The 72089-nt window shown below is 44.5% G+C and overlaps 1 protein-coding gene across 3 annotated transcripts; it reads right to left on the minus strand.

Moving 5' to 3' along the window:
- Window positions 1-19326: 19326 nt before the first annotated feature.
- LOC128684273 (mucin-17-like) lies at window positions 19327-57911 on the minus strand. Of its 3 annotated transcripts, XM_070097256.1 has the most exons (16): window positions 46801-57911; window positions 44979-45017; window positions 42124-42303; window positions 40210-40352; window positions 36378-36560; window positions 32356-35599; window positions 31864-32102; window positions 31074-31398; window positions 30352-30474; window positions 29853-29965; window positions 29390-29524; window positions 27909-28040; window positions 26422-26936; window positions 25849-25963; window positions 22716-22793; window positions 19327-20323 (listed from the first exon to the last, which is right to left on the minus strand). In XM_070097256.1, the coding sequence occupies exons 1-16, from the start codon at window positions 57764-57766 to the stop codon at window positions 20240-20242; spliced, it is 16614 nt and encodes a 5537-aa protein (XP_069953357.1). In that variant the 5' UTR covers window positions 57767-57911; the 3' UTR covers window positions 19327-20239. The 3 variants fall into 3 exon arrangements, with proteins under 3 accessions (XP_069953357.1, XP_069953369.1, XP_069953365.1); XM_070097268.1 differs by lacking the exon at window positions 42124-42303; XM_070097264.1 differs by lacking the exon at window positions 22716-22793.
- Between the last annotated feature and the right edge of the window lie 14178 nt (window positions 57912-72089).

The raw sequence follows: 72089 nt of genomic DNA on the forward strand, positions 1-72089 counted from the left end.
GCTGAGCCGCCTTCATTACTACTTTATTTTTATATATATATATATATATATATATATATATATATATATATATATATATATATATATATATATATATATATATATATATATATATATATATGTCGTGCCGAATATGCAAACCTGGTCAATTAGCAAGAACTCATTTAAAATTAAGTCCTTTCTGAAATTTCCTCTTATACGTTTAAAGATATATTTTTTTTCATTAATGTTAATGTAAAAACTTTTAATTTTTGCACCAAAACAATTTTAGAAAACTTACCTAACCTTATTATAACAAGAGCAATTTATTTTAGCCTAACCCAACTAAATATATTTAAAATGCGTTTACAATAATTTAGTACTAAACAAACACAATCAAATATTTTTTTTTTCGTTAGGTTCAGAATGATTTTGGCGAAATTATTGCATACACAAATTTTCACTTGTCCTATATGGCAAGATGAGCGTTGCTATTTAAGCCAAGATCGCAAGTTCTGCCTATTCGGCACGACATATATATATATATATTATTTTTTTTTTATTATCACACTGGCCGATTCCCACCAAGGCAGGGTGGCCCGAAAAAGAAAAACTTTCACCATCATTCACTCCATCACTGTCTTGCCAGAAGGGTGCTTTACACTACAGTTTTTAAACTGCAACATTAACACCCCTCCTTCAGAGTGCAGGCACTGTACTTCCCATCTCCAGGACTCAAGTCCGGCCTGCCGGTTTCCCTGAATCCCTTCATAAATGTTACTTTGCTCACACTCCAACAGCACGTCAAGTATTAAAAACCATTTGTCTCCATTCACTCCTATCAAACACGCTCACGCATGCCTGCTGGAAGTCCAAGCCCCTCGCACACAAAACCTCCTTTACCCCCTCCCTCCAACCCTTCCTAGGCCGACCCCTACCCCGCCTTCCTTCCACTACAGACTGATACACTCTTGAAGTTATTCTGTTTCGCTCCATTCTCTCTACATGTCCGAACCACCTCAACAACCCTTCCTCAGCCCTCTGGACAACAGTTTTGGTAATCCCGCACCTCCTCCTAACTTCCAAACTACGAATTCTCTGCATTATATTCACACCACACATTGCCCTCAGACATGACATCTCCACTGCCTCCAGCCTTCTCCTCGCTGCAACATTCATCACCCATGCTTCACACCCATATAAGAGCGTTGGTAAAACTATACTCTCATACATTCCCCTCTTTGCCTCCAAGGACAAAGTTCTCTGTCTCCACAGACTCCTAAGTGCACCACTCACTCTTTTTCCCTCATCAATTCTATGATTCACCTCATCTTTCATAGACCCATCCGCTGACACGTCCACTCCCAAATATCTGAATACGTTCACCTCCTCCATACTCTCTCCCTCCAATCTGATATTCAATCTTTCATCACCTAATCTTTTTGTTATCCTCATAACCTTACTCTTTCCTGTATTCACCTTTAATTTTCTTCTTTTGCACACCCTACCAAATTCATCCACCAATCTCTGCAGCTTCTCTTCAGAATCTCCAAAGAGCACAGTGTCATCAGCAAAGAGCAGCTGTGACAACTCCCACCCTGTGTGTGATTCTTTATCTTTTAACTCCACGCCTCTTGCCAACACCCTCGCATTTACTTCTCTTACAACCCCATCTATAAATATATTAAACAACCACGGTGACATCACACATCCTTGTCTAAGGCCTACTTTTACTGGGAAAAAATTTCCCTCTTTTCTACATACTCTAACTTGAGCCTCACTATCCTCGTAAAAACTCTTCACTGCTTTCAGTAACCTACCTCCTACACCATACACTTGCAACATCTGCCACATTGCCCCCCTATCCACCCTGTCATACGCCTTTTCCAAATCCATAAATGCCACAAAGACCTCTTTAGCCTTATCTAAATACTGTTCACTTATATGTTTCACTGTAAACACCTGGTCCACACACCCCCTACCTTTCCTAAAGCCTCCTTGTTCATCTGCTATCCTATTCTCCGTCTTACTCTTAATTCTTTCAATTATAACTCTACCATACACTTTACCAGGTACACTCAACAGACTTATCCCCCTATAATTTTTGCACTCTCTTTTATCCCCTTTGCCTTTATACAAAGGAACTATGCATGCTCTCTGCCAATCCCTAGGTACCTTACCCTCTTCCATACATTTATTAAATAATTGCACCAACCACTCCAAAACTATATCCCCACCTGCTTTTAACATTTCTATCTTTATCCCATCAATCCCGGCTGCCTTACCCCCTTTCATTTTACCTACTGCCTCACGAACTTCCCCCACACTCACAACTGGCTCTTCCTCACTCCTACAAGATGTTATTCCTCCTTGCCCTATACACGAAATCACAGCTTCCCTATCTTCATCAACATTTAACAATTCCTCAAAATATTCCCTCCATCTTCCCAATACCTCTAACTCTCCATTTAATAACTCTCCTCTCCTATTTTTAACTGACAAATCCATTTGTTCTCTAGGCTTCCTTAACTTGTTAATCTCACTCCAAAACTTTTTCTTATTTTCAACAAAATTTGTTGATAACAGCTCACCCACTCTCTCATTTGCTCTCTTTTTACATTGCTTCACCACTCTCTTAACCTCTCTCTTTTTCTCCATATACTCTTCCCTCCTTGCATCACTTCTACTTTGTAAAAACTTCTCATATGCTAACTTTTTCTCCCTTACTACTCTCTTTACATCATCATTCCACCAATCGCTCCTCTTCCCTCCTGCACCCACTTTCCTGTAACCACAAACTTCTGCTGAACACTCTAACACTACATTTTTAAACCTACCCCATTCCTCTTCGACCCCATTGCCTATGCTCTCATTAGCCCATCTATCCTCCAATAGCTGTTTATATCTTACCCTAACTGCCTCCTCTTTTAGTTTATAAACCTTCACCTCTCTCTTCCCTGATGCTTCTATTCTCCTTGTATCCCATCTACCTTTTACTCTCAGTGTAGCTACAACTAGAAAGTGATCTGATATATCTGTGGCCCCTCGATAAACATGTACATCCTGAAGTCTACTCAACAGTCTTTTATCTACTAATACATAATCCAACAAACTACTGTCATTTCGCCCTACATCATATCGTGTATACTTATTTATCCTCTTTTTCTTAAAATATGTATTACCTATAACTAAACCCCTTTCTATACAAAGTTCAATCAAAGGGCTCCCATTATCATTTACACCTGGCACCCCAAACTTACCTACCACACCCTCTCTAAAAGTTTCTCCTACTTTAGCATTCAGGTCCCCTACCACAATTACTCTCTCACTTGGTTCAAAGGCTCCTATACATTCACTTAACATCTCCCAAAATCTCTCTCTCTCCTCTACATTCCTCTCTTCTCCAGGTGCATACACGCTTATTATGACCCACTTCTCGCATCCAACCTTTACTTTAATCCACATAATTCTCGAATTTACACATTCATATTCTCTTTTCTCCTTCCATAAATGATCATTTAACATTACTGCTACCCCTTCCTTTGCTCTAACTCTCTCAGATACTCCAGATTTAATCCCATTTATTTCCCCCCACTGAAACTCTCCTACCCCCTTCAGCTTTGTTTCGCTTAGAGCCAGGACATCCAACTTCTTTTCATTCATAACATCAGCAATCATCTGTTTCTTGTCATCCGCACTACATCCACGCACATTTAAACAACCCAGTTTTATAAAGTTTTTCTTCTTCTCTTTTTTAGTAAATGTATACAGGAGAAGGGGTTACTAGCCCATTGCTCCCGGCATTTTAGTCGCCTCATACGACACGCATGGCTTACGGAGGAAAGATTCTTTTCCACTTCCCCATGGACAATAGAAGAAATAAAAAAGAACAAGAGCTATTTAGAATAAGGAGAAAAACCTAGATGTATGTATATATATATATGCATGTGCGTGTCTGTGAAGTGTGACCAAAGTGTAAGTAGGAGTAGCAAGATATCCCTGTTATCTAGCGTGTTTATGAGACAGAAAAAGAAAACCAGCAATCCTACCATCATGCAAAACAGTTACAGGTTTTTGTTTCACAGTCACCTGGCAGGACGGTAGTACTTCCCTGGGTGGTTGCTGTCTACCAACCTACTACCTATATTATATATATATATATATATATATATATATATAAATATATATATTATATATATAAATATATATATTATATATATAAATATATATATATATATAAATATATAGTGTGTGTGTGTATGATACTTTGACTAGAAGTTCTATGTTTCCTAAAATACAGATGGGGTTTGTTTTTAACACGGTTGATTGTGACATCTATTTACAATCTCTTAAATTAGCTTAACTATATGACTTACTTATCTCTTGTTTTATAATTACCTTAACATTTTTTTATGTAATTATCAAAGGTGTAATTATATTGGGCGTTTGTAAATAAACGCCGTTGTTAAGTAACAAATGTTTCAGAGTTGGTCGATTATCAGTTGTTGTTGATATCAGACAGTTGACACCTGTGCCTGGGATGACCTGTATGTATGCTGAGAGGTGTATGTCTCTGTGTATGTATGCTGAGAGGTGTATGTCTCTGTGTATGTATGCTGAGAGGTGTATGTCTCTTTGCGTATGTACGCTGAGAGGTGTATGTCTCTGTGTATGTATGCTGACAGGTGTATGTATCTGTGCATGTATGCTGAGAGGTGTATGTCTCTATGTATGCATGCTGAGAGGTGTATGTCTCTTTGCATATGTATGCTGAGAGGTGTATGTATCTGTGTATGTATGCTGAGAGGTGTATGTCTTTCTGTGTATGTATGCTGAGAGGTGTATGTCTCTGTGTATGTATGCTGAGAGGTGTGTATGTCTCTGTGTATGTATGCTGAGAGGTGTATGTCTCTCTACGTATGTATGCTGAGAGGTGTATGTCTCTGTGTATGTATGCTGAGAGGTGTGTGTCTCTGAGTATGTATGCTGAGAGGTGTATGTATGCTGAGAGGTGTATGTCTCTCTGCGTATGTACGCTGAGAGGTGTATGTCTCTGTGTATGTATGCTGAGAGGTGTATGTCTTTGTGTATGTATCCTGAGAGGTGTATGTATGTGTATGTATGCTGAGAGGTGTATGTCTCTGTGAATACAGTGACAGTAAGAGGAAGTGGCAGGAAGATGAGGTATCAGCAGCAGAAAGAGGAAGTATCAGAAGCAGGAAGAGGAGGTATCAGCAGCAGAAAGAGGAGGTATCAGCAGCAGGAAGAGGAGGTATCAGCAGCAGAAAGAGGAGGTATCAGCAGCAGGAAGAGGAGGTATCAGCAGCAGAAAGAGGAGGTATCAGCAGCAGGAAGAGGAGGTATCAGCAGCAGAAAGAGGAGGCATCAGCAGCAGGAAGAGGAGGTATCAGCAACACAAAGAGGAGGTATCAGCAGCAGAAAGAGGAGGTATGTGAGGGAAAAGTTCAATAGATAGGAGTAGCGAGGGAGTGTATAGTAACAATAGTTTCATTGCCGGCTACTTGTTAAGGTAGGGTAAGTCAAGCTCCCGCTATTCCCCCCCCCCCTTTTTCCCCCTCCCCGAAAGTGATAGTTTGATTGCCGGCTGCTTGTTAAGGTAGGGTCAGTCTAGCTCCAGCTATCCCTTCACTTCCCTCTTCCTCCCCCCCCCCCCCGAAAGGTGACGTGTGAGGCTTCGGTCAAACAGTAAATCACTCAACTCACAGCTCCCAACACTTCTGTAAGTACACGCCTGATCATATTGTAGTGGACTTATTGCTTGAAAGCTTCACTTTTGACCAATAATTAACTTAGTCCTTTCAGTCTTTATCTGTTAAATGTTTTAATAATCACCACATCTTTTAGGTATTGTACTTATCATGGAGAGTGATTTCTTAAGCAGTGGGTAATCTGTCTCTCTTTACAGCTTGGAATGACAGAAAGGGTCACCTGCCAACCAACGAGAAGAATAGAAGGAGATGGACTAACGTCCTGAGACATCCCATGTTTAACCTATTTACCTGTTATGTAAGCCAACACAGGACCTAACCCCTCATCATAGCAGTGGTAACGAACCTGTGTTCCTGTCATCTGAAGTAATTATTCACGGCTCCACTCTGTGAAGAACGAGTCGGTGGAGGTCACCAACACCTGCTACCCCCCTTCCACATCAGCAACGGCTACGATTTCAACAACAGTGTCACCAACACCTGACACCGCATTACCACGATATACCTATATTAACGTTGAGTTCAAATGTAATTTTTTTTCATTTCATTTTTCATTTTTCTTTCAATTAGGATACCCATTCATGTTTTATTGTTTTACATTTTCCGTTTCTAAATAACAAAGTGTTTATCATTGTCTGTTATTATTTCTTTTTCTGTTCATTAATTTTCCTGAGGAGGAGCCAGCCTTGGTAATACTGACTGAAGTTGTTACAGGGCTGAGTAAGCCTTCACAAGTGGCGACCTTGCCAGGATCAACTCTACTGAATCAAGATTCAATTCCATCTCGAATCTACCATTGGAACTTCAATGCCGCATACCACAGATGGTTACCACCAGCCATGAGTAATCATTCTCTATGGTAGGACTACAGTACAGGTATTTAAAAGATTTGGTAATTGTTATAGTCTCAATTTATTGTAAGTCAAGTCAGGCAGGATATAATATTTAATTCTGCCACTTTTTTTTCCGAGCTTGAAACACTTTGGAGGATTAGACTCTAGGGACCCGAGATTTTCCAGTGACAATTTGTTTCATTGAGCTCTTTATTTTATCAAGGGAACTGTCGTAGGACACTCTTGATTTGTTGGTGAGAAGATTGGATGGTCAAGTGACCCCATTCTACTTACTGTTTGCGCGGAGCTGGCATAGAACCCTTCGTTTTAATTAATACATCCCCTCAAGGAAGATTCCTTGATGTTGGTGAGGGGCTCTTGATTTAGGAAATTGGATCTGTGCTCCAGTTCCCTAAATTAAGCCTGAATGCCTTCCACATCCCTCCCCAGGCGCTGTATAATCCTCCGGGTTTAGCGCTTCCCCTTGATTATAATAATAATAATAATTAATTAATACATATTGTTTAATTGAAGTAGGGATTGAGCCCTCTGGTTTATTTACAGTTTGAGCAGAGCAGGAATTGAACCCTCCATTTTCTTTAATACCCGTTTCATTTCCCCTGATAGTTTAAGTTATTCTTGCAAGTATGGATGAATACCAGTTTTGGATGAATGCTGGAAGTAAGTTAGGAATAACAGGGAAAAATTTAGAATCTTTCATTAGTGCTAAGATCCAGGAAAGACTTGAAAGAGAGAATTGAGAGAGAAGAGAGACAGTTAGAAAGGGAAAGAGAAGAGAATAAGGAGAGAGAAAGAATAGAGAGAGAGAATCAAGAAAGACAGAAAGAGAAAGAGAGGATAAAAAGGAGAGAGATCGAATTGAAAGAGAAAACCAAGAGAGACAGTTAGAAAGGGAGAGAGAAGACAAAAAGGAGCATGATAGACTTGATCGTGAGGAGAGAACTAGAGTACATGAGGAACAAGCTAAAGTATGTGAGGAACAAGTTAAATTAAGAGAACTTGAGGAAAGAGCAAAGGATAGAGAAGTTGAGGAAAAAGCTAGAGAACTTGAGTTAATAGAGAGAGAAAAGGATCGCGAGCCCAAAAATGCTCACCTTGAATTAGAGAATAAAAAGTTAACTCTTACACAACAACAATTAGAGGAAGGAGTAATTGAACATCATGCAGCTAGTGCACATATTCCAACACCTAATTTACCTCCCTTCACAGAGGGTGAAGACATTACTTCATACATCATCAGGTTTGAAAATACCGCTACCCTCTGTGAATGGCCTGCTGACACCTGGGCTACCAGGTTAGGAATATTATTTTCTGGTACAGCTTTGAATATCTATCTGTATAATCCTCCGGGTTTAGCGCTTCCCCCTTGATTATAATAATAATAATAATTTGAATATCTATGCAACTTTGTCGAAGGATATCATATGTAATTATAACCTACTGAAGAAGGCAATCCTTAAAGCATATCAAAAAACCACAAATTCTTACAGGAAAGATTTCAGGTATGCCACCTTACAGCCTGGCCAAAACTTTCAGCAGTTACAAGTAACACTCGTTTGTTCGACTTTTGGATAGAGAGCTCAGGAATTGATCACAGTTATGAATCTCTTAGAGACTTCATGGTTGCTGACCAGTTCCTGACAGCTCTTCCCCACCAGATAAGAACATTCATTAGAGAATGTAACCTGATTAAAGTTGAAGTTGCTGAGGCTGCTGACCTATATGCTGAGGCTCACAATTCCTATAAAGACCTAAAGGGATCGAACCCTAAGGGCAAGGGTTCATCAGATCTTAAGAAATCAAAGCCTCTAGTGGAAAGTAAAATGACTTCTTTTGTTCCTGTTTGTCATTTGTGTGGCATTAAGGGACATAAACGTCCAGATTGTCCTTCTAAGAAGGTCCAAAAAGTTGGAAGATGTTTTAAAGACTGTAATGACCAAGCACCCTTCTGTTCAGGAACAGTTAATGGACTTAATGTATCTACCATTTTACGAGACACTGGATGCACATGTATAGTCATTTCTGATAAGCTGTTCCCTAACCTTAAAGAAACTCATTCCTCTGCTATACTTTCAGACTACTTGGGCCATACGGACACTTTTCCTACCATCCGTTGTTACATTAGGTCTAAATGGTTCACAGGTTGGTCTGAAGCCGTACTAGCTCCCATCACTTCTTGCTCCGTACTAATAGGTAATGTAAAAGGTGCCATTCTTCCTTCTGAGGTTGACCTTTCATCACCAAAGGTGGACATAAGCTTTTCAGATCCTCTTCCTGTAGAGTCAGAGAAGCCCCTCGAAAGTTCAGATGAGACAATGTCTCGTGAGATTCATGTGGGATTAAAAACCAGTGATGCTACTCTCGAAAGCGAGGTAGTAGGATCACCGGTTCACTTGTTAGATGAAAGTGAAGATATCACATCCGATACTATAAATGTCTTGACTAGGGCTCAGACCAAAGCCCAGGCTTCTCCTACTGTCCATCCTTTGATTTTCCCTGACTTCAAGCCTTTAGATATATCAAAGAACTCCTTTGTCAATTTACAAATTAATTGCCCTTCTCTTCAGAATTGCCATAATGCCGCTAAACAAAATCAAGTTATTCAAAGGAAAAACTTTTCATATAAATTTGAATATATAAAAGGTATCTTGTACAAGTCAGTATTCAAATTAAATTCAGATGAGATAGACTATTCCATCTTAGTTGTTCCAAGTCAATGCAGAGAGACCGTTCTTAAAATGGCTCATGACCTGCCAGTGGCCGGACATTTCTCGCATCGTAAAACCTTAAATAAAATTAGGGAAACCTATTTTTGGCCAAAAATGTCCTCAGATGTCACTACCTATTGTAGATCGTGTAAAGTTTGCCAACTGTCATCCTCCCGAGGTACCAGGCGAGTACCTATGGTCAAAATGCCAGTCTTTACGGTACCCTTTGAAAGAGTAGCTATTGACATCGTTGGTCCTTTATCACCACTTTCATCTGGGGGACATAGATATATATTAACATTAGTTGATTATGCTTCGAGTTTCCCTGAAGCCATACCCTTAAAGACCATAACTACTACAGAGGTGGCTGAAGCCCTTTTGTCCATCTTCTCCAGAGTGGGCATCCCTAGAGAAATTGTCTGACCGTGGGACACAATTTACATCTGACTTAATGCAACATCTATACCAACTTCTGGGAGTGAAGCCTCTCTTCACCACACCCTATCATCCCAGCTGTAATGGGAGGATTGAGCACCAGCATTCGATTCTCAAGTCCATTTTAAGGAAACTTTGCTCCCTTAAACCTAAGGAGTGGCATCGTTACCTACCCTGTGCTTTGTTTGCCATGAGGGAAGTTCCCAGTGACTCTTTGGGGTTTTCATCTTTTGAACTTCTCTATGGTAGACAGGCCAGAGGCCCATTGTCCATCCTTCATGACTTATGGACTAATGAGGAGGTAAATGCTGAGGTTCAGTCTTCTTACCAGTTTCTCCTTGACCTTAGATCCAAACTTGAGGAGACCTCTGACATAGTTTCGAAAAACCTAAGCGTGTCAATGGACCAGTACAAAACCTTTTTTGATTCCAAAAGTCAGAGGAGAAGTTTTAAAGTAGGGGATAAAATTCTTGTACTTTTGCCTATCAAGTCAAATAAGTTATTAGTAGCATGGAAAGGTCCATATAAAGTATTAAAAATTTGTGGGAAAGTTGACTACCTCATAGAAGTCAAGGGGAAACCTAAGCTTTATCATATCAACATCCTTAAGAAATATTACCGAAGAAATTCGGTTAACTGCCTTAATAACTTTGACTTAGTTTTTCCACACGAACTTGATAAGACAACTGAAGAATGTAAGGTGTGTGTAATTGACACCTCTAACTTAGACTATGATGAAGAACTACATGACTTGGTGACTCTTGACCACTCGGGCGCAACCAACATTAATATTAATGAATCTTTGGATGACCATAAGAGACATGAACTACTTCAATGTGTGAGTAACTTTTCAGACGTCTTTACTGATATTCCAGGTGTTACCTCCACGGTAGTCCATAAGATTGACTTATTGACGGACAATCCGATCAAACGGAAATTATACCCAGTTCCAGTTCACCTTAGGGATGCATTTGACCGAGAGGTAGACAAATTATTAAAACTAAAGATCATTGAACCTTCAGTATCTGCATATTGCTCACCAGTAGTCATGGCTAAGAAGGAGGATAATTCATATAGACTTGCTATTGACTTCAGAGGCCTTAATGCTATAACTCGGTGGGATGCTGAGCCTATGCCCTTAATAGATAGCGACCTACACAAATTTTATGACTCTTCCTTCTTTTCAGAGATTGATATTGTGCAGGCATATCATCAAGTAATGTTAGATCCTTCTTCTAAGCAGTACACCACTTTTCCTACACACCAAGGACTGATGCAGTATAGAACTATGCCCTTCGGTTTGGTAACTGCCTGTGCTACCTACGTGAGACTGATGAGAAAGGTCTTGGGTAATATGCCAAATGTTTCAGTTTATTTTGATAACATTTACGTAATGACATCCATGTGGGGCGAACATATCCAAACATTAACATCAGTTTTGCATAGGTTACGCTCACATGGCCTCACTGCCAAGCCGAAGAAATGCTTCCTTGGGTATAACAAGATTAGATATCTTGGACTGATACTTCCTAATAACTCTCTTCAGCCTCTCCCCAGTAAAATCAAAGCTTTATTAGAATTTAAATTCCCCAAAACCAAGAAGCTCATGCGTAGCTTTCTTGGTTCTGTAAATTTTTATGCACGGTTTATCCCAAACCTTACTGATCTTACATGCATCTTATCAGACTTCCTTAAAAAGTCTGTGAAGGAACCTTTTGAACTTTCCGACATAGCTCAGGAAAAGTTTAATGAGATTAAAAGTATCTTTTTGAAAGATCCTATACTTAAGATTCCAGATATTAATAAAACATTTTGTTTAAGAACTGATGCCTCCAATACTGGCTTAGGTGTGGTGCTAATACAATACCATGATGGTACTCCCTTCCCTGTATGCTTCCTAAGCCGGTAACTCCTTCCCACAGAAACGAGATACTCCACCATAGAAAAGGAATGTTTGGCTATTGTGTGGGGTATCTCCAAGCTTAAACTTTATTTACTGGGAAAAGAATTCATTTTAGAAGCGGACCACAAACCTTTGATATACCTAGAAACTTTTAAGGGAACCAACAGTCGCCTCTTGAGGTGGACATTGGCACTCCAGGCTTTTAAGTTCCATATTGTGTATATCAATGGTTCATCCAATTATTTCTCTGACTGGTTAAGTCGTGACAGTCAGTAAAAGATTTGTTGCCTTACGCGACTTCCACATGTTAGAACTTTTTCCTCGCCTGTTCTTCTTATACTCCTTGACTATAAGTCTTGGTATGGGGGAGTGTGAGGGAAAAGTTCAATAGATAAGAGTAGCGAGGGAGTGTATAGCAACAATAGTTTCATTGCCGGCTACTTGTTAAGGTAGGGTAAGTCCAGCTCCCACTATTCCCCCCCCCTTTTTCCCCCTCCCCAAAAGTGATAGTTTGATTGCCGGCTGCTTGTTAAGGTAGGGTCAGTCTAGCTCCCGCTATCCCTTCACCTCCCTCCTCCCCCCCGAAAGGTGACGTGTGGGGCTCCGGTCAAACAGTAAATCACTCGACTCACAGCTCCCAACACTACTGTAAGTGCATGCCTGATCATATTTTAGTGGACTTATTGGTTGAAAGCTTCACTTTTGACCAATAATTAACTTAGTCTTTCAGTCTTTATCTGTTAAATGTTTTAATAATCACCACATATTTTAGGTATTGTACTTATAATTGAGAGTGATTTCTTAAGCAGTGGGTAATCTGTCTCTCTTTACAGCTTGGAATGACAGAGAGGGTCATCTGCCAACCAACGAGAAGAATAGAAGGAGACGGACTAACGTCCTGAGATGTCCCATGTTTAACCTATTTACCTGTTATGTAAGCCAACACAGGACCTAACCCCTCATCATAGCAGTGGTAATGAAACTGTGTTCCTGTCATCTGAAGTAATTATTCACGGCTACACTCTGTGAAGAACCAGCCAGTGGAGGTCACCAACACCTGCTACCCCCCCCACTCCACATCAGCAATGGCTACGATTTCAACAACACAGTGTCACCAACACCTGACACCCTATTACCACGATATACCTATATTAGCGTTGAGTTCAAATGTAATTTTTTTTCATTTCATTTTTCATTTTTCTTTCAATTAGGATACCCATTCATGTTTTATTGTTTTACATTTTCCGTTTCTAAATAATAAAGTGTTTATCATTGTCTGTTATTATTTCTTTTTCTATTCATTAATTTTCCTGAGGAGGAGCCAGCCTTGGTAATACTGACTGAAGTTGTTACAGGGCTGAGTAAGCCTTCACAAGGTATCAGCAGCAGGAAGAGGAGGTATCAGCAGCAGAAAGAGGAGGTATCAACAGCAGAAAGAGGAGGTATCAACAGCAGAAAGAGGAGGTATCAGCAACAGAAAGAGGAGGTATCAGCAGCAGAAAGAGGAGGTATCAGCAGCAGAAAGAGGAGGTATCAGCAACAGAAAGAGGAGGCATCAGCAGCAGAAAGAGGAGGTATCAGCAGCAGAAAGAGGAGGCATCAGCAGTAGAAAGAGGAGGTATCAGCAGCAGAAAGAGGAGGTATCAGCAGCAGAAAGAGGAGGTATCAGCAGCAGGAAGAGGAGGTATCAGCAGCAGGAAGAGGAGGTATCAGCAGCAGGAAGAGGAGGTATCAGCAGCAGAAAGAGGAGGTATCAGCAGCAGAAAGAGGAGGTATCAGCAGCAGGAAGAGGAGGTATCAGCAGCAGAAAGAGGAGGTATCAGCAGCAGAAAGAGGAGGTATCAGCAGCAGAAAGAGGAGGTAGCAGCAGAAAGAGGAGGTATCAGCAGCAGGAAGAGGAGGTATCAGCAGCAGAAAGAGAAGGTATCAGCAGCAGAAAGAGGAGGTATCAGCAGCAGAAAGAGGAGATATCAGCAGCAGGAAGAGGAGGTATCAGCAGCAGGAAGAGGAGGTAGCAGCAGGAAGAGGAGGTAGCAGCAGGAAGAGGAGGTATCAGCAGCAGAAAGAGGAGGTATCAGTAGCAGGAAGAGGAGGTATCAGCAGCAGGAAGAGGAGGTATCAGTAGCAGGAAGAGGAGGTATCAGCAGCAGAAAGAGGAGGTATCAGCAGCAGAAAGAGGAGGTATCAGCAGCAGGAAGAGGAGGTATCAGCAGCAGAAAGAGAAGGTATCAGCAGCAGAAAGAGGAGGTATCAGCAGCAGAAAGAGGAGATATCAGCAGCAGGAAGAGGAGGTATCAGCAGCAGAAAGAGGAGGTATCAGCAGCAGGAAGAGGATGTATCAGCAGCAGGAAGAGGATGTATCAGCAGCAGGAAGAGGAGGTAGCAGCAGGAAGAGGAGGTATCAGCAGCAGAAAGAGGAGGTATCAGCAGCAGGAAGAGGAGGTATCAGCAGCAGGAAGAGGAGGTATCAGCAGCAAGAAGAGGAGGTATCAGCAGCAAGAAGAGGAGGTATCAGCAGCAGAAAGAGGAGGTATCAGCAGCAGAAAGAGGAGGCATCAGCAGTAGAAAGAGGAGGTATCAGCAGCAGAAAGAGGAGGCATCAGCAGCAGAAAGAGGAGGCATCAGCAGCAGAAAGAGGAGGTATCAGCAGCAGGAAGAGGAGGTATCAGCAGCAGGAAGAGGAGGTATCAGCAGCAGGAAGAGGAGGTATCAGCAGCAGGAAGAGGAGGTATCAGCAGCAGGAAGAAAAGAGGACCCTCCAGTCGTCAACACATGACACAGCAAATATTAGTTAAGTGTTACCTGGTTCCTTGATGTTAGTGAAGCATTGCACCTGTCCTCAGTTCCCTTGGATCGAACGTGCTCGCCTCCCATTCCACCAATGCACTGTATAACCTGTAAGGTTTTAACACTTCCCCGTGAATATAATAATAATAATTAATAAATTGATCATTTTTATGGTGATTTCCCCTTATGAGTTATTTTTATGAGTCTAATTATACACAAATAACCCGTACATAGGAGACAGGAGATTACCACGACGTTTCGGTCCGACATGGACCTTTTACAAAGTCAGTGTGACTTAGTAAATGGTCCAAGTTGCACCGCAACGTCGTCGTAAGCTCGTCTCTCCTATGTGCGGGATATTCGTGTATTGTTCCAGTCATGGTAATGTGTCTTGTTATTATTTATGAGTCTTATTAGGTCTAGTGGGTAAACTCGTTTAATAGTAAACAACGAGTGTGTACTGAATGCACAGAGGATATTTTCCAAGAATTTCAACTGCAGCAGCTGTCTTCACAGCGAGACACTTTTGTCCATCCTGGAAGAAAACGACTGAGGTGACCAAGCAATGGTACCTAAGTAACAGTGACAGCCGTCAGGTGCCATCTACTGCGTGTTCGGAAGGACACTGCTCCCTCCTCTCCCCATTCATGTTCCTAGTTTTTATTGTTTGTTAATCGTTAATTGTATATTTTTTATTGTTAAGAGTACTGCGTGACCTACAGTCATAGCTGTTTACAGTCGAAATCAGAAAATATTTGACGGACAGGCAGAGGTACACACCTACACACACACACACCTACACAGAACGAGTCCTTGGTTCACCCAAAGGTGTAGGGAGGCAAAAACTAGGTGTACTAGAGAATGGAAAAGGTACAGAAGACAGAGAACTCAGGAAAATAAAGAAATCAGCCGAAGAGCCAGAAACGAATATGCACAGATAAGAAGGGAGGCTCAGAGACAATATGAAAATGACATAGCATCAAAAGTAAAGACTGACCCGAAGCTGTTGTACAGCCACATCAGGAGGAAAACAACAGTCAAGGACCAGGTAATCAGACTGAGGAAGGGTGATGGGGAATTCACAAGAAACGACCGAGAGGTATGTCAGGAGCTCAACACAAGATTTAAAGAGGTATTTACAGTGGAAACCAGTAGGACTCCAAGAAATCAGAACAGGGGGGCACACCAGCAAGTGCTGGATGAGGTACATATAACCAAGGAGGAGGTGAAGAAGCTGCTATGCGAACTTGACACCTCAAAGGCGGTGGGACCAGACAACATCTCTCCATGGGTCCTTAAAGAGGGAGCAGAGATATTGTGTGAGCCATTAACAAAGATCTTCAACACATCATTTGAAACTGGGCAACTCCCTGAGGTATGGAAAATGGCAAACGTAGTCCCAATTTTTAAAAAGGGAGACAGACATGAGGCACTAAACTACAGACCTGTATCCCTAACGTGTATAGTATGCAAGGTCATGGAGAAGATCATCAGGAGGAGAGTGGTGGGGCACCTGGAAAGAAACAAGTGTATAATTGACAACCAGCACGGTTTCAGGGAAGGAAAATCCTGTGTCACAAACCTAGAGTTTTATGACAAGGTGACAGAAGTAAGACAAGAGAGAGAGGGGTGGATCGACTGCGTATTTTTGGACTGCAAGAAGGCTTTCGACACAGTTCCTCACAAGAGGTTACTGCAAAAGCTAGAGGACCAGGCACACATAACAGGAAAAGCACTGCAATGGATCAGAGAATATCTGACAGGGAGGAAACAACGAGTCATGGTACGCGACGAGGTGTCAGAGTGGGCGCCTGTGACAAGCGGGGTTCCACAGGGGTCAGTCCTAGGACCTGTGCTGTTCTTGGTATACGTGAACGACATAACGGAAGGGATAGACTCAGAAGTGTCCTTGTTTGCAGACGATGTGAAGTTAATGAGAAGAATCGAATCGGACGAGGATCAGGCAGGACTACAAAGAGATCTGGACAGGCTACAAGCCTGGTCCAGCAACTGGCTCCTTGAATTTAACCCTGCCAAATGCAAAGTCATGAAGATTGGGGAAGGGCAAAGAAGACCGCAGACACAATATAGTTTAGATGGCCAAAGACTGCAAACCTCACTAAAGGAAAAAGATCTGGGGGTGAGTATAACACCGAGCATATCTCCTGAGGCGCACATCAATCAGATAACTGCTGCAGCATACGGGCGCCTGGCAAACCTACGGATAGCGTTCCGATACCTCAGTAAGGATTCGTTTAAGACTCTGTACACCATCTACGTCAGGCCCATACTGGAGTATGCAGCACCAGTTTGGAATCCACACCTAGTCAAGCACGTCAAGAAATTAGAGAAAGTGCAAAGGTTTGCAACAAGACTAGTCCCAGAGCTACGGGGATTGTCCTATGAAGAAAGGTTGAGGGAAATCGGCCTGACGACACTGGAGGCCAGGAGGGTCAGGGGAGACATGATAACGACATATAAAATACTGCGCGGAATAGACGAGGTGGACAAAGACGGGATGTTCCAGAGATGGGACACAGACACAAGAGGTCACAATTGGAAGTTGAAGACTCAGATGAATCAAAGGGATGTTAGGAAGTATTTCTTCAGTCATAGAGTAGTCAGGCCATGGAATAGCCTAGAAAGTGATGTGGTGGAGGCAGGAACCATACATAGTTTTAAGGCGAGGTATGATAGAGCTCATGGGGCAGGGAGAGAGAGGACCTAGTAGCAATCAGCGAAGAGGCGGGGCCAGGAGCTGTGACTCGACCCCTGCAACCACAAATAGGTGAGTACAAATAGGTGAGTACACACACCTTAGCGGGAAATTTATTTTTATCCAGTGTAATCAGTTACTTTCTAAGGATCTTTCAAGAAATGAAAGTCAGAAGGTAAATAAATGTATTTTTTTTATTAAGATGGAGCAAGCGCAGTACATTTGACACCTCAGTCCTTGTGCTTGATCATATCCACACACACACACACACACACACACACACACACACACACACACACACACACACACCTGCTGTGATGAGCTCTCTAACACACGTTGAGATCCCAACGTCTGGTCAGTTTTATAAGCACCTGACGTGAATGGCTCTGATACGTGGAGATCCCGACGGTTAATAAGCTGTTCCTCATCTCAGCTTCGAGAGCATCAAAACAGGTGGTAAAAACAACTTCTTGAGTATTAAATCACGTGTTCGGAGCAGGTGTCAGTAATATATTCAGAAATAAAACACGTGATTAGAGCAGGTAAAGAGATAAGCTTGGGAGTAAAATATCTTTAAGGAGGAATTAAAGGAAATAAGATTAAGAAATAACCACTTGCTGCGAGTAATGTGGAATCACTAAACACGTAGGGGCCAAACACTGATCGCCTGGTTAACTGGCGGTACTCAGTTTTGATGCCAGAAAGGGTAACTAAGTGCCCTAGTTCTAGAACCCTTCACCAGCACCACTGTTCCTCCTTTCAAAGGGAAAGTAGGCAATGGAAGGAATAATTTTAGATAAGACAGACGTGCTTCTATTTGGCACAAAGTGACTGTTCTCTTACACAAGGTTGAACTAGTGCGATTTGAAGACTTTCTTGGCGTGGTTCTCCCAGATGAGGCAGCCAGTATGGGGCACACATACTAGAGAAAATCATAGTTTTGACTTAGATGCCACGTTGGCACTGGCGTCTCAGTGCCGCTTTGTTAGGCTGCCACCATAAAAGCTCTTTAAATAGCTGCTAGAGTCCGACTCTCAATAATCTCCGATTAAGCTTATCTTGTAAGCTTCGAGTTCGAAGTGGTTGGCCAGTACGGGCCAGGTCAGGGTCTTGTCTATGAGGTGACCCGGTATTGACTCCCCAAGTAGGGGAGTGTCGTACGTCTTCTTCGTACGACTCTCCCCATTTAGAGAGTCAATACCGAAAAACCACTTCGAACACGAAGTTAACTTCATTGGAGATTTATAATTCAATCCAGTAGAATGTAATGACTAAGGTCAACAAAAAGTTGACAAACGTTCAATAAAATCTGCATTCTTTTCATTTCCGTCGCACATAATAAAGACCTCTGTTGGTCGAAGCTTCTCCAAGGTCGTCGCTAGCCACTAACATTCTTACGGTACCGGCCTAGAGTTCACTATATCAATGATCAACACGAGAACAGAGGCACAAGTTACACATTACCCTCAAGAGACAGTCACAGACGTTCTGACACTAAATCTTAATTTACCCCAAAAAACATTTACGATCTATCAGAGACTGCTGCTTCTGCTATGTAGAAGAGGCTACATGCTTTAAAAGTTGCAAAACAACTTTAAAAATTATTTATATGCTGAAGGAATTTGAGGAAGCAGACCTCGAGGATCAGAGTGAGATGCTGGTTTAAGATTGATACACTTCGCTTGGACCAGCCAGACACAGGCTCTGGAATACACATATGTATATATATATACAAAGAGTTTATTTACACTTCAAAGTACCTAAGACTCAAAGAGCTGAAAGTTTGGTACCTTAAGAATCATGTAAAAATTATCACATGCTCTAAAGAATAGATAAAATAATAATTTCTGTCTTGAATGTGATCTTCAAGCATTGAATATTATCTTAAAATTACACAGTTAGTAATTACAATATACTAACGTAACAAATTCTTGACTTTACACCCAACAATAAAAAGTGAAGTAGCCTAAGTACAGTCTAGAGATAAGTTTTTATACAAATATATATATATAGAGAGAGATTTATATAGTTGGGTCAGCAAAATAGGTCACAAAAATTCTAGTATGGAATGCTGGCCTCAACATTCTTAGTCAGTCATAATATGTTTATCAACAGATGACCAAAATTAAACCATATTATATATATATATATATATATATATATATATATATATATATATATATATATATATATATATATATATATATATATATATATATATATATATATATATAACTGTTGCATTGAAAATAAATAAATATTAAGCTGCTTGAGCAAATGCTAGTTTATTTCTCAAGTCAATTTGAGACCTTTTTTGCTTTAAGAAGATATGCACCATGACAGGGAGGACAGCATGTCTCGCCCTCCTGCACCATGACAGGAAGGACGGCACATCTCGCCCTCCTGCACCATGACAGGAAGGACGGCACGTCTCGCCCTCCTGCACCATGACAGGAAGGACGGCACGTCTCGCCCTCCTGCACCATGACAGGAAGGACGGCACGTCTCGCCCTCCTGCACCATGACAGGAAGGACGGCACATCTCGCCCTCCTGCACCATGACAGGAAGGACGGCACGTCTCGCCCTCCTGCACCATGACAGGAAGGACGGCACATCTCGCCTTCCTACACATCTGTCAAGAACAACAGCACCTCTGAAAATCAGAGGAAAAATAAGCTTAACGTCATGACACTGGACCATTGTATATCTTGGCCTTGGACTGATGACGAGTGCAATAGTGAATAAAGGAAATCCAGAAAGGGTTTTAAAAAAAATGTTGAAATATCTATACGTATTTCGATTTTGATATTCTATTGCTGGAGTTTTGGTTTACTTAATCTTTTGCAAACTCTCATCGCTCGACCAAATAGCCTCGGTGAGTGTGCTAGTACCAGCTGCCAGGCAGCGAATGGAATTGTCAACAGCACCATTTCTGAACCTCTCATACAAGTAAATATTTTAGTTACAGTAGTATTAACTCTTGAGGATCACGTCCAGTATTACACGAAGAGATATTATTTAGTACTGTTGGAACAAATGCGGAATTCTGCATGTTTTGTTTCTCTCGTTTTCCCTTCCGTTAAGGGTAAGCAGCGCCTGGGAGAGGCGAAGAAGACGCAGGTCTGCTTCAAGAGAAGTAGTTCCTGGAGGTTGCTCTGCTGGAGGTAACCTTGGAGTGCTGCTCGCTCATATCACTCAGGGAGTCAGTATCCTGCAAAGGACGATGCATATTGCAGTTAATTTCCTTCAGTGGTAAGTGCGTAGCATTGAAAGGGTTTCAACACAGCTGCTGGGCATGAATCCTATACCTTTGTTTGGGTAATGAAATGTATCCTGACACATGTGTAGGTGATACATTGTGTCCGCTAGACATTAAAGTTTCTTACGACAATAAAGTTTCTATTTGCACAAGCTATATATTGTAGTATTTTGACACAGGTGTTTAATAAACACTGATCAATTACACAAACGAAACCAAAATGCATAAAATAATGAGTATAAGACGTCTGTATATTTCAGCCTCAAACAGACGAAGAGGATATCATCAGTAGGCCACACTGTCCCCTGCTTTTGCAATCGTTTGAGTTCATACATTTAGGTTCGTGTTATTTTGTCAGCTGTTGACTAATGAAGTGCATCATCCCTTAATTCTCAGGAACATACAGTGTATGTCTAGAGTATCGTGGGACACTCTGGCATCTAGCGTCATAAACACCTGACGTCGTGACATGTGTAAGGCAATGAAAGGCAGCTTCATGTATTCACAGCGAGAAATATAGTACAGAAGGTGTGTGTGAGAGACGTGGTGAAGGCAGTCAGTACTTGTCCCAGAGTCCTGGCAAACATTGAGGCTCATGTAACTGAATCATTGAAACTACCATAATCAAAAATATCAGGAAATAAAAAAAACGCACTACAAGTAACAATAATGATAATGTCAGAAAATTTTTGTTTTATGATTTTATGCTCGTCACAGTGGAGATTCCTGGACGTGGGTGAGGGGAAGGGCTGGGCTCTTGATGTACAGAATGGGGCTGGGCTCTTGATGTACAGAATGGGGCTGGGCTCTTGATGTACAGAATGGGACCTATCCTCCCCGTCCTTAGACCAAACCTGATTGTCTCTTGTTCCCACAGGCGCCGTATGACCCTTACGGGCTTAGCGAACCATCATTAATGTAATAATATTAACGTATGGTGCCATTTTCGTGAATAATTTTGCGTACCCAAAAGTATTACGGATGAGAGGCACTAGAAGACACTGTTAACACGCTACATGACACTGTTAACACGCTACATAACACTGTTAACACGCTACATGACACTGTTAACACGCTACATGACACTGTTAACACGCTACATGACACTGTTAACGCGCTACATGACACTGTTAACGCGCTACATGACACTGTTAACACGCTACATGACACTGTTAACACGCTACATGACACTGTTAACACGCTACATGACACTGTTAACACGCTACATGACACTGTTAACATGCTACATGAACTTAACACGCTACATGACACTGTTAACACGCTACATGACACTGTTAACACGCTAAATGACACTATTAACACGCTACATGACACTTTTAACACGCTACATGACACTGTTAACACGCTACATGACACTTTTAACACGCTACATGACACTGTTAACACGCTACATGATACTGTTAACATGCTACATGACACTTAACAAGCTACATGACACTGTTAACCCGCTACATGACACTGTTAACACGCTACATGACACTGCTAACACACTACATGACACTGTTAACATGCTACATAACACTGTTAACACGCTACATGACACTGTTAACACGCTACATGTCACTGTTAACACGCTGCATGAAACTTAACAAGCTACATGACACTGTTAACGCGCTACATGACACTGCTAACACGCTACATGACACTGTTAACGCGCTACATGACACTGTTAACACGCTACATGACACTTAACAAGCTACATGACACTGTTAACGCGCTACATGACACTGTTAACACGCTACATGACACTGCTAACACACTACATGACACTGTTAACATGCTACATAACACTGTTAACACGCTACATGTCACTGTTAGCACGCTGCATGACACTTAACAAGCTACATGACACTGTTAACGCGCTACATGACACTGTTAACACGCTACATGACACTGTTAACACGCTACATGACACGGTTAACATGCTACATGAACTTAACACGCTACATGACACTGTTAACACGCTACATGACACTGCTAACACACTACATGACACTGTTAACACGCTACATGTAAAGTTCTTGTAACCTATGCAGCTAAACTTTCCATAATATACGGAAAGCAGTATTCATTTAGTTAAGGAATATGTCACATAAAGCATAAAATTAGCACATGCAAAACTAAGAAATAGTGAAGAATATATCTAAACACATGCCGAGAACTCATACTTTCTCACCTAGTTAGAAACCCATAGTTCAGTGAATAAAAAATCTAGTTTCTGTAACTATACAAAAATCAAAACATGCACAGAGTCATTTCAGAGAGATTTAGTATAATAATGGTAAGATGGTAGTGAGTTGGGTGGATGGAAGTGGCAACTTACACGCGCCGGACGATACAGTTCCATCTGTGGGTAGACGACAGTGGAGCCGCCATCTCGTTCAGCCATGGTCTGGTGCTCCTACGTGTGGAGGGGAGACCGTCAGGAGTCATTGTTGTGATGGGTGAGTCATGGTAGCAGTGGTGGTAATGATGGTGGGGAAGTCATGGTAGCAGTGGGGGGTAATGATGGTGGGGAAGTCATGGTAGCAGTGATGGTAATGGTGGTGGGGAAGCCATGATAGCAGTGGTAGTAATGATAATGGAAAAGTCATGGTAGCAATGGTGGTAATGGTGATGGAGAAGTCATGGTAGCAGTGATGGTAATGGTGGTGGGTAAGTCATGGTAGCAATGGTGGTAATGGTGGTGGGGAAGTCATGGTAGCAGTGATGGTAATGGTGGTGGGTAAGTCATGGTAGCAGTGGGGATAATGGAGGTGGGGAAGTCGTGGTAGCAGTGGTGGTAATGGTGGTGGGGAAGTCATGGTAGCAGTGGTGGTAATGGTGGTGGGGAAATCATGGTAGCAGTGATGGTAATGGTGGTGGCAAAGTCATGATAGCATTGGTGGTAATGGTGGTGGGGAAGTCATGGTAGCCCTGATGGTAATGGTGGTGGTGAAGTCATGGTAGCAGTGATGGTAATGGTGATGGTGAAGTCATGGTAGCAGCGGTGGTAATTGTGGTGGGGAAGTCATGGTAGCAGTGATGGTAATGGTGGTGGGGAAGTCATGGTAGCAGTGATGGTTATGGTGGTAGGGAAGTCGTGGTAGCAGTGATGATAACGGTGGTGGGGAAGTCATGGTAGCAGTGATGGTAATGGTGGTGGGTAAGTCATGGTAACAGTGGTGGTAATGGTGGTGGGGAAGTCATGGTAGCAGTGGTGGTAATGGTGGTGGGGAAATCATGGTAGCAGTGATGGTAACGGTGGTGGCAAAGTCATGATAGCATTGGTGGTAATGGTGGTGGGGAAGTCATGGCAGCCCTGATGGTAATGGTGGTGGTGAAGTCATGGTAGCAGTGATGGTAATGGTGGTGGTGAAGTCATGGTAGCAGTGGTGGTAATTGTGGTGGGGAAGCCATGGTAGCAGTGATGGTAAGGGTGGTGGTGAAGTCATGGTAGCAGTGATGGTAATGGTGGTGGGGAAGTCATGGTAGCAGTGATGGTAATGGTGGTGGTGAAGTCATGGTAGCAGTGATGGTAATGGTGGTGGGTAAGTCATGGTAGCAGTGATGGTAATAGTAATGGAGTCAGGGTAAAAATGGTGGGTATAAGAGAGCCATTGTAGTCAGCAGTAATGGTCATCGTTTGTGTGTAGTTTAGCTTCTTATTGTAAACAATAGGAAAGAGGAAGAAGACGAGAGAGAATAATAAAGAGGAACACAAGAAAGATAATGAAAAACACAAAGAAAATACAAACATTAAGAAAGAGGAGGACGGTGTTGAAAAGTGAAAGGATGAGGGAAGGTGAGGTGAAGTGAGGGAAGGTGAGGTGAAGTGAGGGAAGGTGAGGTGATGCGAGGGAAGGTGAGGTGAAATGAAGGAAGGTGAGGTGAGGGAAATTAGAAAAAGTTATTATGTCATAACCTGTTGTCTAAATATTTTATCTGATAGCAATATAGTAGTATAGTTTGTAATATAGTCTGGCAGGTGTTGCAGGACAGGTGGTCATCTGTCACCAAACATGTCAGAGTGATCAGGAAAGTGCGGTGAGGGGGAGCTGTGATGAGCTTACGGTGTCATGCACACATCTGCTGACATTACCACAATGATTGCTGCGTGATCCTCAAGTGAGACAACTGTGTGGCTCCCTATTTCAGCAATTTTCTTATTAAAAACATTCAGGAGTTAGTTAAATATACGGTACGTGCCAGCCTTATTACTGTTACTTCAAAGTCTTTTTTTATTTCCTTGTTGCCAGGAGATGCAGATGCAGTATGACTGACAAAATTAGGGTCGTTTGTAATTCTTCCTCCTACTTTCTATCGCCCATCAAACCACAAGGGGGATATTTTGTTGGCAAGATCTGAAAATTTCCTTCATTGTCGTGATAACCCATCATCCAAGTAGGTTTCCGTCATGTGACTGAGACCTTCCATAGGTTCAGCGGTCGGCAGAGTAAAAAAAATAAGCATTTTAAGATGTTTTGCGAGTCTAGTGTAAGCTTGCTGATGCTAAATCTCTTAACTAGCTGCCTGGTAGATACAAAGTTGTCAAGAGCATGTCATTACATCTGTGTAACCATTGTTCTCCAGGTAGAAATGTGCTAAGACACGGAGTGCGTCTACTCTCTCTCTATTTCTCAGTTCCTAAACCCACGACAGACAGATACAAAAATCTTTGTTGATGAACCACTGAAATATAAGCGTCATCAATACTATTCCCGCAATACACAAATAACCTTCACATAGGAGAGAGGAGCTTACCACGAAGTCTCGGTCCGACTTGGACCATTTACAAAGTCACAGTGTGACTTTGTAAATGGTCCAAGTCGTCGTAAGTTCCTCTCTCCTATGTGCGGGTTATTTGTGTATTGTTCCAGTCATAGTTATTACTCTTGCAACTATGTTATCTATCGATTACTTTTTTAATAAACAGTAATAACTGTTGCATTTTTTATCTAGATATTACTGTTTTTATTTCCAATTGTTTGCTCGAAAGGTTATATTAATTTCCAAGCCTGACCTCAAAAATGGGCTGCTAGACAACAACTATAAATTACTGAAGATATAAAAAGTTGTTAAAGACAAGACAAAAGTGAGGAAATAAAATAAGGTTAAGACAATCTAGCACCAGCTATTAGAGGAGATTCAGCACTAAGTAAAGAACTAACTCCTTCGTTGACCTTATACTTCCTTTCGTTTATGATGTGTAAGCAGACAGAAGGGATTTACAGGATATAAGTCTATATAAGCAGTAGAATATCTAAATCTAGCTCTAAATTAATTTTATTGCTATCAGGGAGAAAAAAAAAATTGAAATATAGACCAAATAATCATCGTATAACACACCATAACAAAAAGTTCATTCGCCACTTTTATTTCTCTCATACATTCATTCGTCTATGTATACACCCTTTCTATTTTTCTATTTCCCTCTTGTTATTTCTATTTGTCGGTATCAACAGCTGTGTACATACGTCAGAGATATGCTGAGAAGACAGGGCCTTTGAAGAGTAGAAGCTGTCAGCACGCAGACTTCTGATGGGTGCTCTGACTGTGGTCTCATCGCAGGAGCGGGCCATGCTCATGGTCCTGCAAATTTGGGTGCATGAGGGATGCCATTAATCAAGAGCACACAGTTAACTACATGAATTTTGTGTAAAAGTCATGAATTTTGTGTAAAATTAATCAATTTTACACAAAATTCATGACTTTTACATAAAATTCTTGTTCGTGTTTATTAAAGTTAAAAACTTTACTGGCTTTATTTTATTTTTTATCAATTTTTTTCCAGGTACACGAGAGGAAAAAATATATTCGTAAATATTCAGGAAAACCATTAAAGCTTCTGAAGGTCAATTACCATTTAATATTTTTTTTTATTATACAATACAAGGTGTTCAAAAAGGGGAAAAAATCGAGTCAAAATTCAAGTCATTTGCACTGTAATGTCTGAGAATTTCCAGCAAGACAGCTGTTGCATGAATGATGGTGAAGGTGTTGTCTTTTTTGTCATTACACAGGTTTTAACATGATCTCCATCTACTCACCGTTCACCATCTCCTCTAAAGGAAAAGTTGACCCCAAACTCTGAGTTGAGGTCGTGGTTGCTGTGGTGGTGGAGCCTGTCCGTGGAATTATCGTGGTTGCTGTGATGGAGCCTGTCCGTGGAGTGGCTGTGGGCGTTGTGGTGGAGTCTATCTGTAGAGAGGTCGTGGTTGCTGTGGTGGAGCCTGTCCGTGGAGTGAGACCTGTTGGAGTCCATATGGGGCTGTGGATGCAGCTGATGCAGGAAGGCATTCGCCAGATGCTCCCGTGAGTGTGATCTAGACCGGTTGATCCTGGCACTGCTGTGGACTGAAGCAGCTGCTATGCTCTCCCTCCTGCTGGTTCTGTCCAATGCTGCAGCAGGAGCTGGCTGGTCCAACAGGTCGACGAATGCCTGCTGAGAGCTAGCCAGGTCGGAGCGAGCATCTGCCCCAATCATGACACGAGGTTCACCATTCTCCCCGCGACTCACTACACATGGACGGGGAGGTGCTGGCCCCTTGACACGAGGGATCAACTGTTGGAGGAAGCGAATGTCAACGTGCATGATATACAACATACAGAGGTTGAGATGTTAGTATTACTCAGGTTTCAGATGGGCTCACTTAGGACACTGAATTAATGATTCGCTCCATCAGTCTTATTGTTTTAATGGGAATCATTCTTGAGTGGCAAGTGTGTGTTCTGCCATACCTTCTAAACTCTGTGACGCTTTTTATTAATAATAAACATAATAGTAACAACAGTGTTCAGATTTTTATTATTATTATTATTATTATTATTATTATTATTATTATTATTATTATTATTATTATTATTATTATTATTATCAGTAGTAGTAGTAGTAGTAGTAGTAGTAATGTTTTCGACTAGAACTATTTTCTATGTTCTCAATTTCAAATAATTTCCCAACTATTCGGTCTCGTGTCTTATCCTCATGTAACATGTCCTTCCTCACTCTCTATCTCTCTCTCTCTTCCCTAGATGCATTGACACTCCCAAAGTTTAGTATAAGGAAGACTTACATTGAATCCTGAGAGAATAAAAAAAATCCTCTGCATTACTAGAATACTGTAAAGTTCCTCTTTGTAAACAATGACATTGTAGCTATGCTCACTCCTTCCCTCCAAGAGTCGAGATTATTCCTGTAGGATCCCCCATGAACTGTAACTCTTGCTGTTACAGATATCTATATTAGTCCAAGCCCTCATATTTCTTAAACAGAAAATAATTTCCCTTGCACACAACATCATACATGAAACATCAAGACATTACGACACAGGTGTGTGTAATGCATGAGGCTCGATCCTCAGATATCGTATATGGAAGCACAGAATGTCATGACCCGACTATGACAGGGTTGCTGCACTCTTCTGTCTTGTCTGGATGTCAGAGTCATATCCTTAAAGAACGATCAAGTCTCCAGAGTTTAAAACACACACACACACACACACACACACACACCACGACAGGTGGAGACAAAACTCACCACAGGAGGAAGGGTGGTGTGTACCCCCACAGAACGGTCCTCGGCGAAGGACGCTTGAGAGTGTCGTCCCACACTTAACTCCGACCTGGGGGCTCGATGTAGCCGCTCCTGCTTCTCGTAGCTCATTGGAGGCTACAGAGAAAGAAAACATAAATTTAACAATACTAATAAATTTATAATGTATCTGGCAATAAGATTTAGACTTCATAAGGTATCAGAATGTTACATTCAAGAGGAAAACCGAATTGATCATCCCGGTGGAAGGTAAGACACCCAAGTCTCATTATAACTGATAAGACTTGAAACAGATGTTAAAGAAGTTATCAAGAAGTAGGCAGATCCATAGCCTCTGAACATTACTATAAAGAGTCTCTCTACCTTAAAGGTGAAACAAAATGCTTAGGTAGTAGCTGTTAACACACTGTAGCACCACCTGGCCATAATACTCCTCCCCACACACTCGTCACCTTGACCCTACAGGTCATTAACACTTCCTTAGTAGCTTCTTCATAACATTCTTCAGACTAGAGGTTCTCATCTGGTGGTTCACGAACACTTAGGGATCCATGAAAAGGATTCACGGGTTCCATGGAAGGGATTCAAGGGTTCCATTTTTTGTAAAAGACTTCAGTTTAGTTAGATTTTTATATTTTTTCATTCTGAATAAGTATTGGTTGGCCAAACACTATAGGGCATCATACAAACATCATCCTCGCCAAGTTATTAGGAAGACGAGAAAGTCCCATCGATATAAATGAAAGAAAACAGAACCTGCCAGTATAAAAAAAAGAGTTGGTGTGTTGTCAGTAGTTGATCACACATATAATAATAACCCATAAATCTGCTGTTTCGTGCACACAGCTGGTCATAGCTTATTTATTTTTTAGCATTATCTCATTCCAGAGGGTTTATTTTCTTCAGGCCTACTGGCTTAAGCCGGTGGGAGAATTGGACCTTCCTCACATAGGCCAGTAGGCCTGTTGCAGTGTTCCTTCTTTTTTATGCTCTTATGTCAAAGATAAGCATTACTCTAGCCCGGTGTCGACATACTGTGGCATGCAAAGAGTACGTAACCTTTATTCGGCGCATGTACACGCCCTCATTTACAGGCTATCTCCCCCAACCAGCGAACCAGGTTGCTAAGAGTTGATGATGGGGCCCCGTCGTTCAACTAGTGACCAGGTTCTAGCCAATAAGAAGATGGTTTTGGCAATCGCAGAGGTTATGTGGGTACCGCTCTCCTGTCTGCCCTTGTCATTCCCATTCTAGAGCTGGTTGAAGCATGGTCTGCTATCTTGTGGCTTCTATTTCTGCCTTGGTTACCGTGGAGTGCACTATACTTATCACTGTACATAGTGTACATATTGCTGTTCTAAATTGGTGAAGGATAATACAAGTCTAAACTTTTTCTGCTGTGTTTATTTTGCTCCCATTACACCCGGGATAACAGGCCATTTGGAATCCTGGGTTGTAATACATACCATGAAGGAGGTGGCATGGAGCCGGGAATGGTCGATGGAACTCTCAGAAGAGGTCTCGTGAATCATGGCTCGACGGTCGAGTGTGCTGGACATGCCGGCGCTGCGAGCCCTCAGGAAGGTGGGAGCGCCAGGCATCTGTCGAGAGTGAGTACCATGCTCTACATATAAATGTAAATTACATCGAAATGCACAAAAGAGGGAGTTAATGATGCTACATTAACACCAAAGTGAATTAAATACGTAGGAACCAACATGGAGAAACTAAAATCAATAGTCCTCTTTAGCTGACTGAAGAGTACCTCAGTGCTCTTCTACTTCATTCTTTCCATGTGAGTTTGTTCACATCACATTTCATTATATAAAGCTTAGATAAAAAATATATTTATTTGAGACATCAGGAAAGCCATCAGACCATTAACACTTTTAAACGTCTCACATCTGTGAGTTTAGCAGAGGCTCCTACCTGTCCCATTTTATTCCTGGTGTTTTTTCTGGCCCGGAGGCAGCAGAGGGCGAGACAGAGCAGCAGCAGCACCACTAGTAGGGAACCCACCGTCACCAACACTATCAGTAGAACTGTTAACATACACACACATGAGTACTTCACAAACACAAGTCATTTAAATTTAAGATCTTGGGAAATGCATAAAACGAGTCTTTCAAGATACATATATGTGCAGTGAAGCAGAAATATAATGTCTAACTCTAGAAAATACACAAACACATATTTATATTACTGTAATGTGCAATTACAGAGCAGATACGAGATCAGGTTTATTCTAATATTGCATATGTTAGTAAAAGAACACTCAAAAAAGTTTATTTTCAATAATAAAGTGAAAAACAGAGAGGTTTGTAAGATGATTAAGCTGACACACCTTGAGGTTGACCTACCCATGAGGTTGACCTACCCTTGAGATTGACCTACCCTTGAGGTTGACCCACCCTTGAAGATGACTTACCCCTGAGGTTGACCTGGCAGCGGTCGCCACTGAACCACTGTAAGCAGCGGCACCCGATGGAGCCGTCGGGCTTGGAGACGCACTCTCCCTGGAAGTTACACCTGGCACACTGCTCTGTTTGCACTGTGGGACAAGAGAGTTGATGCTAGTGCCGTGAAACTCCCAGTTCATTTGTAACAGGGAAAAATTAGGTGAATACATTTATCAGCTCGTTTCTCTCAGTGAAAAAATGGAAGTATTAGTCACCTCTGTGAAGTTATTTCGGCAGCTATGAAAACATTAATTTAATAACTTGTTTGTTGTGTTTGTCAGGGCACGAAAATTAGCCAATATTAATGAAACAAATAGAGGATTTGAGTAAATTCATATATATAATGCACTGCTGTGTAAATCTTTGGAATTACATTTATGAAAAATGCTAAACCTTTAAAGGCTATAAAGCATCTGGGGAATGGAAGATGATAAATTTTGATTCGAATTAGGGGAGAGTAGCTCTAATTCCATGGAACACGAGCCCTTAACAAGCATCAAGGTACCCCTCTGTCAAAATATAAATATTGTTTACAAGAAACACTAAACCTATGCGTGTCATTCAACACAAGGAGTGGTTGAAGCTCCAGTCACTTCAGGAAAGATCGAGCAACAAAGTCCAAAATTAAGTCATTCCAGCATCACCAAAGAAGTTGCTGGAACTGTCTGGAAGTGCAATAAATGCTTCTCACCTGCACATTGCCTTCCTGGCATGTCATCCATATCTTTGAAGCCGTCCTTGCATGCACAGAGATAGGAACCAGGGGTGTTGAAGCAGTTAGCATAGCTGGAACAATCATTGTGATCTTCGTGGGAACATTCGTCGAAGTCGTCGGCGGCCAGCACCGACACTTTCCTGTTGGCGACGATCTCTGAATCCCCCAGAGAGTAGTTGGTATCCTTCAGCGCTAGTTCCAGTGCCTCCCTCACCACAGACTCATTCATGTCATCATTGAACTCTTCTTCTCCTTCTGTCCTTGACAGCTCTACCTTGATGTCCACTACCAGCCCGTGTTCCTGAAGAAAATGTTAAAAGTGTCTGGAATATCAGACTCATAAGTGACTGAAGGCGTCTTGCCACAGTATGATTGTCTCAGACTATTATCTGTGGATGTGTATTCACCTCATGCATGATTGCCTAATTTTTCATTTAAAGAGTCATTGGTTAATAATGTATAAATGCACCAGTGGCTTTTGGATTCTTGTAGTGGTGCTCAGGTATTATACATCTTTCCTGAGGAATTAGACGCATGTGCATCACCTGGGTATCTATTGAAGAAACGTGCCAAAACTTCAAATAAATATACCCAGGTGTAGCAAAAGTGTAATTCCTCATCCTGTATATCATTATTATAATTACACTGTGTACCATTATTATAATTACACATGTCTCTTAATACTCAGACCTTAACACAAGCACCAGGAATAGTAGTACTCACTACATGTACTGTATCAAGAAATGATGAGTTGATGCTAACTTACCATTGGCTCTACGGAGACGGGCATAGCTAGTCTCTTGACATCAGTGAACTTAGTGACAGTAGCACCATGGAATCGTGGTCCGAGGCCGGAGCCTCTCATGGCCTGGTCGATCCCATGGACAGTGATGTCTGAGAGGTCCTGCGTGATGGGATGGCTGGTGTTGTCAAGCACAGGGTCAAACACCAGGTCGATGTCACTCATTTTGTCGAGCAGGACTTGCACATTGTAGGCGAGGGATTCTGCAATGAAAGAGTTTGGGATCATAAAGCTTAGAAGTTTCTTTAAATTGAACAGTTTTAACGTAACCTGATCAAATTAGAACAAGAATAAAAAGAGGTGGCTTTTTTAAGTTTTCTGACTTGTAATCTAAGTGCTAGTTATTATTATTGTTATCTGCCTTCTTTTATTATTATTTACCTTTTATTATTATTATTATTTACCTTTTATTATTATCTGCCTGTATCCATAACCTTCCTCTCTGTTATTACTTACGTTTACAGGTGTCATAATCACTCTTGCGTGAGTAGCCTGCACGACAGACGCAAGTATGAGCACCTCGTACCAGCCTGCACACCTCATGACGTCCAGCCGAGCACTGAGGCTCACACTGTGACACTGGAGCCCTGAGAGGACCTCCCATGTTGATCTCCTGGTCGGGGCTCTTGCTCTCAACTACTCGGCTAATCTCGTTGTCCTCTGCTATACCTAGAGTAGATTCACTCAGCACCACTTCCGCATCTCCAGGAAGGCGAAGTTCAGAATCATCTGTGTGAGGATCGACAGGGAAGGATGGGTAGTTGGCTGGATCAAAGGGTGAGCCAGGTGGGTATGTGGTGGGGTCTCTCATCTCAGCACCACCAACTGTGGCAGTGATGTAGCTGACACGGGTGGCAGTACCCACTATGGTAGAGATGATAATTCGCAGTGGCAAGGTGCTGCGGATCACGTGAGTCAGCGTGGATGTAACTCCCTCAGTGAAAACTACCTCGGTGTGTGTGGCAGTGATGGTGCGGGCTGATGTTTCTACCCGGGTGACAAAACGGGTGATGGTACCTCCTGGCCCCATCACTACTGAGGTCAGGTCACCTTCTGGCTCATTGTTAGCAACCGGGCGGGTAAACAGTGGCCCAAAGATGGTAGTGGCACCTGACATGACAGTGGAGGAGCCTCTGAAGACTGTGGTGCGGCCACTGTTGATACCATGACCCATAAGGATGGTCTCCGAGCCAGACACGACGGTGCTCTCAAGTTCAGGTGGGGGTTGTGGACGCTCGTCTTCAGGAGGTCCTGAAATTATACCAACACCGACTGTGGAGTGAAGCACAAACTCGCCATGAGCTGGAGCCACGATGATAGGCGGTGGTTGATGTAGACTGGGAGTGTGGGCTGGGATGACCTGAGTTCTCACAATGCGATTGTCACCTTCAATGCTGACGATGGTCTGAGGTCCAACTCGTGATGGCTGAGGGTGATGTGGTGGAAACCTTGATGACACAACTTCTGATTGAGTATCTCCTGCTGCAACTTGGTCTGAAGAACCTTTAGGGGGAACTATGAGGAGAATTGATTTTCTGTCTCCAGGTAGGGGCACACGAATTGGCACGGGTACTGGCCTCGTCTCGTCTTGCAGGACCGGGTGACTTGGGAGAATGAAAACAGGTTCTCGGTCTACTTTGTGTCCCTGAGGTGGTGAAGGGGCAGGCTGGCCTGGCGGTGGTAGGTCATTAGGACCAACACCACCAAAGAAAATGGTCGGTGACCCGGAAATGACCGATACCCGAGTGGGACCAAGAGGGTCAACTGTCATGGCAGTGAATCCCAACTGCGTTTTAGGAGGAAGGAAAGTCGGGCCGAAACCCTCCATCTCATCAATGTTGACTGGGAGTGAGAAACTAGGTTTCTCAGCTACTGGATTTTCAGAAGCAATTCTAATGAAGCCAGGATTTAAGCTGGGAGCAGCAAATCCTTTATGTGGCGTGTGAGCATCTGCAGGAAACCTTGCCTGAGGAGGACTGTCAGGCCGTCTAAGTGGGATGAAGCCATGTTCTGGACCTTCTGTACGGTCATTAGTGCTGCTGAGGGAGGCTCCAACTCCTCCAACTGGAATGAGCAGAGGTTCCCTTTGGGCTACAATGAGTGTGTTGGAGGGAAGAAGTGGAGGATTTATTTTCCTTCGGTTATCGTCATCTGACTTTGGTTTGATAAAGTGGTTATTTAAATTATTGCGTATGATACCTGCCACTGCTGTAAACATCGGACCTAGATCTAAGTTAAGGCCATTGTCGTTGGATCCGGTCATACTTAATCCTACAGAAGAGACTTCAGCATCAGCAGAATCAACACGAATAGGGATTACTGCAGGTTCAACGGGAGGGATGTCGGTGGGTGGCACATCACTCGATTCATCCACCAGGTCGTCTCTTGTTGGGAAGACAGATACATTGCGCAGGGAAGTATCTGTGACTTCTAATGCAGAGATTTCCACAGATGAAGAGGAATCAGCGAGGCTGCTGTCAGGATTAACTGTGGGTGACTGCGACACAACTGCCGGGTTTATGGGGAGTATGGGGGAGGATGAGACAGGACTAACAGATGCCAGATAAGAAGACTTGAGAGAAGAGAGGTAAGAGGTGTCAAAAATAACAATAGTCTGCCCGGTCAACACTGACGTCGAGAGGTCTTCAGTGGGTCGCACTAACAAGGTGGCCGAAGTAGTGGAGTCGCTCACCACAAAAGTGCCGGATGCATCACCCTCCTGGACATGGACTGTGGCCTGAAGACCTTCCTCCTCGCTTGGGCCAGCAGGTGCAGTCGTGGCCTTGGACACCATAATAGAACTTCTCAGTGAAGATAGATATGATGGGTCAAGCTGGACACCAGCGCCTCCTCCTAGAGAAGGAACCTCAGCAGTAGCTTCAAAGGAAGGACGTTCGAACCGTCTTGTAGGAGTGATGAGGAGTGATGCCGGGATTCCTGTGGTGCTTATGGTAGAGGTGAACACCTTCGTCTCAGTCTGAAGACTTGAGTTGACGACACCGTTGTGAAGAGTAGTGTAGTATGTGTATGTGGTAAAGAAGGTACGCAACTGCTTGTAAACATTGTCTCTGAGCTTGACATAAGCGATAGTTGGTGGCTGTGTTGCGCCGACAGCTGTAGGTGTCACCTGCCAGGACAAGTAAGAGTTTCTAAAGGAGATGAGTTCCTCAGAATTCAAGGCTGAAGTCAAGGATTCTGTGACAATATTTGATGAAACCTCTGTCCTAGATGTAGTGATGGTGCGGGTGCCCTGTAGAATGGTTGTGAGGTAGGTGAGGGTAGTATATATGGTCATGGTGGCATACAGCACCAAGCCATCTTCATCAGCAGCCTCGTAGTCAAACGAAGCCTCTGGGTCAACAGTGGGAGTTGACATCAAGTCAAACTCGTCACCAACATCAAGACTTGGAGACTCTGTCATGTAAGCTGTCTCCGTCACCACCTCTGAGGATACTACAGTGCTGCTGCTCACCAGGGTGGTGATGCCAGTTACTGCAGTGGTGTAGTAAGTGAGGGTAGTGAAGTAAGTCTTGATGACTAGTGAAGACCTATCGGGGATAAAGGTGGCTCGCTGTACCGATGGTGCCTCGGTGATAACCACCTGAGTGAGAACCTCCTCCGAGGTCACCACCCGCTGGTCGGGCTCCACTCTGCGAGTGAAGGTTTGCGTGGTGAAGTAAGTGTGAGTGTCGAACGTCACCTGTAACCATAAAAATCAAAGTAAGTTTTAAAGTATCTCTTGCCTTATCACATATTTAAGAAACCATGAGGATGAATACTTCAGAACCAAAGGAATAAAACCTGCATAACCAAAACACAAGGAATAAATACTGCATAATTCAACCTCATTGGACTTCATCAAAATATGTTACAGTGTACACAAATTATAGTCATAACACATGTGTGATAGTGTTTTCTGATAACATCTCAAAATGGCGTCTTGAGGGAGGAAGTGTACCTCGATGTTGCTGGAAGACTCTTAAGCAAAGGAACTTGAGTTATCCTCCCTTTTCTCGATTCAAACTTGTTTATCTCTTATTCGGCGAATGCTCCTTATGGGTTTAGCGCTCCCCCATGATAATAATCCCGTATTAATAAAAGACTTACACAAATCTGCATGAAAATCATTACATTCGTGGGGAGGCGCTAAATGGTTTTGATCCAAGGAAAGAGAAGGGAATCTCTAACTCCTTGTTTCATATTCACACAGAGATTTCAAAGCTCTGTCAGATACACATCTTCCAGCATTTACAACACTCACATCACACTTTCGAAGCACAACACCTCCACTCCTCAACTCCTGACGTCTGTAGCTTTTAAGAACATAAGAAAGGAGGAACACTGCAGTAGACCTATTGGCCCATACTAGGCAGGTCGTTCACAACCCACTAACAGAATAAATGCTATCCAATCTACCCAAGCAATAAGCTTTGAATAAGCTGTCTACCCCTTGAAGGGATCTGCACACTGGCACCGACCTCTGTCCTCTCTATGTAGTTGCTAGCATCTGGGATGGGGACAGTCACCACGTTCTCCACAGTCTCCTTGCTGGTCACCACGAAAGGTTTATTGCCAGCCAGGAAGGTGTTGTAGTAGGTGTAGGTGGTGAAGTAGGTGGTGGTCTGGCAGGCACCATCGTCACCACCTGCCAGCTGGGTCACCTGCATTAGTGACTATATTAATGAACAAATCTCTGCAGTTCAAGCACCTGCCATCAGAGATAACTTGGAATGTCCTGTAATAAATCACAACAAACACAACATTCGTGTGTTAGTTATGAAGCCTGATAATTTTTTTACATCTTATTAAGCAGTTTATGTAAGAAAGTTCATCACCAGATTAATTCCTCGATTGTTATAATAATCGTCCTTGTTCTAATCAAGATGTTGTTTAACTATCAGATATATATATATATATATATATATATATATATATATATATATATATATATATATATATATATATATATATATATATATATATATATATATATATATATACAATAAGAAAGTCACTGGACTTTCAGATGACAATGATTATGCATTGTATTTACTATAAATAATGTAGTATGATGCTACAGACTCTATAGCATCATATGAATTTAAACTACATACAATAAGGAAAACGGCTGGTTGTAAAAATACTACCTGTATGTATTAGAAGACCTACATTATCAATTTTTAGGTAAGTCTTCAATAGCCGAAATTTACAGAAAACCACATCACTTCTTAATTCTAAAGAAAAGGAGACAAAACATTTTGTGCTCTTTACACATGCTGTCTATGAGAGGTGTAGTAATGCAAACAATGTATGTGCTTCTAAGACGAGCTGGTACCCCACCATACCTCTTCAACTCTACTCAAGAAACTCAGAAGACTATTTTCTATACAAAGTTACTACAGAAAATCCCGATGATCTGAGAACAATTCAGCTGTTGCAGAATGAACTGAAGTATAGGTTCCACTTGTGGTGTGGGTTGACCAGTTTAGAAAAGCAGTACAGTCATGAGTTACTACTACAGGTGTGGGTTACCTTGGAGAACGAGAGTGAGGTGAGGAAGGGTAGGTTATCATGGGGAATGTTACCTTAGCTGTGACACTGGGAGGAGTGATGGAAGTCAAGAAGTAGTCATCATGGGTTACAACACTGGTCTGAACCTCAAGGCGGGTCATATCCCCTGACCCGGCCATCTGGCTAATGTAAGTCACAGTGGTCACGTAAGTATAGCTGAAAGGAACGACGGTGTCAGGATGTTCCAAATCCGGCTCCAGTCTCAAGTAAAGCGAGTCCGGGAACAGGTTAGGAGTCACTAAGGGCGGTTTGACCTTCCCCTTGTTAGTGATAAAGTCAGCGACAGCCAGAACCGAGGCGAGAAGGTTCGTCTGTGAGCTGTCATCCGTCTCGAAGTCAATCATCGTGTCTGGCACAATCTCCAAGATTACTGTCTTCTCCTGGTCTAAGGGGCTTGGGGGAGGATGTCCATTGTAGGAACGAGCAAAGAACATGGGGGCAGCCCCAGAGATGAGTTGAGTGGTGAGTTGCCTGCCCTTGAATGTAGGTCGACCACCTAAAGCCTGTTAGTTTGGGTTAGTTGACTACAATCATGCTATTAACAGTACGGAAAAAAAAGAGCTGAATAGTCTATTGAAGAATTATGTTTCTTTTTGAACAAGAAATTTAAGAAAAGTACAAATATAAAAAATTTCTCTAAACAAAGTCAAAATTTTGACGAACAAAAGAGAAACAAAAGGAAAATAATTGTATTACTTTAAATTATGTAGAAGACCAATCTATTAAAACCAATAGAATGGCTCCAAGAAAGAAAATGAAACATAGTCATAAAATGGTAATCTATAGCAATAAAGGATAGTTTATTATGGTAAATATGAAAGGAATAAATATGAAATAAGATGAAGAGAAGGTATAAGAAAAAAGATATAACACAGTGTTAGTATTGTTAGCAAGTAGCATAAAAAACTGCTATAACCTTTACCAAATATAATTAGCATAACCTTAAATAAATCTCCTCAAATAAATGTGTCCATGACTATGCCACATTAGAATATACAATAGAGTTACACGTGTATATTTCAGTGCTTAAAACCCAAATAATAACACCACTATACAGCAACAAAAAGAATATATTTGATTTCCTCAGCATTGTATAATTTTTAAGTTTCCCCTCGTACCTCCCACCAGACTGAAATCCTGTTAAAGTATCTGAAGCAGGACTCGGTTTTGAAATGAGCTGAAAATTAAGTAAGTTTATTTAGGTACAGGTAAACATAAATGCAATTATCATACCTATAATAATAATCTTTATTTACTACAAGCACATGTGCAAGGTATACAGGCCTAGCTGACATCAATGACACTACTATATAGAAAACCACTTGTTATGCTGAGCATTTTGGGCACATTAGGTCAGTGTCCCAGGATGCGACCCACACCAGTTGACTAACACCCAGGTGCCCATTTTACTGATGAGGAACATAGACAATAGGTGGAAAGAAACATGCCCAATGTTTCTACTCTGGCTGGGATTCGAACCCAGGCCCTCGCCATGTGAAGCAAGAGCATTAGCCACCAGGCCACCAGAGGATAATTTAAGATATCTTAATCTTAACCCCCAAAAAATCAGACAAAGTGACAACAGCTTTTAGCCTAACAGTCAAATGTACATTTAATAATCAGCTGAAAATCTTGTGGTTTAAACTGACATTGGTTAGTAAATCATAAGTTTGAAAATAAATACACACTTAAATACACAGATTAAAATCTGTTGTCCTACCTCAGCCCAGCCTTGTCTCTGGAGTACTACCACCCCTCCACACCCCTCCACCACCACAACCCTCCACTACCACAGCCCTCGACCCTTCCACCACCACACCCCTCCACTATCACAGCCCTCAGCCCCTCCACCTCCACACCTGCCCCACATGACCATACACACATCTCACCACCCCCACATCCCCCCACCTCAACCCACCACCCCCACATCCCCCCACCTCAACCCACCACCCCCACATCCCCCCACCTCAACCCACCACCCCCACATCCCCCCACCTCAACCCACCACCCCCACATCCCCCCACCTCAACCCACCACCCACACACTACCACCAAAAATAGTAAGTTTTTGGAACATCTCGCTATCGCATTATACAATTAAAATCACTCCACTATGTGTAAATGGAACCAAACTATGTTATAAAAGATTAAATTATTATCACCTGTCAACACTGCTGACCACTAATGTGTTTAAGACAGTCTTTATAAAATTAAATGCAAAAGCTATTTAGAATAAATGCAATTTAAATAAAAAAACTCGAACCATTATTAAAATAAATTGTTTTAACATCTATTTTTTTTATACATGGTCATACAATACAGTATCTAAGGAAAGCTTTAGATGTATGTTGATGCGCCCTTTAATAATGATTAATACTAAATTACCTTCCAGTATCTAATAATACAGCAAAATCTAACAATTACATTAGTTTGTGATTAATAATAAATCATTTTCTTTAATACAAAAATATTTACCTAAGTTGGTGGTTATAATAACACATTTTCTTTAGTTTTAGGTGCTGAACTGTTTTCTATTCTTTTCATATGGGTAACTTCTCGAAAAAGGTTACATGATGTCGGTGAAGGAGCTGCTGATCCAGGGAATTAGATCTGACCTCCCTTTCCACGGATCAAACATGATTGTCTTTCATATGCCCAGAAGCTATATAAGCCCTGCGGGCTTAGTGCTTCTCGGTGAGTGTAACAATATAATAATAATAATAATAATAATAATAATTACCTTGGGGTGAGCAGTTTCCGTGGGCGTGAAGAGGAGCATGTGGTCAGACAAGGTCGAGGGCGGTAGAGTGATGGGTCGTCGGAATTTCTCGAAATTATTGGTAACTAGGTGATCGTGAGGCAGTGGCGAGGCAGTCTTGTCACCTGTGTCAATGACACAAAGATTAGAATCATGTGAATGGCTAACATTTCTTAATCTCTTTATTTAGCCAGATTCGGAAACTAAACTCGAATGGCTACTTATATATGTCTGATATTCAGGAATTATACCTTTTTTTTATCAGTCTAACAGTATAATTATTTCATAAAAAAATAATACACTAAGGTGATTATCTCTTAGCATATACGCACTGACTTAATTAATATTACAGAGATTAAAATAAACTTTAGTGCAGAGGTGAAATACAGCTTAAGCTACCATACAAATATTCACAAACTCATGCTGTGCTATCTGTGAATGACAAACTAAATCACTTGACAAAAAATTGTGTATATACATGATATTCCTTAATTACCTACAGTGCTCACCATTGGTGACAGTCGTAGCTCACTTCCAGTTAATTTATTGAGTATAGAAACCTGTGAGGCTTCAACACTGATGCAAGTAAATTGTGAATGATTAATATGTGAGGGTGCAAAGGGTTCTGAGGGTAATAGCCAGGGTGCTGGGGATGATAGCCAGGGTGCTGGTGGTGATAGCCAGGGTGTTGGGTGATAGCCAGGCTGCTGGTGGTGATAGCCAGGGTGCTGGTGGTGATAGCCAGGGTGCTGGGGGTGAAAGCCAGGGTGCTGGGGGTGATAGCCAGGGTGTTGGGTGATAGCCAGGCTGCTGGTGGTGATAGCCAGGGTGCTGGTGGTGATAGCCAGGGTGCTGGGGGTGATAGCCAGGGTGCTGGGGGTGAAAGCCAGGGTGCTGGTGGTAATAGACAGGGTGCTGGTGGTGAGGAAAGAGAGGAAGAGTGCTTCAGAGTGGCCAGGGTACGAGGCAGGTGGGATAACATAAGGGAAGAGGATTTGTTTACTGCTTACCAAGAGAAAAATAAGGGGAGCAAGAAATTACCTTTAGTTACCCATATATTATAAATTGTTTTCTATGAATATTTCTACTCGTAAAAGAATGGGACTTTCTAACTAACAACAAAATACACAATGCAAACTATCAGATATGCAGACTGTTTCAATTCTTTATTTTCATAAAAAATGTGCAACTCAACGGTATTATTTCATTGGTTTTAGATTTTGTTAGCTCTTTTCTTGACAAAACACATCTAATCTCACTTATCTCTCTCCTCGATTGTAATACTTTTGTTACAATTACAAATACAATGAGAGGTGTATATCTCTTAGTATATATATGCTAAGAGTTTAATCCTTTTATTTGGGATTAAAGTAACCTTGACTGGTGATGTGCGACTCAGAACGAAATAAACTAACCAATCCACTATAATTCTGTCGCCTGAAAGTACCTGATGAGAATTAGTGCCTAAGAGAACTACAGCTTGTGTTAAACATTACAAGCAGCAGGGTAGATGTTATAAGCCATATGCTACAGAAGTTTACATATTTACAAGTGAGGACCCTTGGTGTATCTTGCTGTTAGCTAGTTTAAATTCCACCCTCTTACTGTCATCTATGTCAAGGAAACTTGGCATGACCTTGCTCAGTGACCCAGGGTAGCCTTGATCTCACAAAGTGAGCTAGGTTAGCCTTGACCTTGTGGAGTGAGGTAGGTTAGCTTTGACTGTGTGGAGTGAGCTAGGCTAGGTTTGACCTAGGGCAGCAATATCTACACATTGCTATCTACGATTTCAAACGGGGACACAGGCTAACTTTGATCACATGCCGTGGCAATGTACAGACTAGCCTGGGGCCTCTCGCTGCGCATGAGCTAGATGAGCCTGGCACATGCACTTACCAGCGACAATGACCTCGACGCCGTTACTCATGACCCTGGTGGCCAAGCTGTGAGGGCTGCCGATGCTAAAGCGGGCCCCGAGGTGATGCTCCTCCCCCAAGCTGGGCCCCTGCGTCCCCTCCACCTGGACAGACTCAGGCCGTCCAACAACCACCGACCGACCCGAACCCAGTCCCGACCCTGCATGACCAAGAAGGACTTGCTCTGCATTCCGCCATAACCAGCCTCAAGCCAGCATCACAAGAGGTTAATGTATAGAAGACTCTCATTTTTAACTAATATCTAGTTATATATATATATATATATATATATATATATATATATATATATATATATATATATATATATATATATATATATATATATATATATATATATTAATTAAATATAGGGGGTGATAGGAGAAAATTCTCAAACAGCGTCAGGGAGAACCTTGAGTTTTCCCTGAAGCAAGTTTATTCTTTTCTCTGAGGATGAGGGTCCCTAGAATAGTTCTAGAGGTGGTACCTCCCAATATATATATATATATATATATATATATATATATATATATATATATATATATATATATATATATATATATATATATATATATCATTTCTGCTAGTTAATAAGTCATATGTGAGCTATTATTTTAGCACTGAAGTGAGATTTGTCTAAAATTATTTTTTTTTTCTAAATGCGAGTCCCCTTTGTAAGTGATGCCAACTTAGAACTTGTGGGGTTGTGAAGATTATAATGTTGATCATTAGACGTGTGTTGGTAGGCGGCTCATCCTCATAACCAAACGTGTTTTTTTTTTTTCCTTTATTTTGATTTGCAAGATTTTGTACAGAGGAGTGTCTCTCTCTGGCTGTGTATATACACTGCAATTTTAATTCCTATCCTAGGGGTTAAAATATCCTTGACTGGTGGTAAATAGGTGACAAGCAGCCTTAACGACCCTTGTGTAGTTGTCAGGCTCCTAACGAAGTGGTTTAGCACTTAAAGTGATTATTTTATTATTGATCTGGTTACCTAACTTCTGCTCAAAGCCGCTGTTTAAATATGATTCTTAAACTGACTGTTAAATTTTATACATTTATTTTTATAATTAAATTACAAAAATGGAAGCACTAAAACCATATGGGTCATACAGCACAGAGATGGCCTAGATTTTAAGGGCAGTGGGTAGTGAAGTTAGCGGTTAGTGAGGGTGGACAATTAGCATCATATTATAATGGTACAAGAGGTCAGTTTGTGTTAAAAGGTCATAGGGGACGGGGAGGGGGAGGGGTTAGGGGGAGGGGTGGGGGGAGGGGGATGGGGAGAGGGGATGGGGAGGGGGTGCATCAAAGATGGGGATTTGAGGGAGGGGGAAGGTCAGAGTGAAGGCACTCAGGTGCTGGTGATGCTGAAAGTAAATCCTGCTTGCTCTCTGATAGGACAGTCTATTAATATGTGGTAAACAGTTGAATTCACCTGGCAAATGTTGTAGAGAGGTGCTGGGGGGTCACTTCACACGGTATTTGCAAGTCGTGTGTTGAAAATAAGTGAAGGTGCAATATGCAATGATTAGTCGTTAAAGAAAATGGTTCTGCATTTTGTGTTGCTGCTTCATGATATGATCTTTGTTTTACGTATTACTGGTGTTATTATATGTTGCATTTGGGTCAGTTTGATTAAATAACTTTGTCTTAACTTAAGCAGACTTAACCTACATAACGTGTGTAGTGTAACTTGCTCAACATATAAAGTAAAAAAAAAATAATTCAACGTTTGCGTCAGTAGGAGAGACGTCAGTACGTCAGAAGGATCAATAGTGAACACGGCAATCGCTTCATTGAACACAAACACAACCCGATAAGTTATATTTTTCAAGTTGGAGAGAAAATGTTCATGAGGATACTATCAAGTTATTGTTGGTGTTACAAAGCGCATACTGTAAGATGTTTTTAAAAAGAGCGACACATTAGAGAACAGCAAAGGAAGAAAAGAGTTCCAGAGAGCGTAGTAAATGGGCAAAGACAGAAAAATGGAAAATCATAACTAACGATGATAGTTCTTTTCTCAGATGCCAGTCACTTAACACGACGAATGCAATTGGCGTGTCACAATACTATCCTGATCTGTACATACTCATTAAGCTAGTATTAATCCAGTTTCAGGCTGGCACTCTCGCTAGTCCTGGCAGTGGAACACACATCAGCATTCATTATCTGCTTAACAAATAACACAAACAACAGGCAGTGACCTGCCCGGGTGTAAGCCTGGCACAGGAAGAATGACAACGAATAACAGTACATACAGAATATTCCATGAACAATATAGTCCCCTCACGTGACTTCCATTGCTCTTTGGCAGGTATTAACACTTTTACAGCATAACTTCAAAACCGCACAGACTTTGAAGACAGCATTTCTGTACCTCACTTCCAGGTCTAACGGGTTAATAGGGTAATTTGTTGATCAGTTAATCTGTGAAGCATGCTGACAGCTCCTACAGGGATGCAGATTAATGTTGCTCTACATCTCATGTTATCTTATGCTACGTGATGCTCTCACATTCCTGTCTTTCTTGGTAACTAAAGGCCTGACACATTTTTATATCACCTGACGAATGTAATGACACAAGTTCACTTAAGCTGCCAAAAACAATATTTGTAGCTGGAGTCGATATTTGTCTAAGATAAGGGGATACTTAAGTGTTTATCTAGCCCTTTTCTGGGAAATACATTGCCTAAATAATAAAACACTCAACACCTGATGATTCACAAGGCAATTCTGAAGCATCTTCTCTCTCATTATTTAACCTCATGAGAGCCATGAAACTCCTGCCTACCGCTCTCCATGACATTCACATACATTCTTACGTACCTAAGAAAATGCTCGGGGAGACGCTGGCGAACCCGAAAGCTGCAGAAGAAAATAAGAAAGATGAGTGTCTTCAACAGTGCCATCAAGCATGTGTACTGCAGTCTGCTGACTCCTGGGCATCCTTGGCATGGCCCGCTAGAGCAAGCCAGTTAGAGCAAACATGCTTCTAGCTCTTTCAAACCATGGACACTTACTCTACAGGCATATTCCAAAACATTACCTAAAATACTAACTTCTTTTGTGCTACTCTCAAGCTGTCCCAAAGGATAAAGAACTTTGTTTACAATAATATAACAGTGTAAAGGATGCTTATCTTATTTGGTTCACCTTAAGATTACCATCTCCGGTAATTTAGTCGTCCACCCCAAGAGTACACCAACGTTTATCTAACACAGGTTCACCCAGTGAGAGTTATTTAACACAGTTAACTGCCCCAATTATGCTTATTCTTGCAACTTGAAGATGCACACTTACCTCCTGGCTGGTCTTCTAGTGTTGATCTGAAGTAAAATTCACGTGACAGAATTAACAAATTCATACACTCGCATGCAGTTAAATAATGTTAGTGCCTAGGAGACCGTCCCCAACTTCATACACATATACATAATGTACAGCTCTTACATTCTTTCAGAACTCGCATACAAACCATACCACGGGTGGGGTTTGAACCTGTGGTCAGAGAGTCTCAAAACTCACATACAGAGTCCTCATACATTCATCATAACATGTGTATGTACACGTACAAAGACGTCCTATGGACAGTATTAATTAAGTTAATGGATTACAGAGGAAGGAAGAGCAGCAAGCAGGAGTTTGCTGATTGAGAAAAGTGACTTAGTTTGTTAAGTAACTGAGTGTGTTAAGTAATTAGAAGTGTTAAGTAACTTAGGGTGATGAGTATTTGACAGTATTAGGTAAGCAAGTAATACAAGCAAGAAGCAGCAGTAGTGACATTTATAGTTGCTGGACGATGTGTGGTACGAGGTGGTGAAACAGATGGTTTAAAAAGACGATAAATTAGACACATGTTCAGCACTTGGGCATCTTTATTGTAGAAACGTTTTGCCATGCAGTGGTTTCATCCCACCAGTGCAAAGAAGAATGGTGAAGATCAGGAGATTGAGGTAATCAGTCCCTCAGCCAGGAGTTGATGTAATCAATCTATCAATCTCCTTCTGATTTTCGATATTCTTCTTTGTATTGGACTGATGAAGCCACTGTGGGTGAAACATTTCCTCAAGTGTTGCATATATGTCTACCTTAACAACTTTTCGGTTCTCTGAACCACTTCTCTACATGATTTAAAAAGTTTGAAGTGTTCTTGACGTCTAGCAAGAGAATCAAAACTAGAACACTTTTAAGAGCACATTCAACTTTATTTCATTTGATAATCTATAAAAAAAAAATACTTATATCCATTTAATAGAACTTACTGCTTTAAATGGCAAAAAACTGTGAAAAAAAAACACAATGAAAACTGAAAAACACATAAGCTTTATGTAAATTTACCTCTTAATTTTTTCCTAATGTTTTTTGACTTCTCATCCAGACGTCCTTCAAAATCACTACAGCAAGAAAGGTCTACAAGATATGGTAGAAATGAAACCTCCCTCCCTCCCCTCACCACACAGCAGTAACAAACAGCCTCACACAAGGCTACTGTACTTTTTCAGAGGCGTGACAAATTATAGAGGAAGTTTGAGACATTAATACAGAGCTGACATTGAGGTCCACTTAGCGCATAAATCTCCACTACTTATTGATAGAACTAAAGCGAAAGAAAACATGTAAGGGCTTGTAAAAGTGCAGCAGTGTAACTTACCCCTGGTGGTCTCCGGCCGTGCTAGGTGACTGCCAGTTTTTCTGAAGGCAGGTGAGGTAAAGTGGGTTTCCTCAGAGAGCGTGTCGCTGACAGCTGTCTGGGTGTCGCTCACCACAGGAGGAGAAGGTGCGAGAGAAGGCAGAGGGGCAGAGGGGGTAGGCAAGGCCGTCGGTGTAGCCAAGGACGGATCAAACAGTCCAGGAGAATCAGTGATGAGATGAAGCTGGTCCTCAGCGAGAGTAATAAGGGTGGAGGTGAGGATAGTTAGGGTGATGGAGCGCTCACCACCCAGGATAGGAAGGTAAGTTGTGCTGGTAAAGGTACTGTATATGACATTAGAGGCCAGTCTATGTTCTTTATGTTTGGGAGTCAGGTGCTGTCGAGTGGCTGGAGTGCGCGGTGGTGACGGCGTTACAAATTTAGTGTGTGTTCGCTCACGCTTCAGAGCATCAGTAATATCAAACATGCTTGTTGTGACTCCAGAGTGTGTTGGCCTCACAAACTTTGGTTTCAGTTTTGAAACAGTGGGAGAAGCTTTGGTGTGTGGTTCAGCTTCATCATGAAGGGGAGAGTGTTCATCTTCAGCTGCTGTGTCAAGTGCATGGGCCTTATCTTCCACAGGTTCATCAGCCACTGATGACTCTGGGTGTCCCTCATCATAATAGTAGTCTTCATAGTAGTCATCATAGGCATAGTCTCCCTCAGTGAGGTCGGGTTCTGTAGCAACCTCGACTGGTGGATCTTCAGATGCCTTCAACTTAACCTCAGGTTCTGGTGCTGGTGTGAATCTCAGACGATTCTCGCTTGGAGTAGTTGGCTCCAAGTCTTCCTGTGTCACAAACGGACGCAACGGACGCTCAAAGCTTGGTCTACGAATGATGGGTATGTCGTCTCGACGAATTGACGTTCTCGGAGGCCGTGTTGGACGAGTAGGAGTTGGGGTTGGCCTTGGTGCCTCAGTCCCTGGCTCTTCATGAACTTCTTTGAATGTGAAATCCTTTGGAGGTTCTTTTTCGTCTTCTGGTATACGAGACGCCAGTCTCTCTTCATCTGGAGATGGTCTAGGTGTAAACCTTACTTCACCTGGAGAAGGTCGTGGAATGATTCTGCCTTCATCAGGAGATGGTCTTGGTGTAAACCTTACCTCACCTGGAGAAGGTCGTGGAATAATTCTATCTTCATCAGATGGTCTTGGTGTAAACCTTACTTGACCTGGAGAAGGTCGTGGAGAGAAGTTATCTTCCTCAAGAGATAATCTTGGTGCATCCTTTTTTTTTTCTTCAGGAGATTGTGATGTGGATGTACGTGAAGGTGGCGTAACTGGATGCCTTCCAGGACCTGGAAGAGAGAATCTGAATGGTGGTGATGTAGATGGTCTCTCATGTTGACTTGGGGACTCGGAGGTTACTTCTGTCTCCAGAATTTCAGGTTCTGTGGGAATGTCATCAAGGGCTGGGTGCTCCCGGGCCAACTCAGGAGCCTCAAATGGAATTTCAACTTCGGGAATATCGGCAATAAGCGCATCTGATGGATCCTGAGTAACAGGGGTGACTGGCCTTCGCCTAGTGACAGTAACTCGGACTCTCTTCCGTGGATCAGCGAACCTGATAGTGCCTCTCCCATTGTCTCTGACACCAGCTCTTGAGGGCGTGGGTTCCTCAGGCAAAGTTGTAGCAACATTGTCTGCAGATAAAGGTGTTGAGTCTTCCCTTTCTCTCTGTTGAGAGGATTCAATTTTCACTTGAGTGGCTCTGAAAGTGCTAGTGGTAAGGAAGGGAGTGTCTGTGGATGAAAAATCATCTTCTACCAGAGAAGATTGGAGAGTGACAGGGGTGGCAGGGGGTTTGACAGGTGATGAAGTGGCTGCGTCTAGAGATTCTGAGGCAGCCAACTTCTGGTTTGCTTCCTCATTTCGTTTTATATCCTCAGGAGTAAGATCAACCAAGGTGGCAGAGGCAAGAAATATTTGTGTAGTAAGTGAGTTGATGACACGCTCTCCTAATGTGGCTATAGCAGTTCCAGTTTCAAGTGTGTAAAAGCCGTCAACCGCTGTGCCTGTCTGGAAGGTAGGTAGCACAGAGATAACAGTGGGTGGTACTTCATTTGACACGGTTACCTCTCTCGTTGACATGGAGTATGGAGTGGAGTTCTCATAGAGAGTGTAAAGGTAGGAGTAGACGGTATAGTATGTGCTGACTGTGGCTTCCAGAGGACGTAAAGGGCTGGCCACTACAGTAGGTTGAGGCAAGCGGCGCGTCACTACCACACGTCGACCACCACCAGGCTGCGTCATGGTCTTGTCTTCCCCCACAGTGTTGCTTACCTGCACACGTCGCCGGCTGGTGACGGTGACACGAACTCTGTTACGGCTTCCCTGTCCACCTCCTGATGCTTCCCCTTCAATATCCCGCTCTTCTGTCTCCATTATCTCATGTGTTGCTTCATTTGGAGTTGGAATTTTCTGGAAATCTATGAAATCCTGGATGTTCTCAGCTTGGATATTATCTTCAACTGGAGCTCCTGAACTGAGAGGAGGCATAGGTGTGGGATCTGTGGTAGGTGGTTCATCACTCTTTACCTGGTTGACTGGATGGCGTTGGGTGACAATGGATTTCACACGGTCGTCTGGCCTTGTCTGCTGCAGCGGCCGCTTTCGGGTCAGTACAACAACGCGGGGCTTCTGCCGAGAGTCAGTATCTGCATCTCCAATTGATGAGTCTTTTGGCCTGGGCTGAATTATGAGTTGGGGATTGAGGTGTCCACTTCCTGGAGGGGGAACTTTGCGCCTTATTACTTGTGACTCTTGCAGTTTATCAGGATTGTCTTCAGCAAGCAACTCTACAAACTGCTCAGGGTCAGCGGCCTGCCCTGGCTCGAAATAACGAACAACCGGCCCAAACGGTGGTGGAGGCTCTATGAACACCGGGTCAGGCACTGGGCGAGGTTTTCCTGGGATAATGGCATCTTTCAGCGTAAATTTGGCTTGGACTGGGACACTATTTACTAGTGACTCTCCACCATCATCAATCCTGGTAAAGTCATTGACATTGCCATGTGTGGCTACCTGAGTGATGGTTTCTTCAGTGCTCTGGACATACTCGAGACCGACTTCGTCTACCAGTGTGGTGTAGTAGGTGAAGGTGGTGTAGTAGGTGGTGGGAGCCTGCAGATTCTGAGGCTGTAGTTCTGTAACATCTGATTGACTTGGGGAGGTTTGTTTTCCGTCATTGTCATGGACGACCTGCTGCTGCTGCTGCTGGTTTATATCGTCCTGGATCTTGCGAGCTTCAGGAAGCCCAGTGTTGCCCCGTTGTGCACTGCGAACATTCCGCTTGAGCGGGGCGGACTCAGCGGGGCCTTCCCATAAAAAAGGCTGTGTATTAAAAGAGTGGGTCCCATTCTGACGATACACTGCTGTCTGATCGATGTACTTTGCATAATCACCCAGAACAGACTCTAAACTGGGTGTGACTTTACGAATATCACTGGTATCTATCTCGTTCATAGCAGATACAATAAACCAATCTATATCATCCTCGCTGTAAGTATCAGGGAGTTGGAAGAGACCCTTATCCGTCTCGATGTATTGAGGGAGAACTGTGGCCTGCACATCCTTAGTGTTAAGAGAACCTCTCTTCCTGCGGGTGGCATCTCCAGAGATGGTGACGGTGGAGAGGATGGTGGAGAATTCTCCTGGTCTCCTGCCTGATACATACATCGTGACAATTGATGTCTCCACTGGTGCTGGTGTGGGTGGAGGCTCAGGCTTGGCTCTTTGCTGGCGCCCTGCTTTATCATTTTGCTGCTGTTTTAGGAGCTGGTCGAGGAGCTGGGGATCAACCTTTGAGGCATCTATGGAGGGTTCACGTGTGGGTCTAATCTGAGGAGATTGTTGCTGTAGTTGCCCTTGAAGCAGGAATGGCAGTAGTTGGTTCAGAGGGTTGGCATTGGTGAGAGGTCCAGCTGTGCCATGGGTCACAACGGTCTCTGTGCTGAATTCCGTTGCCGTCACTACCTCCACTTCAGACTCTACAACCGTAGTCTGGATGGTTTTCCCGCGGAAAATGATTGGGATTGCTGTCGAGACAATGTTGGTGACGGTAGTGACAAAGGATCTAGTGTGTACCACTTCACTGGTCATAGGCTGCCCCAGTCCCAGTGCTGCCAGAAGTGGGTTTTGTGTTTGTTGCTGCTGTGCCAGTAGCAGCTGCAGCAGCTGTTGTATATCCCCACCTTGTTTGGTTTTAACAACGGAGACGACGTTGTAGGCAGTTGAGGGAAGAACAACAGAGGCTGATGTGCGGCGACCTCCAATGAAAGTGGGGGTGAAGGTGACTGAGGTAGTCTCCACAGGGTCAACAATGTAGTGTGTAATTTCGTTGCCTCCATCAATTGTGCTGAGCAGCAGCTTAATGACACCATCGATCTCTGTCTGTGTTATCTGGTCTGGTTGGATGACTTCCGTCTGCAGAGAAGCAGTGATAACCTCTTTTTGCACTGTCTTGCCGTCTTCAACCACAGGAATTGTTGCCTTCACAGGCTTCTCACGAGTGATTGTCAGTTCGTCCTGGATCAAGAAACCACCATCTTCACTGGGAAAGATAGCTGGTGCCTCAGTTGTAACCGGAGGAGAAGGTCTGTTTCTAAACTCCTTGATGGGGTTCGAGGAAGGTGGTGGTTTGCGGTTTCCAGCAGGCCTTCGGTTTCGGTTTTCGCCATTTCTTGAGTTAAGTGATGATGGCCTTCTGATCGGGGAGCTGGATTGTCGTGTTGGTGTGAACTTACTAGAATCACGCACATTATTGTCAGTGGCAGGTCTTCTGAATCCTCGACCACGGATGTTGCCCAAAGGAACAGTCGCCCGGGTTCTTGAGGCACGAGGTCTGGCTGGGAGTGAAGATCGACTTCTTGATGGTGCTGAAGGCTTTGGTGGTGGTTCACTTACTTTTTCTTCAGCAGGTTTTGCCTCCTGCTTTGGGGTGGGCCCACGACCTCGTACTCTAGGATTAGCATTAGTCAGTGTAAACTGGGAGCCTCTGTCCTTTTGTGGAGGAGTCGGGGCTGATGGACGTGAGGGTCTCTGGCGACCTCTTGGTGAGTCAGATGACTTAGGGGGAGGTGCTAAGGGCAATGAATCTCGAGAGCGGCCACTTCCTCTTACTAATGGACGTCTGGCTGTTCCTCTAGCTGTGGTGCGCATTCCAAAATCACCTGCCTGACGTTTCTTCCTGACTACAGTCTCTTCTGGTATAACCTCATCTGCTAATATAGACTCTAGTTCTTCAGGTGTGAGGAATCTTCCATCGGCTTCAACAAACACAGGTGCAACCCTCGTGGCCTCATTGTCTAGGTCTGACTTCAAGGAATTTCTACGGGGGAACAACTTAGACAAGTCAGGTCTACTCTGACGGAAACGGTTGCGTCTTCGTTCATCCAAGCTTAACCGATTAATGCGGAAGCCAGCACCTGGAGATGGATTAGCTGGCTGTGAAATGGGTTCTTCCTCTTCGTAAAGCTCTGTGTCACTTGGTGATTTAATGGTTGGAGATAATCTACTTGGACTTGGTGCTTCTCTGGCAGCAGTTGTACTTCCCGGACGACGGTTTAGCAGTGCAAAAGGAATGCTGGACCTTGTTCCTGCAGTGTCAGCCTGCTGTCTGGGTCGGAAGCTGAATTGCCGGAAACCTGCCTGTGGATTGTTGGAATGTGGTGCATCAAAGTCTTCAAATTCCTCATCTTCATATGGTGTTAGGTCAGAGTCAGGAGCAATTGTAGTTTTAACTTTGTGCAACACTGAGGAGGGTGAGATAACTTTGCTGGCTCCTGGGAAAACAGATGAGCGTACACTACTTAACCTGAAGCCTCCAGGGCTGCTTGAACCACCAAAATGACCTATGCCACTTGAACCAAATCGAAATCCTGGGGAACTGTGTCTAATACTTGTTGTACCAAAGAATCCTGGACGGGAAGATCCAGGTGGTAGTACTGATCCAGGAGACTGGAAGCGGAAGCGAGCAGAGGTCGTGACTGGGGATGCACGGACAGTTGGAGAATCTGCAAAAGCAAATCTGAAGGGACGTGTGGTTGACAGAAGCTTTTCTTCCTCTGAGGTACTTGCAGGAGTTGCAATTACCGTTGGCGTCACACCATCCCTGGTAATGGTTTCTGGTCGGGGTCGGAATGACGTGCGCCTCAAGAAAGGTAGTATATCAGGTCGCCTGCGAGAGCCTGGAATTCGCATAGGGAACTGATTGCGGTTAGTCGAGGGAAAATTCGCCTTTGTCTTTGTTTTACCATGCAATAGTAAATCATCTTCTGGTTCTTCAGTAAAGTCATAATCTGGAAGAGCATCTGTGGCAGTATCCACGGGTGTCACGTCAGCTTTCGGGTCTACCAGGGATGAGTCGAGTGTTGGTGTTGCAAACAGTGTTGGTTGAGTTACAGGAACGTCGACTTCCTCCTCATCTATGACAAAGGGAAAAACTGGTTCTAGGGTCGCTAGCGACAGTGTAGCCTCCTCACTGGTTGTTGGGAGGAAAAAGAATGGGAGGCTGGTGGTGGTCTCCTTAGTGGGAGAGGGCAGGAAGAGTGGTACCACCTCAGAGGATGGAAGAATGATGATGCTGGTGGTCGACTGAATCTGGGCATATAATCCATCGACCACAGTGCCAATGATGTTGGTGGAGAAGACTGTAGTGGTGCCGTTAACAACAGTGCTGCCTCGAATAGTGGAGAGAAGGCCAGTGGACTTGGTCATTTTGCTATGCTCATGGTCCTTTACTTTGGGCATATCTGTTGCCAGTCCAAATGTATTTTTCTCTGAAGGGGTGAGTCCAAATGGAGTTGTTTCAGTGGTGGTAAATCCAAATATATTATCCTCAGTAGTGGTGAATCTAGATGGTTTTTTAGTAATGAATCCAAATCGATTATTGTCTTTGACAGTGGATTCAAAGAATTTATCCTCGTTTGTAGTAAATCTAAATGGACTTTTTTCAGTAGTAGCAAACCCAAATGAATCATCCACAGTGGTATTGAATCCAAATGAATTATGATCTTCAGTTTCAGCAAACCCAAATGGATTCGCCTCAGTGTCTGCAAATCCAGATGGATTCAGCTCGGTGGTGGTGAATCCAAATGGATTCACCTCAAATGGATTCGCCTGAGTGGTAGTGAACCCAAAGGGTTCGTTCGCAGTGTCAGGTGTATGCTCTTCAGCAAAGACAGTATCCACAGTGGGCGTTAGAGTCGAGGAGACGACGTTTGTAATTGTCTCTAAGCGGCTGTTCACGATAGTTTGATCGCCCAAGTAGGTGGAGGTGTAGTAGGTGTAGGTAGTGTAGAAGGTGGTGAGGGCAGGGGTGGAGGTGACGAGTGTGGGTGCTTCGGTAGGCACGGTTTCTGTTACTGGAATCAGCTCCTCTGGATGGAACATCGGAATTGTAGCCTTTGAGGTCGGAGTAACGATATTAGAAAGCGTCTTCTCTGAGCTGGTAGAGATGGTGGCATTCTCCTTGAAGAAGGTGGTCCAGTAGGTGTAGGTGGTGTAGTAGGTGACTGGGTACGTGGGGACCACAGGGGTAAGAGTCTTATGCTTCTCCTGCTCACTTGGGTCACTCACCACATTGGTAAGTGTCTCAAGACTGCTGATGATGGAGGAGGTGCCAGCACGGTAGTAAGTCGTGAAATAAGTGTAAGTGGTGTAGTATGTCCTAGGGTAGAACACAGCATGTACCTCATCCTCAGGATTCAAGGAGGAGTCCAGAGCGACCCTTGGAGCTTCTGTCACATCCTGAGCAGAGTCCGTTGAGGATTCTGACATACTCTCGGACATGGACTCTGTAAAGGACTCCATCACAGGTTCTGTGGTAAGTTCGTAGTTGTCCACACTGATAGCCTCCACTACAGTAAGGTCATCTGCTTTTGGTGTATCCTCAGTGGTGGTATCTGGCTTATGAGGCGTGGTAGGTGGAGGTGCAGGCGTGGTAGGTGGAGGTGCAGGTGTGGTAGGTGGAGGAGCAGGTGTGGTTGGAGGTGAAGGTGTGGTAGGTGGAGGTGCAGGTGTGGTTGGTGGAGGTGCAGGTGTGGTAGGTGGAGGTGCAGGCGTGGTAGGTGGAGGTGCAGGCGTGGTACGCTCGGTAGTTGTGGATGGCATGGTAGACGTTGTGGTGGCTTCCGTGGTAGTTGTTGTGGTTTCGGTGGTTGCTTCTGTGGTTGCTGTTGTAGTGGTCGACACTGTAGGTGTGGGAATAAGACTAGATGTACTACTTCCAGCTGTCTTAGTGAGCACCTCGGTCCTACTAGACACCTGGGTAGAGCCATCCACGAAGAGGGTCGTGTAGTAAGTGTAGGTAGTGAGGAAAGTTGAGGCCGCTACTTTAGTTGGTTCAGTTTGTGCTAACTTGGGCGAGGGGTTCACTGTGGACGCCCGAGGGATGAAGAAAGGCAAGAAGAGGGTGGACGTCTCTAGGCGTGTGGAAACGGTAGTCGTGCCTTCTGTGAAGTAGGTGGTGTAATGGGTGTAGACGGTCACTGAATCAGGAGGGAGTTCCGTCTCTGTAGGTTCTGGTGTAACAGCTACTGGTGTGACTGGGGCGATCTCTTCCTTTGCTTCTTTACCACTCTCGGTATCTACAATCAGCTGCTGTCCGGGGCTAGAGGCCACGGAGCGTCCCAGCGCATTGTCGACGATTTCCTTAATACCCTTTGGTAAATTCTCTGTAGTATAACCATCGTACTCGTAGTCATAAAGGTTGTAATCTTCTGTTGCTGTTCCTGGCTTCTCAGGACTTAGTGTCGCAGCAATATTTTGCACTGAAGGTGTAGGTTGAATTAAAGGAGTTGCAGAACGAGAGACGAGATAGAAGATGCTAGAGGTGCTCTGCACTATCTGTGCATACTGTTCACGAATGTATGTGCCATACACGTAAGTGGTGAGGAGAGTGGTCATTCCATTTCTGACAATAGTTCCACCAATTGACGACACTAGGCCGGTAGGGTATCGGTCATCCGTGTTGAATCTTAGAGTAGAGATAGTGGAGAATACGTTGTCCATGGCATCAATGAAACCTTCGTCTTGGCCTGGTGTCCTTACCAAGGTTCCTTCTGTCTGTGTGACCATCCTGGTTTCCACGTCCCCTTTCTGGTCAGACGTCCTAATGGGAGGAGTATGTGCAGGTGGTTCACTGTTAGTATTTCCCTCAGTCTGCCTGGAAGTAGCTAGGCGAGGCGCTAGAGTAGTCAGCTCTGTGGCTAGATGGGGTGCTAGATTGGTCGATTCTGCAGCTGGCTGTGCTAGAGTGATTGGCTCTACGACAGATGGTGCTAGAACAATTGGTTGTGAGGCAGACGATGCTTGAGTGGCAGGCTCTGTGACAGACGGTGCTAGAACATTTGGCTCTGCAGCAGACGGTGCTAGAACAATTGGCTCTGGAACAGATGGTGCTAGAACAGTTGGCTCTGCAGCAGACGGTGCTAGAACTATTGGCTCTTCAGCAGACGGTGCTAGAACTACTGGCTCTGCAATAGACGGTGCTAGAACTGTTGGCGCTGTGGTAGATGGGGCTATAATAGTCGGCTCTGTGACAGACGGTGCCAGAATAGTCGGCTCTGTGGCCAGACGGGGAGCAAGAGCAGTCGGCTCTGATGCATGTTGGGGCAGGGCTGGATTTGATGTTATTTGTGAATGTAGCTCTTTAGTCCTCGACGTCGCTGGCTTTACTACCTTATTCGGGGTTCCTGAACGAGGTGTGAACACCACGACGGTGCCAGCAATAGTGGTCGTAAAGTCGGCAAAGCCTACATAGGTAACAGTGGGAAGGTTAGACTCGCTTCCACCACTGGCCAGGTTGAATCTGGCTCGAATGTCAGTGACGGATTTACCCTCACGTTGATGAGACTCCTGATGCTTTTCACTCACGCTTCTCTCCACCGATTTCTCTGTTTTCCTTTCAATGTGCTTGCTGAGTGCCACAACTTGCTCCAGAGGAACGTTTGGTTGATTAACTGTATAGGTGGGTAAGTTGACTTCCAGCGGGCGAGAGGTTCGTAGATCTGCGATGATCTCTCCGTTGGTTAGGCGAGCCTTGCGGGCCCACAGGAGAGACACGTCAATCTCATTATCAGTATCACTAGTATCGCGAAGCATGTCAGCCATGCTGAGGACTGTAACCTCTTCTGGATGCGTGACTGACGCAGGCTGGACCATGCGGGTGTGGGCGACGGGACGACCAATAGTAATAGTGAGCATGCTTGTCTCACCACCCTGTCTCTGTGTACCTTCCATGTCAAAGCCCTCAGAGCCTTCAATAAACACCCCGCCCATGATGCGACCATCAACCATTCCCTCCCCCATCAGGAGATCAGGGGCAACTGTGGAGTCGATGTTCTGAGTTTTGGATGGCACAGTCATCTGAAGATCCTTTTCCATATCCACGATGATCCTGGACTGATGTCCACCTTTTTTGAGAACTACTTCGGTGTGAGTCTGGGTAACTCTCGTCGGTCCTTCAATCCCAGGAGACTGTGGCAAGGCTGTGTTGCCAAAGAAGAAGAGGTAAGTGCGGTGGTCCTTGGCGTAAGACCCTGTGAAGACATTGTAGGTGGTGGGCTGAGAGGGACCATCCTTGATGAACTGTCCTTGTGTGCCCGTCAGCGTCACTACCTCATCAGCTACAGGATGGGGATTCGAGGAGCCGTCAACGAGACTGACCTTCAGCTGGGTTCGCTGTCCTCCTGAAGCTTCTGTGAAGAAGGTACCCTGGACAGGGATGCTGAAGGGAACTGTGGGGGATTGGGAGAGATGAGAACGTACATCCGACATAGTTTCGATGAGCTTGGCGTATGTTCCATCAATATGTGTGTGCAAGTAACGTGTGGTGTATATTGTCGTGGTGTCGTCAGTAACTTGTGTCTGTAGTTCTGACGAAGTCAATTCCTCGGGTGATCCACTGGAGAGTCGAGTCGGCATTGCAAAGAACACCCGTGAGGAGGTGGAGGCGAGTTTAGTGTAATGCCCGTTGAGGCTGGTGCCATACACCAGTGTGGCGTACTCTGAGGTGGTGCCATCGTTGACGAAGGTGCCAACGGTGGAGGTCAGGAGGCCGGTAGGATGGTCAGCCTCTGGGATGATCGTCCTCAACACGTCAGTTCGTACTCCTTCTGCAGGTCGCCAGTCACCGTCAGTTCGAGTGAACAATAAATGAACGTGAAGGGAAGAATAGTGAGGATGAGAGTGGGTGAATGTTGGCAGAGTTGGTGCTAAAAGTGGCTTTAGAATTAATGGAGAAGTCATATAGTATTGAGTGAAGGAGTGACTGGAATGGGAGTGGGCAGACGAGGGCGTGTTGTATTTGGGATACAGAAGGGCGTGGGGCTATACTTTATAATGGCTAAAATGCGTAGTTAACGCCACAGTACAAAGGTTGACCGGTGTTAATTTCCGACCACATCATTTGAAAATCAAAAATATATCGAAAGCTAAAAAAAAATTGTTTAGGAAAAATAAATAAACGTGTGATTAAATTTAAAACGCGTGAAAGACAAAATAAAATGTGGGGAACTAAAGAAAAAAATATTCTTGAGTCTTAGGAAAAAAACGTATTGGCAATCATAGGATATTTGAGGGACTCGCAAAACTAGAAGAGGTAAACAAAACTGAGTTATTACTATTATTATTAATATAATTGTTACTCCGACTGATAAAGATAGTAAGTCTTCACGTTGAACATCAAAGACACAGACACAGCATCACTATATCTTAACCAAGTTCCTTGTGAGCTTTATCAAGTATTGACTTTATAAAGTTCGTAACGAAACCTATATCGAAGTTTGTGTATCTCTCAGTGTATATACACTGAGAGGTGTTTATCTCTCAGTGTGAACATTAAAATGGTATAAAATACCGACAGATTGTTAGGTAAGACACATATGCAACAGTTAGGTATCTTTATTTCGAAACGTTTCGCCTACACAGTAGGCTTCTTCAGTCGAGTACAGAAAAGTTGATAGAAGCAGAAGAGACTTGAAGACGATGTAATCAGTCCATCACCCTTGAAGTTTTGAGGTGGTCAGTTTCAAACTTCGGAACAATGCTCTTCTCCAGACTGAGGGACTGACCACCTCAAAACTTTAAGGGTGATGGACTGATTACATCGTCTTCAAGTATCTTCTGCTTCTATCAACTTTTCTGTACTCGACTGAAGAAGCCTACTGTGTAGGCGAAACGTTTCGAAATAAAGATACCTAACTGTCGCATATGTGTCTTACCTAACATCTCTCAGTGTATATACACCGAGGGGTGTGTATCTCTCAGAGTATATACACCGAGGGGTGTGTATCTCTCAGTGTATATACACCATGGGGTATCTCTCAGTGTATATACACTGAGAGGTGTTTATCTCTCAGTGTATATACACCGAGGGGTGTGTATCTCTCAGTGTATATACACCATGGGGTGTGTATCTCTCAGTGTATATACACTGAGAGGTGTTTATCTCTCAGTGTATATACACCGAGGGGTGTGTATCTCTCAGTGTATATACACCATGGGGCGTGTATCTCTCAGTGTATATACACCATGGGGTGTGTATCTCTCAGTGTATATACACTGAGAGGTGTTTATCTCTCAGTGTATATACACCGAGGGGTGTGTATCTCTCAGTGTATATACACCATGGGGTGTGTATCTCTCAGTGTATATACACCATGGGGTGTGTATCTCTCAGTGTATATACACCATGGGGTGTGTATCTCTCAGTGTATATACACCATGGGGTGTGTATCTCTCAGTGTATATACACCATGATGCGTGTATCTCTCAGTGTATATACACTAAGAGATGTGTATCTCTCAGTGTATATACACTAAGATATGTGTATCTCTCAGTGTATATACACCACGGGGTGTGTATTTATCAGTGTATATACACTAAGAGGTGTGTATCTCTCAGTGTACATACACTAAGAAGTGTGTTTCTCTCAGTATATATACACTGAGGGGTGTGCATCTCTCAGTGTATATACACTGAGAGGTGTGTATCTCTCAGTATATATACACCGAGGGGTGTGCATCTCTCAGTGCATATACACCGAGAGGTTTGTATCTCAGTGTATATACACTAACATTTACTGTAATCCTTATTTAAAGTGCTAAAGTATTCTTGACTGGTGATGTAGCTGCATGTTAATTACAGCTCGTGTAGTAGACAACCATCTCCATCAACCAATCATAAAGCTCACACGGAAACTGGCTTTAACGAGGGCTTTCTGTGTCTCTGATGTACCATCATCTTTACAGTCAGGGAAAGGCGCCAAATCCGTAGGGCCACAAAGCGCCTGAGAGGAAAACAAGAGGAAATCATGCAGTGAGTATAAGGAGTGACACAGATAATGACAGTATCTGGAAAATGATAACACGTCCATGAAGACTGTGCCGCAATAAGCCAGTTCTAAGTTGCAAAGGAAGAGGTCAACAAAATGCCCCATAACCCCCTTACGTTAACACTTAGAAAAAAAAGACAAGGGGCCAGCAGACTGTACCTTCCTGGAAAGGAAGATACAGTCAGACGCACTCAACGCTTTCGAAGTGACTGTTTACGGCACCAGTGAGTGTAGACAGTGTGTGAAGCAGTCACCCTGAGAGTCCCAGTCATTATAGTCACAGTTATGAGTCCAAAGGTCCTGTCTTTAAGTAAATCAAAAACATATGTAATAAATCAGGCCTCGTAATAAATATATATTGAAAAAATACGAATGATAATAATTGAAAAGTTGAAAAATAAACAACAGTTTGGCAAGAAGAGTCACTAATGGATCAACATTTTTAAAAATCTTAAACATGACAGTAATTGTAAGTTGGAAAGTTTGTAATAACCCGAGATGCAAGATTGTCGTTCATTAACAAACTATATCTGAAAAAAGTATATATATGAAGAAATGAGACACAGAACAAGAGAGAAATTGACAGAAGGTTTACGCATGGTACAAGTAGTTGAAAAGCTGTGATTGGCTTCTGGTAAGTCATACGAGGGATAGTAAGGATAGGAAGGGATGGACTGAGATAGGACAGAGCAATGAGAGAGGAGGGATGGTAAGAAATAGAATAAAATACTCAGACGTTGGATTAAGTGACACAGTTACGTTGTAATGAGATATTTCACATGCCAACGTTTCTACCAGGCACTGGACATTTCTCTTGTGACTTGAAAAGGCCCTCCCCGTGACAGGGCGAAATGTTGTAAAGGAAAGAGCTCATTACACTGCATTCCTGTGACTCTTCCCAGAGATAAGAAATGTTATCTGGCCTGACCACTTTTCTTAAACTTCATTTGGCAAATTAAATCAATGTCAACAATCCCAGGTAAAGTTAATTAAGAACAGAGAATGTAAACAGTTAATGGGGAAGACTGAGGATTAGGAAGACTGAGGATGGGGACGACTGAGGATGGGGACGATTGAGGATGGGGAAGACTGAGGATGGGGGCGACTGAGCATGGGGAAGGCTGAAAATGGGGAAGACTGAGAATGGGGAAGACTGAGGATGGGGAAGACTGAGGATTGGGACGACTGAGGATGGGGAAGACTGAGGACGGGGAAGACTGAGGATGGGGACACTGAGCAAGGGGAAGACTGAGGATGTGGAAGACTGAGGATGGGGAAGACTAAGGATGGGGAAGACTGAGGATAGGGAAGACTGAGGATGGGGGCGACTGAGCATGAGGAAGGCTGAAAATGGGGAAGATTGAGGATGGGGAAGACTGAGGATGAGGAAGACTGATGATGGGGAAGACTGAGGATGGGGAAGGCCGAGGATGAGGAAGACTGAGGATGGGGAAGACTGAGGATGGGGAAGATTGAGGATGGGGAAGACTGAGGATAGGGAAGACTGAGGATGGGGAAGACTGAAGATGGGGAGGACTGAGGATGGGGAAGACTGAGGATGGGGAAGGTTGAGGATGGGGAAGACTGAGGATGGGGAAGACTGAGGATGGGGAAGGCTGAGGATAGGGAAGGCTGAGAATGGGGAAGGCTGAAAATGGGGAAGACTGAGGATGGGGAAGGCTGAGGATGAGGAAGGCTGAGGATGGGGAAGGCTGAGGATGGGGAAGGTTGACGATGGGGAAGACTGAAGATGCGGAACGCTGAGGATGGGGAAGACTGAGGATGGGGAAGGCTGAGGATAGGGAAGGCTGAGGATGGGGAAGACTGAGGATGAGGAAGGCTGAGGATAGGGAAAGATGAGAATGAGAAAGACTGAGGATGGGGAAGGCTGAGGATGGGGAAGAATGAGGATGGGGACGACTGACGATGGGGAAGGCTGAGGATGGGGAAGGCTGAGGTTGGGAAGGCTGAGGATGGAGAAGACTGAGGAAAGGGAAGGCTGAGGATAGGGAAGACTGAGGATGGGGAAGACTGAGGATGGGGAAGACTGAGGATGAGGAAGGTTGAGGATGGGGAAGGCCGAGGATGGGGCAGACTGAGGATGGGAAGGCTGCGGATGACGAAGCATGAGGATGCGGAAGGCTGAGGATACGGAAGACTGAGGATAGGGAAGACTGAGGATGGGGAAGGCTGAGGATAGGGAAGGCTGAGAATGGGGAAGGCTGAAAATGGGGAAGACTGAGGATGGGGAAGGCTGAGGATGGGGAAGGCTGAGGATGGGGAAGACTGAGGATGGGGAAGGCTGAGGATGGGGAAGACTGAGGATGGGGAAGGCTGAGGATAGGGAAGACTGAGGATGGGGAAGACTGAGGATGGGGAAGGCTGAGGATGGGGAAAGCTGAGAATGAGGAAGACTGAGGATGGGGAAGGCTGAGGATGGGGAAGAATGAGGATGGGGACGACTGAGGATGGGGAAGGCTGAGGATGGGGAAGGCTGAGGATGGGGAAGGCTGAGGATGGAGAAGACTGAGGAAAGGGAAGGCTGAGGATAGGGAAGACTGAGGATGGGGAAGACTGAGGATGGAGAAGACTGAGGATGAGGAAGGGTGAGGAAGGGGAAGGCTGAGGATGGGGAAGACTGAGGATGGGGAAGGCTGCGGATGACGAAGCATGAGGATGGGGAAGGCTGAGGATAGGGAAGACTGAGGATAGGGAAGACTGAGGATGGGGAAGGCTGAGGATGGGGAAAGCTGAGGATGGGGAAGACTGAGGATGGGGAAGGCTGAGGATGCGGAAGACTGACAATGGGGAGGACTGAGGATGGGGAAGGCTGACGATGTGGAAGGCTGAGGATGGGGAAGGCTAAGGATGGAGAAGACTGAGGATGGGGAAGGCTGAGGATAGGGAAGACTGAAGATGGGGAAGATTGAGAATGGGAAAGACTGAGGATGGGAAAGGCTGAGGATAGGGAAGACTGAGGATGGGGAAGACTGAGGATGGGGAAGACTGAGGATGGGGAAAGCTGATGATGGGGAAGGCTGAGGATGGGGAAGACTGAGGATGGAGAAGGCTGAGGATAGGGAAGACTGAGGATAGGGAAGACTGAGGATGGGGAAGACTGAGGATGTGGAAATCTGAGGATAGGGAAGACTGAGGATGGGGAAGGCTGAGGATAGGGAAGACTGAGGATGGTGAAGGCTGAGGATAGGGAAGACTGAGGATGGAGAAGGCTGAGGATGGGGAAGACTAAGGATGAGGAAGACTGAGGATGGGGAAGACTGAGGATGGTGAAGGCTGAGCATAGGGAAGAATGAGGATGGGGAAGGCTGAGGATGGGAAGACTGAGGATGAGGAAGACGGAGGATGGAGAAGACTGAGGATGGTGAAGGCTGAGGATGGGAAGACTGAGTATGAGAAAGGCTGAGGATAGGGAACACTGAGGATAGGAAGGACTGAGGATGAGGAAGGCTGAGGATGGGGAAGACTGAGGATGAGGAAGACTGAGGATGGGGAAGGCTGAAGATGTGGAAGACTGAGGATGGAGAAGACTGAGGATGGTGAAGGCTGAGGATAGGGAAGACTGAGGATGGAGAAGGCTGAGGATGGGGAAGACTAAGGATGAGGAAGACTGAGGATGGGGAAGACTGAGGATGAGGAAGACTGAGAATGGGGACGGCTGAAGATGTGGAAGACTGAGGATGGAGAAGACTGAGGATGGTGAAGGCTGAGCATAGGGAAGAATAAGGATGGGGAAGGCTGAGGATGGGAAGACTGAGGATGAGAAAGGCTGAGGATAGGGAAGATTGAAGATGGGGAAGGCTGAATACAGGGAACACTGAGGATAGGAAGGACTGAGGATGAGGAAGGCTGAGGATAGGGAAGACTGAGGATGGGGAAGGCTGAATACAGGGAACACTGAGGATGGGGAGGACTGAGGATGGGGAACGCTGAGGATAGGGAAGACTGAGGATATGGAAGACTGAGGATGGGGAAGGCCGAGGATGGGGAAGACTGAGGAAGGAGAAGACTCAGGATGGGGAAGGCTGAGCATAGGGAAGGCTGAGGATGGGGAAGACTGATGAATGGGAAGGCTGAGGATGGGAAAGGCTGAAGGTAGGGAAGACTGAGGATAGGGAAGACTGAGGATCGGGAAGGCTGAGGATAGGGAAGACTGAGGATGGGGAAGACTGAGGATGGGGAAGACTGACGATGGGGTGGACTGTGGATGGGGAAGGCTGAGGATGGGGAAGATTGAGGATGAGGAAGACTGAGGATGGGGAAGGCTGAAGATGTGGAAGACTGAGGATGGAGAAGACTGAGGATGGTGAAGGCTGAGGATAGGGAAGACTGAGGATAGAGAAGGCTGAGGATGGGGAAGACTAAGGATGAGGAAGACTGAGGATGGGGAAGACTGAGGATGGGGAAGGCTGAGGATAGGGAAGACTGAGGATAGGGAAGGCTGAGGATGGGGAAGGCTGAGGATGGGGAAGACTGAGGATGGAGGAGACTGAGGATGGGGAAGGCTGAGGATGGGGAAGGCTGAGGATGGGAAAGGCTGAGGATGGGGAAGGCTGAGGATGGAGAAGACTGAGGAAGGGGAAGGCTGAGGATAGGGAAGACTGAGGATGGGGAAGACTGAGGAAGGGGAAGGCTGAGGATGGGGAAGGTTGAGGATGGGGCAGACTGAGGATGGGGAAGGCTGCGGAAGAGGAAGGCTGAGGATAGGGAAGGCTGAGGATAGGGAAGACTGAGGATGGGGAAGACTGAGGATGGGGAAGGCTGAGGATGGGGAAAGCTGAGGATGGGGAAGACTGAGGATGAGGAAGGCTGAGGATGCGGAAGACTGATAATGGAGAGGACTGACGATGGGGAAGGCTGACGATGTGGAAGGCTGAGGATGGGGAAGGCTGAGAATGGAGAAGACTGAGGATGGGGAAGGCTGAGGAGAGGGAAGATTGAAAATGGGGAAGATTGAGGATGGGAAAGACTGAGGATGGGAAAGGCTGAGGATGGGGAAGACTGAGGATGGGGAAGACTGAGGATGGGGAAGGCTGAGGATGGGGAAGGCTGAGGATGGGGAAGACTGAGGATAGGGAAGACTGAGGATGGGGAAGGCTGAGGATAGGGAAGACTGAGGATGGGCAAGACTGAAAACAGGGAAGACTGAGGATGGGGAGGACTGTGGATGGGGAAGGCTGAGGATGGGGAAGACTGAGGATGAGGAAGACTGAGGATGGGGAAGGCTGAGCATAGGGAAGAATGAGGATGGGGAAGGCTGAGGATGGGAAGACTGAGGATGAGAAAGGCTGAGGATAGGGAAGATTGAAGATGGGGAAGGCTGAATACAGGGAACACTGAGGATAGGAAGGACTGAGGATGAGGAAGACTGAGGATGAGGAAGCCTGAGGATGGGGAAGACTGAGGAAAGAGAAGACTGAGGATGGGGAAGGCTGAGGATAGGGAAGGCTGAGGATGGGGAAGACTGAGAAATGGGAAGGCTGAGGATGGGAAAGGCTGAGGGTAGGGAAGACTGAGGATGGGGAAGGCTGAGGATAGGGAAGACTGAGGATGGGGAAGGCTGAGGATGGGGAAGGCTGAGGATGGGGAAGGCTGAGGATGGAGAAGACTGAGGATGGGGAAGGCTGAGGATGGGGAAGGCTGAGGATGGGGAAGGCTGAGGATGGGGAAGGCTGAGGATAGGGAAGACTGAGGATCGGGAAGGCTGAGGATACGGAAGACTGAGGATGGGGAAGACTGAGAATGGGGAAGGCTGAGGATAGGGAAGACTGAGGATGGGGAAGGCTGAGGATAGGGAAGACTGAGGATGGGAAGGCTGAGGATGGGGAAGGCTGAGGATGGGGAAGGCTGAGGATGGAGAAGACTGAGGATGGGGAAGGCTGAGGATGGGGAAGGCTGAGGATGGGGAAGGCTGAGGATGGGGAAGGCTGAGGATGGAGTAGACTGATAATGGGGAAGGCTGAGGATAGGGAAGACTGAGGATGGGGAAGGCTGAGGATAGGGAAGACTGAGGATGGGGAAGGCTGAGGATGGGGAAGGCTGAGGATGGGGAAGGCTGAGGATGGAGAAGACTGAGGATGGGGAAGGCTGAGGATGGGGAAGGCTGAGGATGGGGAAGGCTGAGGATGGAGTAGACTGATAATGGGGAAGGCTGAGGATAGGGAAGACTGAGCGTGGGGAAGACTGAGAATGGGGAAGGCTGAGGATGGGGAAGGCTGAGGATGGGGAAGACTGAGGATGGGGAAGGCTGAGGATGGGGAAGGCTGAGGATGGGGAAGATTGAGGATGGGAAATGCTGAGGATGGGGAAGGCTGAGGATGGAGAAGGCTGAGGATAAGCAAGACTGAGGATGGGGAAGTCTGAGGATGGGAAAGGCTGAGGATGGGGAAGACTGAAGATGGGGAAGGCTGAGGATGGGGAAGACTGAGGATGGGGAAGGCTGAGGATAGGGAAGACTAAGGATGGGGATGGCTGAGGATGGGGAAGATTGAGGATGGGGAAGACTGAGGAAGGGGAAGGCTGAGGATGGGGAAGACTGAGGATGGGGAAGACTGAGGATGGGGAAGGCTGAGGATGGGGAAGACTGAGGATGGAGAAGACTGATTATGTGGAAGGCTGAGGATAGGGAAGGCTGAGGATGGGGAAGACTGATGATGGGGAAGGCTGAGGACGGGAAAGGCTAAGGATAGGGAAAACTGAGAATGGGGAAGATAGGATCGGGAAGGCTTAGGATAGGGAAGACTGAGGATGGGGAAGACTGAGGATGGGGAAGGCTGAGGATGGAGAAGGCTGAGGATGGGGAAGACTGAGGATGGGAAAGGCTGAGGATGGGGAAGGCTGAGGATGGGGAAGACTAAGGATGGGGATGGCTGAGGATGGGGAAGATTGAGGATGGGGAAGACTGAAGATGGGGAAGGCCGAGGATGGGGAAGTCTGAGGATGGGAAAGGCTAAGGATGGGGAAGACTGAAGATGGGGAAGGCTGAGGATGGGGAAGAGTGAGGATGGGGAAGGCTGAGGATAGGGAAGACTAAGGATGGGGATAGCTGAGGATGGGGAAGATTGAGGATGGGGAAGACTGAGGAAGGGGAAGGCTGAGGATGGGGAAGACTGACGATGGGGAAGACTGAGGATGGGGAAGGCTGAGGATGGGGAAGACTGAGGATGGAGAAGACTGATTATGGGGAAGGCTGAGGATAGGGAAGGCTGAGGATGGGGAAGACTGAGGATGGGGAAGGCTGAGGATGGGAAAGGCTAAGGATAGGGAAAACTGAGAATGGGGAGATAGGATCGGGAAGGCTTAGGATAGGGAAGACTGAGGATGGGGAAGACTGAGGATGGGAAAGACTGAGGATGGGGAAGGCTGTGAATGGGGAAGGCTGAGAATGTGGAAGACTGAGGATGGGGAAGGCTGAGGATGGGGAAAGCTGAGGATGGGGAAGACTGAGGATGGGGAAGGCTGAGGATGGGGAAGGCTGAGGATGGGGAAGGCTGAGAATAGGGAAGACTGAGGATGGGGAAGTCTGTGGATGGGGAAGGCTGAGGATGGGGAAGACTGAGGATGGGGAAGGCTGATGATAGGGAAGACTGAGGATGGGGAAGGCTCAAGATAGGGAAGACTGAGGATGGGGAAGACTGAGGATGGGGAAAGCTTAGGGTGGGGAAGGCTGAGGATGGAGAAGACTGAGGATGGGGAAGACTGAGGACGGGAGGACTGAGGATGGGGAGGACTGTTGATGGGGAAGGCTGATGATGGGGAAGGCTGAGGATGGGGAGAACTGAGGATGGGGAAGACTGAGGATGGGGAGGACTGAGGATGGGGAAGACTGATGAGAGGGAAGGCTGAGGATGGGGAAGGCTGAAGATGGGGAAGACTGAGGATAGGGAAGACTGAGGATGTGGAGGACTAAGGATTGGGAAGGCTGAGGATGGGGAAGACTGAGGATGATGAGGACTGAGGATGGGGAAGACTGAGGATGGGGATGGCTGAAGATGGGGAAGACTGAGGATTAGGAGGACTGAGGATGGGGAAGACTGAGGATGGGGAAGACAGGATGGGGAAAACTGAGGATGGGAATATTAAGGATGGGGAAGACTGAGGATGGGGAAGACTGAGGATGGGGAAGGCTGACGATGGGGATGACTGGGGATGGGGAGGACTGAGGGTGGGGAAGACTGAGGATGGGGACGCCTGAGGATGGGGAAGACTGAGGATGGGGAAGATTGAGGTTGGGGAAGACTGAGGATGGGGACGACTGAGGATGGGGAAGACAGGATGGGGACGACTGAGGATGGGGAAGACTGAGGATGGGGGGGACTGAGGATGGGGAAGGGCTGAAAATTTGGAAGACTGAGGATGGGGAAGACTGAGGGTGGGGAAGACTGAGGATGGGGAGGACTGAGGATGGGGAAGACTGAGGATGGGGAAGACTGAGGATGGGGACGACTGAGGATGGGGAAGACTGAGGACGGGAAAGACTGAGGATATGGAAGACTGAGGATGGGGAAGACTGAGGATGGGGAAGGCTGAGGATGAGGAAGACTGATGATGGGGAAGACTGAGGATGGGGAAGACTGAGGATGGGGAAGACTGAGGATAGAGAAGACTGAGGATGGGGAAGACTGAGGATGGGGAAGGCTGAGGATGGGGAAGGCTGAGGATGGGGAAGACTGAGGATGCGAAAAACTGAGGACTGGGAAGGCAGAGGATGGGGAAGGCTGAGGATGGGGAAGACTGAGGATGGGGAAGACTGAGGATGGGGAAGGCTGATGATAAGGAAGACTGAGGATGGGGAAGACTGAGTATGGGAGGGCTGAGGATGGGGAGGACTGAGGATGGGGAAGGCTGATGATGGGGAAGGCTGAGTATGGGGAGAACTGAGGATTGGGAAGGCTGAGGATGGGGAAGACTGATGATGAGGAAGGCTGAGGATAGGGAAGACTGAGGATGGGGAGGACTGAGGATGGGGAAGGCTGAGGATGGGGAAGGCTGAGGATGGGGAAGACTGAGGATAGGGAAGACTGAGGATGGGGAGGACTGAGAATGGGGAAGGCTGAGGATGGGGAAGACTGAGGATAGGGAAGACTGAGGATGGGGAGGACTGAGGATGGGGAAGACTGAGGATGGGGAAGGCTGAGGATGGGGATGGCTGAGGATGGGGAAGACTGAGGATGGGATCAACTGAGGATGGGGAAGACCGAGGATGGGGAAGACTGAGGATAGGGAAGACCGAGGATGGGGAAGACTGAGGATGGGGACGACCGAGGATGGGGAAGAACGAGGATGGGGAAGACCGAGTATGGGGAAGACTGAGGATGGGGAAGACTGAGAATGGGGACGACCCAGGATGGGGAAGAACGAGTATGGGGAAGACTGAGGATGGGAAAGACTGGGGATGAGGAAGCTCTAAAGCCACACGGATGATAAATCTCCATTAGAATAATGGGATGCAATCAGATTCGATCCCCAGAAAGGGACAAAGAATCTAATCCTTGGATAACAGTTCCCTTTAGAGTAATGGGAGGCATTAAATTCGATCTCTAGAAATAAAGGAGGGATCAAATCCTGGGATAACAGTCCCCCCTCACCCAGAGAGTAATGGGACACATTCAGATTCGATCCCCAGAAATGATGGAAGGATCAGATCCTTGGATAACATTCCCCAGCGTGAAGGAACCTCCCTAGAGGTGATGAAGGAGAAATATAAAGGAACGTAGAAGGAAGAGAGAGAAGGTTAGTACAACTGAGAAGAGAGAAGGATAGGAAAACGGATTTAAAAGAGAGGAGGGAGAAGGATCAAGAAGAGGAAGACAGGAGAAGGATCAAGAAGAGGAAGACAGGAGAAGGATCAAGAAGAGGAAGACAGGAGAAGGATCAAGAAGAGGGTGACAGAAGAAGGATCAAGAAGAGGAAGATAGAAGAAGGATCAAGAAGAGGAAGACAGGAGAAGGATCAAGAAGAGGAAGACAGGAGAAGGATCAAGAAGAATAATCTTACCATTAATCTGACGGCGGCGTCGTCTTCTTTGATCCAAGGTCTGTGAGCCGTCTGACGGACAAATGTAGGAGCTCTTGTCTATGCTCACTGACAAGAAAACAAATGAATGTAGCTCGTGGTGACGGCAGTAATGTTTAGTAACAAGAACAGTGTTAATAACAAGAACAGTGTAACAACAACAGTCTTAAAAACAGTGTGAGACAAAAGAGAAAAATTTTTAATCGAATCAGTTAGAAATACGAAGATAATTACTACTAAAAGCAATAATATGCACAAAAAGTGTATATATATATATATATATATATATATATATATATATATATATATATATATATATATATATATATATATATATATATATATATATATATATATATATATATATATATATAACGTTCCGAATTTTGGCTTAAATATCAACGCACTTCTTGCCGAATAAGGCAAGCAAGCTGTTTATCAAATATATAAACAATTTCACAGAACATTAGTATAAATAAATATTAAATATAATATTCATATATAATGTAAATGAACATTTTCTGAACAGTTTAAGCAGGAAATTAGAGAGAGAGAGAGAGAGATAGAGAGAGAGACAGAGAGAGAGAGAGAGAGAATATTGAGGGGTAACTTGGTTATTAATTACTCACGTTCGTCAGAGCCCTCCACACAGTCAAGAGTGCCGTCACCGACAAGCAATGAGTCAATACATCGAGGGAAGCCACAGAGGCACTCATGCTGCCACTCCTCGCACGCTGTGGGCAGGAGTCTCCATTACTGCAGTGCCATGGAGGGGGGTAAGGGTAGGGAGGGGGTGTTATGGAGTGGAGTGGTGTGCCGAGGTGTCGGGGTGAGAAGTCATGATGGTGATGTGCCAGAGAGTATGGTATAAGCGTGTAATGGGGAGGATGGGCAGGACTGGATGGGTGGGGGATAATGGGTAGTGGGGGAAGTGGAACATTCAGAGGCTCGTGAACTGAAGATTTCACATCCAGGGGATGGAAAATGGCCCCCTGGGGTAAGTTTTACGAGAAACAACAACACATAAATAGAAAGTGTCGTGACAGCACACACACACACACCAGGAGCTATGACTCAACCCCTGCAACTACAGTTAGGTGAGTTAGGTGAGTACACACACTTTGCTTATTCTTGACAAGAATATATAGGGGGAAAAACACCTGGTGGATAGTTGAAGCCTCTCTGTATAAACTGACAGCTAACTGTTATTTGAATAAACTGACAGCTGACAGTTGTTTACTATCTGAGAGCTAACAGTTTTGTGCGAACCTCTCCCGTTGCTTCTTGCTTAGAGCTAACCAGACTGGTTTGCTTTAAGCAAGCCAAGTGTTGCAACACGCGCCTCCGACAATTAAATTTCTCTTTCTTAGTCGTTTCTAAGCTGGTAGACGACTTGCAGGTTCAACTTCACCTGATAGACCCGTTGCAGGTTCAACTACCCCCGGGTAGACGAGTTGCGAGTTTAACTACCCTCGGGTAGATGATTGCAGGTTCAACTACCCTCAGGTAGACCCGTTGTAGGTTCAACTACCCTCGGGTAGACACGTTGTAGGTTCAACTACCCTCGGGTAGACACGTTGTAGGTTCAACTACCCTCGGGTAGACACGTTGTAGGTTCAACTACCCTCGGGTAGACACGTTGTAGGTTCAACTACTCTCGGGTAGACACGTTGTAGGTTCAACTACCCTCGGGTAGACACGTTGTAGGTTCAACTACCCTCGGGTAGACACGTCGAAGGCTCAACTACCCTCGGGTAGACACGTTGTAGGTTCAACTACCCTCGGGTAGACACGTCGAAGGCTCAACTACCCTCGGGTAGACACGTTGTAGGTTCAACTACCCTCGGGTAGACACGTTGTAGGTTCAACTACCCTCGGGTA

This window comes from Cherax quadricarinatus, chromosome 4 (genome assembly GCF_038502225.1).
Source record: "Cherax quadricarinatus isolate ZL_2023a chromosome 4, ASM3850222v1, whole genome shotgun sequence".
NCBI lineage: Eukaryota > Metazoa > Arthropoda > Malacostraca > Decapoda > Parastacidae > Cherax > Cherax quadricarinatus.

Bases quoted from the DNA above. Each gene is read 5' to 3' on its own strand.
- LOC128684273 (XM_070097256.1), bottom strand. From the start codon at position 57,766: ATGCCGACTCGACTCTCCAGTGGATCACCCGAGGAATTGACTTCGTCA. The intron at 40,353-42,123 runs GTAAGTGCATGT...TCATTGACACAG, and splicing joins CGTCGAGGTCATTGTCGCTG to GTGACAAGACTGCCTCGCCA. The intron at 30,475-31,073 runs GTGAGAAGCATT...CTTGTCCCACAG, and splicing joins GCCAGGAAGGCAATGTGCAG to TGCAAACAGAGCAGTGTGCC.